The sequence below is a fragment of the Schistocerca piceifrons genome, chromosome 4 (genome assembly GCF_021461385.2).
Source record: "Schistocerca piceifrons isolate TAMUIC-IGC-003096 chromosome 4, iqSchPice1.1, whole genome shotgun sequence".
In the NCBI taxonomy this organism is placed as follows: domain Eukaryota; kingdom Metazoa; phylum Arthropoda; class Insecta; order Orthoptera; family Acrididae; genus Schistocerca; species Schistocerca piceifrons.
The window spans coordinates 458,907,521-458,979,609 of NC_060141.1; the positions used below are offsets into that span (position 1 = coordinate 458,907,521).

The 72,089-nt window shown below is 42.8% G+C and overlaps 1 long non-coding RNA gene across 1 annotated transcript; it reads right to left on the minus strand.

Moving 5' to 3' along the window:
* Positions 1-610: 610 nt before the first annotated feature.
* Positions 611-18,643, minus strand: LOC124794673. The gene is made up of 3 exons (XR_007016595.1): positions 18,485-18,643; positions 18,309-18,380; positions 611-742 (listed from the first exon to the last, which is right to left on the minus strand). It is a non-coding gene; the product is annotated as an uncharacterized LOC124794673 (long non-coding RNA).
* Between the last annotated feature and the right edge of the window lie 53,446 nt (positions 18,644-72,089).

A 72,089-nucleotide genomic window follows, 5' to 3' on the forward strand; every position in this document is an offset into this window, starting at 1 on the left:
TAGTCCGAATTGGCAGGAGCTCCATCTGATGCCACCGAAATAGTGTTTGTAAATGGAATCGAATTTTCCTTAAAAAAATCACTCATGAAATTAAATATTGACTCGCCTTTAGTGTCAGTTTTCAAAGTTTTCAAGAATAGCAGCTCTTCATGGATTTTTTTCGTCCATAACAATTCGAAAATATGCCGATAATAATGCTTCATTATCAGGTAAAGTCGACTCGTCCAGTTGAATAGAAAAATGAGTTATTTGCAGATAAGTACACAAGAAGCTTTCAATATCAGAGCTCATTTCATCAATACGTCTTTGTACAGTGCTGTTACTTAAAGGAATTCTTTTGATTACGTCAAGTGGAGGTTTGTGCAGAACAGTTGTTAAAACCTCTTCAATAGCGGGTAAAATTAACTGTTCTCCGATGGTGTGCGGTTTTCCAGATTTCGCTATAAGCAATAAGATGATGTAAGATACCCGCAAGCCATCATCGTTACTTTGCGATGTTGAAGCGAACATACTGTCCACGGTGGGTCTCTTATCATATTTTTCCTTCAATGTTTGAAAGTATTTCAAGTCTTTACCTATTTAATCAGGATGACACGAGTCACTGCTCAAAACTTTGTTGCATAAAAGACATATGAGCAATCGTTTCTCTGCCTTTGATGGAAGAAAACCAACTTTCAAATAATAAACACTGTATTGTCGACATTTATGCTTAGATTCAGCGATTTTTCGTATCAATTGTAGCCTGCAAAGAAAAAAAATGTTTGTTTTAGTAATCATGAGGTGATTTTAACACGATATGTCTATTTTAACAGAATAGAATTAATTATTGCAATGAAAAAACCAAAATAGCAGCGGAAAAACTGTTTCTAATTATTAAAAGCAATAAACTGTTAAGACCCGTTGTTTAATCGTCGAAGCTTTAGCAGCCACGAGATTAAGTAGCCGGTTTTTAATTAATCATTAAAGAAAATGTACACCTAATTCACGAGACCAATGCCTCGTTTCATAAGCATAGATTCTCTTTATTAGTTGACTGTATTATTATTTAGTTGTATTGCATTCAATAAGAGCAACGCCTTATTGGTTAGTACTGATTCTTATTGTTAATACAAAAAATAAGACTGAGAAACTTGAAAAGCTATTTATTATAAATTTAGTATATCGCTAACAAATGGGCAGGTACGTATTTTTACGGCACTGGCAAACACTGACATCGATTTACTCACACTTTTATTCTCAAAAATTCCGGATACAAATGAGTAACGTTTCGTCCTTGGGATTCGTATTTATATTAGTGAAGCTTGCAAGCACAGCCAACTCGTATTTCGTCCCTCTGCACGTCTAAGCAAGCATCTCGGGCGAGCGGGCGCGCGGGTGGCACTTTGCAAGTTGTACTGAATATCGGATATAATTGGTTTTACAAGTTGCAGTCGCTGACCTTCTTAAAATACACTAGGTGCTCAAAAAAAATTAAGGTGGTTAAAAATTTTCGTAGACCCCCACTTCCAACTTGTGAACCTCCATTTTTTTTTCACGCCAACGTGGAGCCCCGTCTGGTCTCCCGGGGACCCCTGGGGGTCCACCTGGACCACTTTGGGAGCCACGGATTTAGAGTAAATTGTCACTTCTTGCTCCTTGCAGATAACTTGATTAAATCATTCTGCAATTCGTTTTGATCATCTGATGACTTTACATGACGGTAAATGACAGCATCTTTTGCAAACAATCTAATAGCGCTGCCCAGGTTGTCTCCTATATTGTTTATTTGCATCAGGAACAACAGAGGGCGTATAACATTTCCTCGGGAACTTCTATTTTACTCGATGACTTTTTGTCAGTTATTAAGAACTGAGCTTTTTGACCGAAAATAACGAATCCATTAACACATCTGAGACGATACTACATAGACACGCAATTTCATATCAGCGCACACTCCGCTGCAGAGTGAAAATCTCATTCTGAAATTTAGACCTATTCTATCAGCATACTCTGAAAGGAACTTTACTGGTATACAACATAGACTGGGAGCGTTGCCTTTCTTAAGTGGTTTACCTGCATCGCTGCACCCAGGATATCTACTTCTAAATTATTCATGTTGGCTGTTGTTCTTAATTCGAATTCTGGAGTATTTATTTCGACTTCTTTTGTGAAGGATTTTCGAAAAACCGTGTGCTCGGTAACTCTGCTTTAGCGGCGCTGTCGTCAATAACATCGCCATTGTTATCGCGTAATGAAGGTATTGATTGCGCCTTGCCACTGTGTACTTAACATAGGACCAAAGTCTCTTTGGGCCTTCTGCAGATTTCGAGACAGAGTTTCGTTGTGTAAAGCATTAGGAGCATCTAGCACTGAAATTGACGCTAAATTTCGAACATCTATAAAACTTCGCCAACCTTGGGAATTTTACGTTCTTTTAAATTTGCCATGCTTTTTTTGTTGCTTCTGCAATAGTTTTGTGTACCATCGGGGATCAGTACCATCTCTTATTACTTTATTTGGTATACATGGTATTCGGGAGTGACCGTTACAGACTTCTAGGACGTGTAGATAATGTTTTGAATAGGAACCCATGTGCAGAAACGTACTGTTTCCGATTTACTACAGTTTCAGTTCAGATGTGTAACGTTTACACGCCTGCTGAGGGAAAGAGAAGTTGCTTGTCCTGGTGTGCAATAGGGTAGACCCGATGATGTGTACTGGTATTTAGGGTTGATAAATGTACCTCCAGGAGAACCATAAGCGGCTATTAGCGGTGCTCTCTGCCGGAGATTGATGTATAAAGCTGGCTCTAAAGGTAGTACGACCTGTACGAAACTAATCCGTATGCGACGTACCACACCCCTCACAGCGACTTGGCTGTTCTCTTCGTTTTTCTTATTGATTACTGTTGAAACTACACGGTTGACTAATCCTTAACGTGACCACCGCTTATATTCGACTTAAATGCAGGAACCCGTCACAGGCAGCTAGTGGCAGCTCTAGCCTTGGACAGTATACAAAGCGTGTCAGGAGGACGCGGATAACAAAGCAATTCCTGTCGTAATGCGGAAACGAAGTGATTTTTCTGACGTCAAAAGAACATGATCATTGGTTTTCAGGCAAAAGGTGGAAGCACTTCCGATATGGCTAAGTCTGTTAACTGTTCGTGTGCCACTGTGCTTATAGTATACCGTAGACGGCAAAATAGCGCAATCCTAAACCGTCGCCGAGACGGCTGTGATAAACCATGGGCCATAGCTGACAGTCGTGAATGATGATAGCAGAGGGATACACAAACAAAGGGATATGCAACTGTTGAGCAACTGATCGCCCAGAGTAGTGGGGTAATGGGGCTCCAAGGACACTTTTGACATCAAATTGATATAAAAATCAATTGAAGTGAATAATTAAATACCTCCACCACCCCACCCCCATCCCTGGATGACGTCATGGGTTTTCCCCCAGCTGGCATGTGGATTCTCCCCTCCCCTCCCTATCCTGCTGTCCCACCTGCTCTATTGGTAGGAATTTCGAATGCTGGCAGGAATTTTGAATTTTGAGGGAAATTCAAAAAACGGTGGGAATTTCAAAAATGCCGGGAATTTCTTCGTGCCAATGCTTTTCTGACGTCCCACCCCTCCTCCCACCTGAGGAATTTACGGGAAATTCAAAATGGCTGTGCCCTTTCTGGAATTGGAACTCCAGTCGTTTTGGGCAAAAAGCCAAGAGCACCCACCCTACACAGGCAGACTGACCATATGCAGGAGAGGAAGGTAAGGTTAGTGTACTTTATTTATTTTGGGTGAGAAACTGAAGTAAAGATCGCTCCTAATTACGAAATGAATCACAAAGATTAGGTCTTATTACACATCTAGCTGTATAGCACCACACAAGGAGCACCTAAAATCGTAGTACTGCTCATAAACTGACGATATCATACAAGTGGTGTTATCCTGCTGGAAAAAAAAATTCACAATCCCACCTGAAACTAGTGGCAGATACACAAGATGATACTTACACCCACGAGCAGACAGGAAGAAGGCTAAAGTGGATGGTACTGCCTTTATTTTTGGCGGGAAATATGTTCAACTGGCGAGATGTTGGTGTTGAAGAGAGAGGAGTTTAGTAAGTACATTACGTATAAGCATGGACCTGAGGACTGTGTCCATCGCTGTTTGACGTCAGAGTTGCTGCAGACGCTTCCCTCTGCATTGCTCGACTAACACTTTGCAGCCCTGATGCTCGAAATTCAGGAAGGCCAACACACGCTATCACAACTGATGAAAAATGCTTCACTATTCTAATAAAACATCGAAATTGTCGTGAAAAAAACCAGCAGTCACAAACAGTGGATCATAATGCGCCTTAGCACTCTCCAGAATGCTTTTTTAAACGTCCACTGCACACTACTGTTCAACCTGCCCCGGCAGGCAGGGCGTTCGACCAGCCTCCTCAGCCAAGCACGAGGCAGTCCGGACAGTCAGCACTATCGATGCCGACAAAAGCTAAATATACACAATAGGCCGCAACGCCGGTGGGCCAGAGGACAAAGCGAGATAAATGACTTCTTTCCCACCTGCATGTTGTTTATCTAAGAGGGCAGCTGCGACCACCTGTGGAACATGCCCCTACACCTCCGCCCGCTAACACACTTTCTTCTGAGAGGGAAGACATTACACTGCAACAAATGTATTTAACATCAATGCACCTCTTATAAGCCAGCTTCTATTTTAAAAAATGCATCATGACGATGATGAGAAACAGTCCTGATTCCACAAAAATAGCTGCAGCCCATTTTCTTTTAGTTTTACGAGCAAAATCGATATAGTTTGAGAACATTCATCATGTTCAAATTATAAATTGTTGTGCACGAGGGCATTACATTCTTTTCAGACGGTTGAATTATCACTATAGAACGGCATCTATGCAGTCATTCTTTTACGTTTGACTGCTAGATACAGTTCACAGCTCTCTCTCTGTCCCTCCACCTCCCATCATTCTGTGACATCCAACAACATTAAAAAAAAATGCAGCACTGTCGCTGATTACATATGACAAAACTGCAGAGGTCGGAGCTCTATAGCGATACATGTGACAGATGTATTAACTTCTCTCACATCTCCTCTTCATGTCCACCCTGCATAAGATCGAAAAAAACTTCCACTATTTTGCTACGAAAGCCACCGATCACTGAAGGATGTCCTCATTATTTCGAAATTTTCATCGGAGTAAAGAAAAAATGAGAATTTAAACTCCGAAGAAAAAAAATCATACGGTCTGACGAAACGTCTAGTGATTTTTTTCAGTTCTATGGACAAAATTACATGGTTCGAGAGCGTCCTTGGCATTCAGATTAGCCTCCATCAACAAATTGTCATGCACGTGCATATTGCAGACTTTTCAGCCACGTGAAATAACATTACAGAATACAACCTTTCAAACTATCTGCTCACATGTCGGAAAAACACAACCATTTTACGTTCAGCAACAAGAAGCTGTAATTGAAGACGGTATTGTTGTTTTGTGCACAATGGCACGTCCTGTGTTTCCTGTACAATGGTATATCGTGCTAGGGTGTACGAAATGTAAAAAGAATATCGTTAGGGGTCTTGTAATAGAATCTCCTAACGTCATCCAGTAGAGAACCCATAAGATTCCACCAACACATCGAAAACAAAATACCGTCTGCTTCCAGACATCTCACTGTTTTACTCTATAGCTCGCCTCTACCGACCTGTTTGTAATGTTTCTGTCACCCAGCAGACCGTCATTCATAACAGCATATACTTGTGCCGTAGTTTCGTAAGCAATTTTGTCATAGCCTGTTTCACGCAGTCTTGTCACATGTCGGGAAGAAAACGATCATGTCTAGGTTTCACAATAAGTCATGATTCAAGTGGTGGTTACTTTACAGTTAGAGGTTATGAAGTAAGAAATAACGTAACACTTGCGGTGAAACATATTTTTAAACACGCAGTCGTGACGATAATAATGAAAACATTCATGACTCCATGAGAATAGATACAGGCAATTACTATTAGTTTGTCGAGCAAAGTCGGTGTATTTTGAGAGCATTCTGCACGTTCAAATTACAAAGTGTCATGCAAGAGGGTATTACATTCATTTCAGACATATGAAATACCGATACAGATCAGCATCTACAGTAATGTATTACGTCCGAGAGCACTCATCATTATCAGAGTAGGTTAAAAAAATAAACTACAAACTATCGCATCCGAACTTTAACCAGTCACCGAATCCCTGTAACAGAACCTCTTAACATCACCCTATAAGATTTTACCAAATCTCTCTCTTCCGATATACTGAAAAACAAATACTATCTGTGTGTTGACATCCTGCAGGTGGCTACACTGGAGTAGGTGGCGAGTGATCGAAGTCGCTTGCACAGACCCATGTAAGGTTTTTGTCGCCTATACTGGAAGAAGACCGTGTCCCACACATAATCAATCACAAGACATTGATACATTGATACATTGTTTTCCTGCTGTAAAACATCCAAGCTGTCCAGCTTGGCATACAGTCATAAATTTTGTTTTTCTACCATGACTTCGAGGTCTATATCAGTTTGCTAAACGAACTTTAACACGTTTCGATCCATTGGATCTCATAGAAAGTTGAACACTGTATGCTGCTCACACAACATACAGGATGGTAGAAATAAAACACAGAGGCGATGTTTCTTATTGATAAGAATGTGGCAGATTCATAATAAATGGAAACTGGAAGAGTTTTGGGTATTGTAGAGCAGTTCCAAACAGCTGTTCGAAGGTGATGACCTATACATTTAATCCCATCTCCCAAAGTGGTTAGGTAGCAGATATCTCGGTGCTCCATTTCGAAGAGACCAAGAGCATCGTTTCCTCATTTTGCAGTCATGTACATGATCACTTTTCTGGTGTTGGCCAACCCCAGGGCTGGCTGATGCCTATCAACAACTGGAGAGAGGTCCAAGAGAGCTTGGCCTGGTAGTCAATGTCTAAAAGACCAAACATATGACAGTGACCAACCAGCGAAACCTATCAAATCTCAGGATAGCCGACAAGGAGTTTGAAAGGGTGAGAGACTTAAAGCTAGACAGGGATGAATGACATCAGCAGTGAGGTTAAAGGCCAACGGCCTTACCGCAGTGGTAACACCGGTTTCCCTCAGATCATCGAATTTAAGCGCTGTCAGGCTGGGCTAGCCCTTGGATGGGTGACCATCCGGTCTGCCGAGCGCTGTTGGCAAGCGGGGTGCACTCAGCCCTTGTGAGGCAAACTGAGGAGCTACTCGATTGAGAAGTAGCGGCTCCGATCCCGGGAACTGACATACGGCAGGGAGAGCGGTGTGCTGATCACATGCCCCTCCGTGTCCGCATCCAATGACGCCTGTGGGCTGAGGATGACACGGCTGCCGGTCGGTGTCGTTGGGCCTCCATGGCCTGTTTGAGAGGAGTTAAGTGAGGTGAAAGCTAAAATATCAGCAGGCAACAGATGTACTTTGCCACACTACCCATGCTTAGGAGCTCACTTCTATCACGAAAATCTAAAATATTCATTCATAAAAAAATTATGAGACCAGTTGTTATGTATGGTGCAGAGAAGTAGACCATGACTGCAAATGAGGAAAGGATCCTTAGCATTTGGGAGCGAAAGGTTCTGCGTAAAATATACTGCGCAATATACAATCAAGAAGGTTGGCGCACCCGTACGAATGCAGAATTAGAATAAATTTTTTAAGAACCTGACATTGTCACTACCATCAAAACAAGAAGACTGCAGTGGGAGGGACACGTGGTCAGAATGGAGAAAGATAGAAGATGTAAGAAGATTTTTGATGGCAGGGCTGGAGGCAGACGTCGGAAGGGACGTCCCAGGAAGAGATGGGTGTTCAGAAGTGAAGAAGACATAAAAAATCTGGGTCCCAGAGGACGGAGACGGAAAGCCATGGAACAGATAGAATGGCAGGATACTGCGACGCAGGCCAACGCCTTTCAAGAACTATAGAGGAGTAAGTAAGTAAGTAAGTAAGAACATGTTTCCTCATCTTGCAGTCGTGTACATGATATCTAGGCGCGCAGTCCGGAACCGCGGGGCTGCTACGGTCGCAGGTTCGAATCCTGCCTCGGGCATGGATGTGTGTGATGTCCTTAGGTTAGTTATGTTTAAGTAGTTCTAAGTTCTAGGGGACTGATGACCACAGAAGATAAGTCCCATAGTGCTCAGAGCCATTTGAACCATTTTCGTGTACTGATAACTTTTCTGGTGTTGACCATTCCCAGAAGGTGCTGTTCACAACATGCGCGGGGCAGTAGAAATAAAAAGAGGTACTGTTATCTCACTGGTGAAAAAATACGTGGAAGGAATCGCAGCATATGGAAATAGGACAACTCTGCAACTTTGAGGAACAGCTCCAAACAACTGTTTGAAGGTGATGATATCTATATTTAATTCCATGTTCCACAGCGACAAGTAGTAGATGTCCAGTGTTCCGCCAAGGCTCTCTCCTTCTCAAATAAGTGGTATCAGGCAATCATTATGTGGCAATCAACAGTATACCAGTGGGTGGATGGGATGGGAAAGATATCGTTGATATGGGGCGATGTAGTGTAATAAGCACCATAGTTGATAGCACGACCAGTTTTAGCAAATTTACGTTTTACCGAAATTTTAACGCTAGCCAATGACATAGCAGAATGCTTCCCAATTTCTGTATCATCGCTAAGCCATCCGTCCACTACTTTGCAAATACCATATACTACACTGCAAATGAAGATAAGTGACTGTGCAATACGTCCATTGGGTCATATACACGACAGTATACCACACAGCGTCCTATACCGATGCAGTTAGATTATGTACTTATTTCTGGTGCGAAATTTATGATTACGACAGGGCTTCTTTTCCTATGTAGATGGGAGTCACAGAGTATTTTCGCATTCATATGATAAAGTCGGAGAGTGAAAAATCTCCCCGCATTGTCCTTGACCAACCCTCCCTGCAACACTATCGCAGATTTAATTTGCACCTGACCAGAAGTAGGACAGTACTATACCCGCTACATTTCACGTGTCATGAAGGAACTGAGCGAGCTGTTCAGCAAGGACTTTCCGCATCAGTCTTACCAACGGCGCACATCCAAGTGCACAAGATCGCTCCAGATGCACGCATGTCGAGAAGGTTAGCACCCATTATCAGTGTTGTTGTGATGCAAGATGGAGTTCCAGACGGATGAAGTTTGAGAGATGTTACGTAAATCAACTGCGCTATCTATTTTGAAGTGTTATTTCAGTGTCTGGTGTCAGTACCAAGAAGGTATCGGCAAAAGGAAAATGATCATAGACCATATACAGGTTACACGGTTCTGCACCTAAAAACGCTATACTGTTAAAGCCATATGGTTCCCAAAGTATTAACCGTGCGGAATGCAACACTCTTAATACTCTAAAGCAGCACATATGTGTCCAACATCTGACATACAACCATCTTGGAAGTTTTCTACGCCAATCACTACGGTGATAAACTTCAAGGTGGGAAAACTACTTCCTTCTACACTATTCTGGTGTCCTAGGAAGTGACCGAGCAAATCCTCGCTGTGAAGGTATCGTCGGTGTATATCTTCCACTTGAAGTTTGTATCAACCAACTAGAACGAAGTCTGGAGACTGTTGTTCTGTTTGTTAGGAAGTTAACGGATTTTATATGTCTTTTTAAGTCGGTAATGGACGTACACTCAATCATGTTTCTCCCGTCAGTCATGCTTAATAGTAGTAGTAGTGGTAGTAGTGGTTTTGACGGATGCAGCCATGCTTCAATAGGAAATGGAGTGAGGAAAAATGACATGAATATTTCGATAGTTGGTACAGTGCTTTACCATCAACGCCCTGCTGCATGAAAATGCACTCAAAGAAACGGCGACTTCATACGAGGGAGTAAGCACCATGATCAGTAGCCAAAGGAGATGTAACGGTCTTACTGCCGTTTACAGTAGCATTGTCACGATCCTGGTAGCATTACTCTTGCACAAAGAAGTTCTGGTCTGATGTCAGGTAGTTTTGCTCATGTGCAGGATAAATATCAATTTCGCCCTAACATAATGTCTTTAAAGAACACCCTCCTCACACTATTAAGGCAGATATGTGTGGCATCAGTCCACTCTCCTACACAAGACGCTACGGAATTACTTACGTCTGTTAAACACACTGATTCCTCTTTAATATTAGCTTGTGAGGACCTATCCTAATTCGGTAATATCTATATTCGACTGCATGTGTTACACCACTGTCCTGGATTGGGATACATATTTTTCACTTGCTTTAATATAGCATTTCAGTGCAATACATCGAAAGACTTGCAGCCGGCGAACAGTCTACCCGACAGGAGGCCCTAGTCACACGACATTTACATTTAGTGCAATACATATATCGCTTTTGTTGACGTACGTGTCAGGAAAACTAACGTAGTTTACAAGGGAGGAGGGGGGTGGGCATTAAAACTGAACGAAGATAGAACATACTTTTTAAGCTTTTCTCGGTCTTGAGTGTCCAGGTACCCGCAGCTCACCTCAGTTACCCGCATTTCATGATATTTTTCTCTAAATTTATGTATTCTCAGTCATCTTAAGTAAATTTGGTAGGCTTACGCGATTTTACTTATTTCGTCGTATATCTCTCAATTTTACGTATTTCCCATTAATTTGTTGTAATTGTACCAGGTTTCCCTCAATTTTTACCGATTTTACGTAATTTTTCATGTTTTTTCGATAGTTTCCGTAAGTATCCGATCATATTGCTGGCATACCCATGCGTTGTTTGATTTTATATGAGGATATTTGCGTGTCTTGTACAGCAGCCTACTAAAACGTTCTGAGAATTCCTCTCTTCCAAATGATCTACATGCATGTATTTTGGATAGGGAGGTCATGAAAAGTTTAGTACCACTCGCTTTGTACTAGATGAGACTCAACGAGTGGTGCAGAGATGATAGATACGTTGGCAACTAGAAGTCTGGAAACAATTCCGTGTATTTCCAAGACACATCAGAGAGCTTGTCTGGTGGCTCATGTAGTGATGAACTTAATGGAAACTTAAAGTGTGGAAACAGTTCTACATTCTCATTTGACTTCCACTGTACCGTATAGGGATCTGCAACAGGGAGTTGACATGTATAAAGAGCTGATGTCTGTTGCTGCTCTGATGTTTTTCCGATAAGCATACGCTCTTATTGCTTACCAGATGAGCTTCGCTAATTTTGTTCATTCCTTCCAACTCTGATACATTCCCACACCCGCGTCAGGGCATCTACAAACTGTAGATGTCGGGTCCATTTTTGCCCTAGTAATAAGTTATTCGTTAGCTGACAGTGTGTTGACAGCACTTAGCATCCTGGACCACAAGACCTTCCCTTCTGCCTACCTACAGAGTGCATCTCCCCGGCCCCGGCAGCGTAATTTATGTACGGACAGTTAGTAATTTATGCATTCGAATCGCAACTGTCCGCCACTGACAGCGTTACACACATACACATACAGACTGTGCAGGCGTATTGCCAACCGCGAAGTCTCGATCTTAACCACTTGTACGTTATTTTCTGCAGTGCAAATAGTGCAAATCTCTTCGCAAAACGGTTCTGTAGGGGATGTAAGCACATTTAAACTCCTCCTGGCAAAGAGCATAACATCTTCAATCCAAGTTATATTACCAATATTTCGTACAAGATTGTCTAGATGCTCCAGTAATAACAATAAACCATGTCGTCCTGATGCTGCTATCACACCTTTTATACTGTTAAAGCTCCCAGATGACGACACATGATCGTCCCATTTCCACTATTTTGTGTGTTAGAAGCCCGCTGGATGGAGGGAGACCATGATTCATGAGTATTATTCTTATGCACAAGTATTATTCTTGTGTACGAGATAGAACAGCACATTAGTTGGATAGTATAGTGTAGCACTACATGTGGGATATGATCCAAAGGGGGATCCACCTGTGGAAGGAGTGGGTCAGGTTTATCAAGCCATCCATGACACATGCAGAGACACAGAAACACATAGAATAGAGCAAATGCACTGCATCTGAAAATATATTTTTGGAAGTGACTGGGTGCATTCGGTACAGTGGTATACTATACTATCTAACTAATGTGTTGTTCTATCTTCTAAAAGAATATAATTTCCGAAACGACAGACATATTTGTCATTGTTACCTTGAATGGTGATTTACCTATAGCTACTATGGCCTATCGTGATTACTCTACTTGAAAACTTTTGTTAAGCTAAAGTTATAGGTTATGTGGCCCCTCTGACAGTCCCTCATCTCTACACGTCACACAAGCTGCAACAACCATTCTGGATGCAAAACACATTTTGGGCACATGGAAAGGTACGTACATGGATTTATCGTGAATTCATGATTATTATTCCACGTCGTTCAATTCAACCACTATACTTATTCCAAATACTGTCATTATTTAAAATTATGAAAGTGCAGAAGTTTCGCACGGGTCCCCTGGTCGATAATTAATATGTTTGTTGTTGATTTCATTTCGTGTAACCGTGTCTTCATCAGTGAATGGTATAAATGGAGGCAAATGACGGTTGCCATTTAACCAAAGACAAAATTCAAATCGTGTGACAGTGTCCCGAATGTGAAGACTGTGAAATGCGTACAAGTTTTCCAAATGTAATGTTCGCTATACACATGATCGTTGGACACTGATGCGTGCAGAAAGTTGACGTGTGCTGGTACCAAGACCATGGCGCACCATTTCAACAATGTGTTGCAGTTCCGAATGTTCAAATGTGTGTGAAAGCTAAGGTCATCAGTCCCTAAGCTTACAAACTACTTAACCTAAATTATCCTAAGTACAAACACACACACCCATGCCCGAGGGAGGACTCGAACCTCCGCCGGGACCAGTTGCAGTTCCCCTATAGGTTGTTGAACTACACGCCCAGAAGAAAAATGGGAACCTGGAAGAATGCGCGTTTCAAGTAATGTACTGTAAAATCTGATACACAGTATACGATTATAAATTCGATATACCGGAGAGCGCCGATGGTGTTCCTCGACATCAGTATAAGCACTACCATCGCAGAAGCTGTAAACATACACCATATCCACATATTCTTCATTATTGTAGGTGTATGACATTTTAGCCAGAGCGTTTACAAACAACAATTAACCGATGTTTCTCTCTGATACATTCTCAGTCTCTCGAACCACTTCAGTCACAACACGCCATGGGCAACAGGGCGTTAAATGGCGTACTTTGATGGCAGAAAGACATCTCGAGCAAATAGGTTGAAAGCAACGAGTAGGTTGGGCTGGAATAAAATTTCAAAGAGTTTGAGTGGGTAAGACACACAAGTGTGCATCTCTTGCCTAAAAAAAAATGTGCATCAAATGTGTTCTATCTCGGGAACGATTCGGAGAAGGGTGTATGTCCATATTAAGTTTTTGTTTCAAAAGAGCCTTCTTGTCATATACTTGAATATTGACCATTCCTCCTGGGACACCCTGTATATGTAAGCAGTTAAAACATTATTAACGATAGGAATGTCTGGAATTTGGTGTAAACAAGCTTGCTGGTTAGTGAACAGTTCGGAGGCACATCTGCTCTGCTGCCCAGTAGCAGTGGGAGACTGCTGGAACACGTTGCAGTAAATCGATAGCCAGCTGTCAATCACTTTCTTGTTTAGAACGCCTGTGCGCAGCACTTCCTTTAGGCTTGTAGTTTCTCACCCTTAGGCACAATATCACCATTGCAGGAGGGACTTTCTGCATTTGCTCTTGACTGACTTGCCAATAAAGCCGATTGTGAATTCTGTTGAAACAAACACCGCTACGTGTCGCATATACTCCTGCGACTCGTGGTTGATAGATAAAGTGCGTGTAACCCTTGTTTCGGTTGATGATTATAGACATGTGTTCCGTCTATGCATATGCGTGTTTCCCGTCGCTGTCCTTGTACATAATTACGGCTGTAGTCAAAGCACTGCAGAATATCAACGGAAAAATACTCTGATCGGAGCACGAAAAGGCGAATATAGCCCTGTTTAAAAGACTGACTGAAAACTGGGTACCAGCTTCTTCATTCTACCTTTGAAAATCTTCCCAAAAAAATTCGCATGCGAATATATTCGCGCTCTTTTTAGCATGTTACTCACCTCTCACTCCCACAACGTCCCCTAACTGTAACTCGCTCACACCCACTAATCCATCGCTGTGAAGTCGCTCTTACCCATCCACTCCCACTTGCCCATTCTCGCTCATTGATTCAGCCCTGCTCATTCTCATTATTTCTTTGTCTCTCTGCCACCATCTCCTGTTCATTGCCCCAGTCTCGTTCGTTCTGTCGTACTACTACTGTCTTCTCTCACTGTAACTATATCCCTCGCGCTCTCTCTTACTGCTACTGTCTCATTGATTCCTTCCCAATGTTGCTGTCGCTTCTCATTGTTTCTCTCTCTCTCTCTCTCTCTCTCTCTCTCTTGCTCATTACCACTGTCATTGATTGTCTCTCATTATCACTGTCTCTCACCCACTTCCATTTCCTCCTTCTCATATTCCTCTCGCACTGGTACTGTCTGCTTCACTCTTTTTGTAGCACTGTTCTATCACAGTCAGCCATGTTCCATTGCCCCTGTGTCCCTCTGTTTCTCTCACGCTGCCAATGTCTCCTTCTATTTCAGCATAAAAAAGCGCGAATATGTTGGTATGCCAAAATTTTTGGGAAAATTTATAAAGATGCTGAAGAAGGTAGAATGAGGCAGCTGGTAACCCACTTTCCAGTCACCGTTTTTTAAACAGCAGCATATTCGCCTTTCTTGTGCTTTTCCCCTTGTTTCCTTCTTTTCCCTGTCACAGCAGGGCATATCACTCATGTGGAAAGAACTTCGCGGTCAGTAAAACTGATAGTTTACTTACGTGAAACTGAGACAACGCAAAAACTAATTTTATACCCCAAACCTGATTTTTGTGTGCATAAAAATTTTGCATGTGCTTCAGTACAACAACATGGTGCTTTCAGACCCATTATGATGATAATGCAGGCACTTAACAGCATATTTATCTGTTTTCTCCTCGCACATGATTTTACATGTATATTTTACGTGTACAATTAGAGTAACTTCGAATCTCTGTATCAAAAAGAATGGTTCAAATGGCTCTGAGCACTATGGGACTTAACTTCTGAGGTCATCAGTCCCCTAGAACTTAGAACTACTTAAACCTAACTAACCTAAGGATATCACACACATCCATGCCCGAGGCAGGATTCGAACCTGCGACCGTAGCGGTCACGCGGTTCCAGACTGTAGCGCCTAGAACCGCACGGCCACTCCGGCCGGCAATCTCTGTATCGCGGAAATGGATAAGGATGTAAAAAATTTTCAATGTTGTTCATGATATGGATCTCAGGAATATATTATGAAAATAATATCCATTTGTGGCTAGATTTTGGTACCCAGAAACCATATTTTTTTAGTGTTTCTCGATAGCTGATAAATATTATTGAAAATGGGAAGATAGCACTTCTTGATAAAATCATTGAGAATATAGCGCTAAAATTTGACTGATTTACTGAAGTTATTTATGATGTAGATTTCGCCTCACACTGGATATTACGTGCCTATTTTCGTGTTTGTATAATTTAATTTCGAGCATCTGTATTCCGCAAACGGATAAAGATATCAATAAAATTTTCAAGACTGTTTGAGATCGAGATTTTAGTAATATATCGTTAATATTGTAACCATTTGATGTGCATTGGCGTCTTGGAATTCGTGCTGAGATTTTGCTAAAAAATGGTAAAACAAATACGTTTTCTGGGGTTCCCTAAGGAACTGCACATGAGATAATAAATTTGAACCCCTGTATCTCGAAAACGAATAAAGGATGTTTGAGACGGGGATCTTAGGAATATATCATCAAAAATATCAACTAGTTTCTGTGCATAGCCGTTTTGAAATGCGCGGCTCGCATTTGGTATGAAAAAATGGTAGAAAAAACATTTTTGGGGGATTTTCTAAGAAATAACGATGCCTCCATACGCCATTAAAGGACCACTGCAGTCCTCGTCAAATTCAAAAAGACCTTAACGATTTGCGCCTTTTTCCTAAGCAAACGAAATTGTGTAATGTTCACATTTTAACCCTGTACTGTAGGATAGTGACACTAAGATGATCCTTCTGTTTGGTGTACATATGGTCCCTAGGTCAAAGTCTATCCAAAACAGCTTGACCCTACCTTCCTATCGCCATGAGCCCTGTCTGTAAGTGCAGCTCCCCCCGTCGGAGGTTCGACTCCTCCCTCGGGCATGAGTGTGTGTGTTGTCCACAGCGTAAGTTAGTTTATGTTAGATTAAGTAGTGTGATGATTTCAGCAGTTTGGTCCCATAGGAACTTACCACAAATTTCCAAAACCATGCCAGAAACCAGTCACTTTATTCCGCTCTTAGGACATGCAAGAAATATGTTATGGTAATATCACTGAGATATCATTTAAATTAAGCAAGCCATTTCTTTCCTGAAGTTGTTCTGAGCAGAGAGATAAACAACAGTCTACTGTAGAAAACTGACATACATGTTAACCACCCAAGGCACTCCATGTTGGATGCAAATATCATACTTTCCTGATTGGAAAGTAACAGAAGGTAATGATTCAAACATAAAAGGTTGGATATCGGTCACTTCTGTGACCAAGTTCTGTCTTCTCTCACCCAATGCATCGATTAAAAATTGATAATTTTTTGTGAAGGCGTTTTATGAACTATTGAAATTATGGTGTGGGAGTGAGAATACTGAAGGTGTAATGTGGAGGGCTAGGTTTTCCAAAACTCAACAGAATCTATTGGAATTTGAGCCTGCTTGACACTGTAATTGGTTTCTTTACTAATATGTTGGTTGTAAAGAGTAGTGGGGCAAAGTGAGTTTTGGCACAGATCTAATTTATTCTAGATGGCAGACTCTCCCCCCCCCCCTGCTCTCTTGTGTATATGTGGCATCATCACAATTATTATGTGTTGGAAATTGGCGGAAAAAGCTGAGCCCCTCCCTCCCCACCTCCTCTGGAGAACTGGGTAGAAAACGCCCAGAGTGATCTGAGCTGTTGGACTGGAAGGATCACATGATACGAAATTTAAATGAAAATAAAAATTCGAATTGTACAGGTTGGATCTCTTTATTTGGCGGTAAAAGCTCACCATTCTCTGCTTTTGGAAGATGTGAGTGTTGTAAAATACTTTAAAAAATTATCAACCTATCAAAAAGTAAATAAATATGCAAACAGATCGCATTTTTCCGATCGCGCTTGCGATACCACCACGAAATTGGCATCAATATCAACCACCACAAGTAATTACACTGATGCAGATCGCGTTAAACATATCTGACAAAACAGAGGTCCTTTTGACGGTAAATTATACATATCATCAAAAAACCATAACTTAAAACGTCGTCACAGGTACAAGAAACACTCACCACACATAATTACACTGCTGCAGATTGCAATCATGTCTTGTTCTAATTACCTTGATACTAATTGGTGAGAATAATGTCTCACAAAAGAACCAACTCTATACAGATCCAAAAACGTTGCTAATAAATATCTGTACATACCGCCTAACATGCGCCGAAAATGGAATCTATAATGATGCCTGCACCATCCTCTAACAGCTATGAATACATGTGCAGTGCTAGAAAACACCGTTACTGCACTGCACCAAATGCCAGGACTAGTGACAGCTCCAAGCAAAAACACCATTCCTGCACTGTGTAAGAACTACTAACAGGTTACTGCAGGGCTTCCTTCCACGTGCAGTAACTGCCAGGGGTTTCGTGGTGCAAGAGGCGATTGCCACCCGTCCACCAGGTAGGTAATATTATTCTTAGGTACTACATTGTGTGATGTAAATTGGGCAGTTTTTTTCTCCTCATCTGTAGAAGATAGAAGTGTTATCCTGTTCTAAGAAGAATATACACAACTACCCCAGCTTCACTTTCCGTGCCCCACACCCCCAATTTTTTATTCCCCCCCCCTCACGCCCTCTAAAAAAGGCGGGAAAAACTGTGCTGTTGGTGTGGAAGGTGCAAGCATCATCCTGTAGGGGGATACCCCAGCTATGTACAAATAACGAACAGAAAATCATAAACATCTATAAGTCCACCTTCAGATCCAAACATGTTGCAAATATCGTGAAAAACTTCGTCTAAACTTCACCCATAGATCATGAACACATACCCAACATACTTCTAATAGCGTTCTATGGGACGTCACAGCTGTCCTTGAAGTTACTTGATTTGCAACAGTTCGTTGAGTCAGGTACTTACAAGCTGCATGTGTCTCCCTATTTCCACTGGATGCTGCTTCAAGATCTTGGGAGGTTGTGCAGGCACTGTCTGCTAACAGCATCAAACAGAAACACTGTTACTGCACTGCACTGGGACTGCTGACGGAGTCCTGCACGTTGCAAACACACAACGCAAGTAGATCATGGAATACTCACCATTCCAGCCAGCCAGGTGAAGGGATGAGCTACATCACCAGAACGGGAAAATCCCAGTACGGGGAATTTGGACAACACGTTGATCACTGAAAAGGGCCTGCTATGCTCCCAGCAGTGGCAGGTCTTGAGACAAGCAGCGATAGCTTCTTACAGCTCAGACTCCATAATAATCTGCAACCTCAAAAAAGTGAAGTGCATCAACAAACGGTGTCTCAGAAGATAGCATTGCACTATAAATATCATCTTTGAAAGCTACGTATCTGTATGTAAATTAGTATTGATTTATCACATCTTTTATATTTTTTCATTAGGCAAATGTTTATAAAAACATCGTATTCTCCGCAACTATACAGCAAATGTGGGATGAGTACCTCACATATTGTCATACTTGTGTTGTTATTTAACGAAAAGTTTATTATTTTGCCAGTAACTTTATCTGAATATTAATTGCAAGTGCTATTAAAAAACTATGCTAATTTAAAAGTGGTTAGTTGCATGTGTCAGTGGCCACCATAATTGAAATGAAAAGAAGAAACTTCTGTCACGAAGGCACTAGTAATTGTTTAAAAATATGTAATGACAATCTGTTGTCATTTATCATGAGCACACTTGCACAAGAATTCTGACTTCTATATTTTTGAACCAATCATTACTTATATGTATTGTAAATGAATTGAGTGTAACCGAATGTATATGACATTGCTTTATTTAAATATAGCTGTAATATATTAGTTTAGTCTGGGAAATGATCATGTTGAATCAAATAATGTCTTTAGAACGATTTATTTTTGGTGACGACGGCCTTCAACCAATGGAAAGGCAGACAGTAGCTGAACACTATTAGAGTCAAATGGAGACTGGGACTTTTGGAGTAAAGAGCTCAAGGGGCAATTCTGGACACTTACGTTTGTACTGGAAGAAGACAGATTTGCCTGTAGTAAAGTGCATGAGTTGGTCATCTAGCTGATTGATTTTGGGCAGTGAACGGCCGCTACCATACTTTAACTTCTGAAGGGACGTTATATTTCGAGAGGTCTCAAAGTTCTCCAGCGAAGGAGTACATGTGTTAAATGGTGATTCACCACGTTTAACTCTGAACTGTTTTGAGCTGGTGAATATTTCGCAAATTGTGATTACTAAATGGACTAAGTTTTCGCTTATCTGTGATGACTATTTACTCTGGGGAATTTTAGTCTGGGAAATTTGCTACCATTCTCGTCCTGATCTCAACACAACTTTACTCGATTTGATATTTTCTGTCTGTATTTTAAATGAATATCGTAGGGCCACATCCCATTTATTTCAGATGTCCTTTCTGGAATAAAACATTATTCAGCATAATTCTCATTCGTCTATAGCAAGTACAGACGTTAGAATAGAGCCATGTTTATTAAATTATTCATTTTACTTTATTTTGTATTTCTGTGTGTTTTCTTGACTCGCAATTTTAGCCAATGCATAGAGTATTTGACTGTAGGATCACAGCCACAGGTTATTATTTGGATTGAATTAGCTGCAGGGCATAAAAGCCGATGCGCGTGGCTCGACTGTGAATATGTCGAGCTATTCCTTCTAAACAGGGCCGTATATAGACCAAGTACCAGAAGTACAAGCAACTGCAGGTAAAGACACAACTGGTTTGGTCATATGGACTATTGTTTATGAAGAGCAACTACTCAACAGAAACCGTTAGGAACCATCGTAATTGGGGGCTCGTCTGGGATATGAGTCTAGTCCCTTTAAAATTGCAACTGAAATTCTAACATTTTACACTATTGTGTGATACTCGTCCTAAATTTATTGCTTGTTAAATAATTTGTATGGGGGCTCTGAACATAACATTTTGGAGCAGTCGCGCGCGTGAGAACCGTTAGGAAACGCTTGGTGCGGGGAACTTCAAGAAAGAAAAAGAAGGCTATGCAGAGGCGTTGGTGAGTCGAATCTGCAGCGGCCAGCTGCAGCGGAGACCTCGACGGTGGAGCAACTCCAATGGCGGCCACGGCAACGCGGACCACAGGCGGTGATTTGGAGTTCATCATCATCGACACTTCGGGCAGCAGCAGTACAGGAGGAGCCAGCATGACTGATAAGTCAAGTACGTACGCCGATACTGTTAATATGTGTGAAACTGCAGCATCATTGTCAGTAATGGAACTTTCAGCAGTCACCCACATATGTTAGTGGGACAGTTAGTCCTATATCTGAACGTGGTGATATCGATAGGGACGATATTAATGGGGGAGGTAGTCTGAAATCAGGGAAAGGAGATTTAGTTGCGAGTGATTCAGGGGTGTGGTTAAGGAAAATTCTGACAAGTTTGAATTCTAAAACTGGGGTACTAAGTCCTAAGATGGGTTCAATAACAACAGAGATAGGTTCTGTTGAGATAAGCATAACAGAAAGTGTTGAGGTGAGGGAAATGAAATATGATAGAGAAGGGATGGCAGATCCAAAATTAGATGTTATGAGGAAAGATGCAAGCAAAATTTCTGAAGAAGTTGGTCTGGTTAACGACAGAGTCGACACCGTGGAAAAAGATTTTGGGGACAAGCCGGAAATTAGCTGAGCGGCGATGTAAAGAATTGTGTGCTGAGGCACAATACGATTGAAGAAGTGACCACCAAATCGGTTAACAATTTGCTTGGTATAGTGGTATAGTCTGATAAAGAGATGGTGAAAAGGAGACAACAGTTGTAATCAGAGATTAAGAACAAAGCCTTGCAGCGGGAACAGCGGATTGAAGAAGTACGTGCACAATTAAATGCTTTAGATGCAAATCAGGCTGCTACTATGATGGGTTTCCATAGAGTAATTCACGGACGAAAAAGTGTTTTGGAGATGATGGAAAATACTACCCAGTTGATTTTCTGCTGCGTGCAGAGGTAGATTTGTGAAAGGAATGTCGGCAGAGACAAAAATTTTGTTAGTTGAAAGAACATCTTGAAGGCAATGCACAATCATGGACAAATTTAATGAGTGCTTCATTTACTACCCAAGAAGTGTTTGAGAGCTATTTCCTGACGAAATTCTGGAGTGAAGCGAAACAAACACGACTTCAGAATGAGTTCCTAAACGGACCAACTTTCAAACACGGAAGTGGAACGATGGGGGATTTTTGTGAGAGTGAAGTGGCTGAATTGACGCATAAAAAACGTCTGCTGGAAGTGTTGATGGAGATTACGACGTTCAGCAGACGAAACATTTATAAAGGGATCTTGTCCACAGCTCGACAAATTCCATCGATGAATTTTTAGATTTCATCGAGAAACTTGACCAGGCGTTGAAAATATTTTGAACAGAAGACAGGGAAAAGTGTACCAGTATGGGAACAACCGTGATATCCACCATAATTATAATAATCATAACAGATATAATTATCAAACTAATAACAGTTTCCAAAAGGGAAATGGAAACTGGACCTTTCGCAAAGGAAATCAAAACTGAGAACGGAGATTTTAGAGGCAGGACTTCATGAAAGACAGCACCAGAAAAAGTGTCGGGAAACTAGAAACCTCCGCGTCTCAGGTCTGGAGGTGGCGCAATAAAGCGGCTCTGAAAATGAAGCGTTATTTTAAAACTTCTATGTGTTTGGAAAATTCGGCGAGAAAGCCACCAGTGTTGCAGACGGAGGTTATAAGAAATAAAAATAAAATGGGGAATAATTTTAAGCAGCGCTACCATAAAGAGTGCGCAAGAACTATTGTAAAATGTGGTGAAAGATTCGGTAATGATGATATGAGGCTGGAGAATTTAGATGGTGAAAGGGAAGTGAATGATGGAATGAATGTATGTTTGTTGAGAGAGTCAATGATCAAAAGAGAGACAGAGGTGGATATGAATTTGGTGGAGGTGGAATTTATGACGAATTCTAATGAGGTACTAGTCTATAGCAACAATTATAGAAATGTAGGTGAAAGCAATGAAGATGATAATGTATCGCAGAAATTAGATGAAACGATCGGTGAAGGCGGCGGAGTAGCAGTAGTCTCGTCAGCTGGAGATGAATTTTTGTGATATATCGACGGAAGTATGTGGAGGTATTCGTGAAGGCGGCGTAGCAATTGTCCCGTCAGCAGGAGGCCAATTTTGTTATATATCGACTGATGTTGGTAATTTTTTTGTTAAAGGGATGCAAAGGTGATGTTTTAGACGCAGAAGTTATGAAAGTTGAGGCTACTGATTCAGATATCTTGGAGGAAGGATTCTGTGCATTTATTTCTGTTGACGGAAGTGAACCAATGACTCATAATCAAAGCATGAATTATGAGTGATTGTGGAACAAAGAATCTGAAAGTAATGTGTTAGGTAATGGATCAGAATAAAAGTGTCTGAGAAATATGGGAGGGGAGGAAACGTTACGGAGACAGAAATGGTTCCGAATTTGGCGGAATTGGAGGTACAGTGAATTCTGATGTGGATCGATGCAGTAACGGCAATTTGAATGGTGTATCGGAGGAGGTTGACGCAGTCATTGGTAGTGATTTCTATAATGTATCGACAGGTGTAGTGGACGTTTTAAGTAATGAATCTTATGCGTTATCGGCGGATGTTAACGGAGGTAATTCTGATAAAGTTTGTATAGATTCAGCAGAAATGAGTAACGTTTTGTGGAAGGGAGAAGAAGTTATAAGTTTTGTCATTAGTTGTGATAATGTTGCAGCTACTGATGTCATTACTTCAGAAGAAGGGAACAGTATATCTGATTCCTACGTGAGAAGGATAGATTTTGAGGGTGATTTTAAAGCTGTGGATGGTATAGCGGTGAATCGGGACAATATAAATTGGATAATCGGGAAAGAATTTGTTTAGGACTAAATGGTACGACAAGGAAGAAAGTGACTGCTCTATAAACGACTGGAGATGGTATGGAAAAATATTGGAGTCATTACGGCATCACTAGTGGGGACAGGAGAAATATCAAGTAGCAAGAGATCGTGAAGGGAGGAAAGACGAAACTGGGTTGAAGGAAGTGTTTAATGATTTTTATTATGGCGATAAAAAAAGGTACACTGCTAGGTTCCAGTAGTAATGGGTCGGCCATATGAGAGCAAATTACGAACAGCGAACAGAATAGTGTTAAGATTAAGACTGCAGTTAATGGGCTATGTAAACCCATATCAAATGAAATGCATTTAGAGTGTAGTGATTACTTAGTATGAGATGTTTTATAGTGAATTGTTTAGTTAAAATGTCGTGCTGGGTACGAATTTCCTGTGTAAATATAAAAGTTCTTTGAATTGTGTTGAGAAATACCTTGAATTTGAAATAGAGGGTAAGAGAGGGGAAGTACTCCGTCGTCAAGCCAAGAGTGGCCTACCGGGACCATCCGACCGCCGTGTCATCCTAAGTGGAGGATGTGGATAGCAGGGGCGTGGGGTCAGCACACTGCTCTCCCTGTCGCTATGATGGTATTCTTGACCGAAGCCGCTACCATTCGGTCGAGTAGCTCCTCAATTGGCATCACGAGGCTGAGTGCACCCCAAAAAATGGCAACAGCGCATGGCGGCCTGCATGGTCACCCATCCAAGTGCCGACCATGCCCGACAGCGCTTAACTTCGGTGATCTCACGGGAACCGGTGTATCCACAGCGGCAAGGCAAGAGAGGGGAAGTAAAAATTAATAAATCTGAACTGGAGACAATGAATTGCTCATACAGTAATTACTAAAGGTTGGGACTGTTGTACTTCTATGTATGACCGAATGACTGAAGCGATTGAGGATATTTGGAACGAGGAAAAGGAGGAATTCTATAATTTGTTGTGTCGGTATGAGGATATTTCCTCAGACAAGCCTGCTGGGGTGGCGAACTTTCAATATTCAGTTAAGGTGAGTCCACACGACCTCTTCAGAGCAAAGCCATATGTGACTGCTATTGCTGACCGGGAGGCAGTGCGAGCTAGATTAAAACAGTTGTTAGAATGAGACATTGTGGAATAATGGACCGGTGATACTGCAATCCGATTTTAATTGTTAAAAAGAAGGATGGTTAGAATAACTGTAGTCGCTCGCAGCTCGAATAAGGTTACAGTATGAGAACTAGATCAGCCAGGCAACATGCAAAATCTCTTATAGAATTTTCGCAATATAAAACTGATGTCGAGTGCCGATTTGGCCTCTGGCTTTTGGCAGGTTCTGTTCACTGAAGGGAGTAGGCGTGACACTGCTTTCCTATTCGAAGAGCGAAGTTATAGCTTCAAAATGGTGCCATTCGGATTAACATTATCTTTTGCGGTTTGTGTGGGAGCACTAAGTCACCTATTGGAAGATTGATTAATGAGCAAACTTGTTGTCCATGTGGGCATTGTTTTGATTGCCACGGAATCTTGGCGCGAACATTGCTAGTTGTTGGAGGAAGTGTTCTTGGCTTTAAGAAAGGGAGGAATGATGTGAAACGTCTCTACGTTTGAAATTGTTAGAGCGTAAGACATGGATGTTTGGGAAGTAATTCTTAGCCACAAAGAACAACTTATGCAATAGTAAAATGTTATATCTACATCTATATCTACATACGCACTCCGCAAGCCACCGCGCGGTGCGTGGCGGGGGTTATGCTGTACGACTGCCGGCCGGTGTGGACGAGCGGTTCTAGGCGCTTCAGTGCGGAATCGCGCGACCGCTACGGTCGCAGGTTCGAATCCTGCCTCGGACATGGATGTGTGTGATGTCCTTAGGTGAGTTAGGTTTAAGTAGTTCTAAGTTCAAGGGGACTGATGACCTGAGATGTTAAGTCCCATAGTACTCAGAGCCATTTGAACCATTTTTTGCTGTACGACTACCAGTCTTTTCCTTTCCTGTTCCACTCGCAGGTAGAGCGAGAGAAAAACGACTATCTATATGCCTCCGTATGAGCCTGATTTCTCGTATCTTATCTTCGTGGTCCCTAAACGAAATGTATTTTGGCGGCAGTTTGATCGTTCTGCAGTCAGCTTTAAATATCGATTCTCTAGACTGTCTCAGTAGCGGTCTTTGCAATGAATGTCTTGTTCCCTCCAGGGAGTCCCACTTCAGTTCCCGAAGCATATCCGTAACACTTGTATGCTGATCGAACCTACCGTAACAAATCTAACAGCTCGTATCTGAACTGCTTCGACGTCTTCTTTCAATCCGACAAGGCGCGGATCTCACACAATTGAGCACTACTCAACAATAGGTCCTACTAGCGTCCTATATGCGGTGTACTATATAGATGAACCACACTTTTCTAAAATTATCCCAATAAACCAAAGTCGACCATTCGTCTTCCCTACCATAGTTCTCACATCCTCGTTACATCTCATATCGCTTTGCAACGTTACACTCAGATATTTAAACGACGTGACTGTGTTAAGCAGGACACTACCAATTCTTCGTTTTTCCTACTCATCAGCATTAACTTCCATTTTTCTACATTTAGAGCCAGCTGCCATTCATGACACCAACTAGAAATGTTGTCGACGTCATCACGTATCATACTACAGCCACTGATCTTCGACATCTTCCTGTACAGCACAGCATAATCAGCTAACAACCGCAGATTGTTACCCACCCTGTCCGCCAGATCATTTATGTATACAGAAAATAGCAACGGTCGTATCACACCTCCCTGGGGCACCCCTGACGTTACCCCTGTCTCCGATGAACACTTGCTGTCGATGATGATGATCGTGATTTGAGGTGGCGGGTGCTTTACATCATGGTCATCAGCGCCCTGACGAAAAGTCAGCAAACCAGTCGTATGGGTGGGGAGGAAGGCTATCCCTACGTGCGGAGTAGTTTATATTGTATTAATGTCTGCCTCCCTTCCCCACCAATTTAGGGATGAGGCCTGACAGTTCACAAAATTTCACCATCATGTAACACTGGAATCAGTATGTCCTTCGAGACTGAGGGCTGTCCTGATATAAATATATAGGACATACGTTGCCAAAATATGCTGAACTGCAATTGGCACACCACAAACTTTACAGAATGATGGATCCTCCCGCCGGAGGAGGAAGCCTTGTGTAAACGACTATGTCCGAGACGCGGCCTGGTAAGCAGAACCTCCTTCCAGCGGTGAGGCGGACACGAAGTCGGCCACGCCTGTGTGGTCGATTTGAGTGACCGCAGTTTGTTTACTGTCACCTGCAACCGTTCAGTCTCCCACTGACGCATTATGCGCCTGTCACAAAATCATATGTGTCGTGCAATGGGATGGGTCACTGATGGACAGCACCATCCCAACATACTCCCTTGCTAGCTTTGTCGACCATGCCACTTTTCTGTATCCCAATGTGGCCAGGTACCCAGCGAAAGATCACCTCCTTACCATGGTTTTGGAAGCGCTGTAAGGAGTCATGTATGAGCTGAATCAGTTGGTCTACTGGATACATTTGGTGAAGTGCTGTAGTGCACCAAGCGAGTCTGAACAGACAAGAAACCTGATATGGTGATGTCTGTGAATCCTCACCTGTGCCATCAGAAAGCCATAGAACTCCTCATCATAATTTGTAAATTATTCTAGGAGATGCACTTTGAAAACCCTATCAGGAAAACAGCAGAACAACTGAGGACATTATCTTGCTGAGAGCCATCTGTATAAACAACAATAAAACTGTGATGTGTACAGAAAACGGACGAAAACAAAGTTGTAAAAACAAAATGCCAATGACTGAGGTGACGCTGAGATTTTCAGTGCCAGATACAGAGTAGTGGTTCACCAGCCTCTGCACACAGACTCTGAACCGGACTGCTCCCAAGACTCCAGTCGATATCCGAATGCCCTCATGGTGATAGCGGCTCAAGTGACATCGGGATTCGAGCAGCCAGACCAAACGTTCAAGTGTCTTGCCCATGCAACTAGTAACGGCTATATTGCATTAACCGTTAGGCGCGCTACAGTCCTTGTTTGATTTCCTTCCAAGTCATAGGCTACTATCCATCAAACCAGATCTGATTGAAACAAGAGAGGAGCTGTACTTTTGCTTAAGGCCAGAGATTACGAAGCATGGTATAATGGATCTCATCAGATCCTGGAACAGTGTCTCCAGCTGCAGACAGAGCTGATTCCAGTTCCCACATGGAGAACGGAAGGTTGTAGACTTCCTCATTATGTGAGAAGAAATGGAGCTTCCTCATCTCCGCAGTCCTATGGAACACCAGAAAAGCGGGAGCTTATCTCGATGAGGTAGTAATAGTAAATAAGTGTTCAATTAAAACCTGAGCGTGTCCACAAGGACCCCATTATTTGACAAGACCATAAGGGGATGTGTCTACCCTTGCCTGAAAGTCGCCTTAACTCGTGCAGTGGAAGTGGATTGATTAATGGAAGTCGTGAATTCCTTCCAGGAAGCCCTCTTCCGTTCTTTTATCACTCGTCTCGCATGTGCTCTCGCAGATCTGAGGGCATGAAGGTTTTCTGTAGTTGGATGGTGTTTGAAGTTCAGCAGAGCTGTTCGTCTTGCCCTGATTTCCAACCGACCTTCATCATTCCACCAAGGTAAAGGCCATCGTCTGAGGTGGTTACTAAAATAGGGGATGGACTCTGCGGCACTTGGATCTCACAAGTGATATGGGCCATCGTCTCCTGTGCACAATCCTTTTGCACAAAAATAGGCTGTCGACTGTACTGCAAGCAATTTGCCCTTTGTGTCAACCATCTTTGTAGTCTCCTGTCAGCCACCGCCCAAGCCGACAGACGAATCCACCCTGGGAAGTGATCATTAGAATGTAAATCTGTAGCCACTTCCCACTGAACTGAGTCTGCAATAGTTGGCGAACAAAAACAAAGGTCAATGGCTGAAAAAGACCTTGAAACTGTGGAAAAGTGTGTCATTTGACCCGAGTTCACAAGGCAGATATTCTCAGAATGGAAGAGTCGCTCGATCATCTGACCGCTTGAGCAAGTGGTAGCCGAGCCCCACAAAAGCACATTGTAAGCATTGAGGTCTCGCCCCCCCCCCCCCCCCCCCCCCCAAGGAGGAATGAGCATGGGAGTGCCCAGAAGAGTTCTGACAGTGCCTCTACATCCAAAGCATCACTAGGTGGAAGATATAAAGCACACACTGTCATGTTAAAGGGTGTTAGAATTTTTCATGGTAATTGCTTGTATGTTAGTGGTCTAGGGGTAGTGTCTTTGTAACGAAAACGTCATCGGTTCCGGGTTCGAATCTTGCCACCGCCTAAATTTCGATTAATAAACAGCGAAGACGTCCGCCATAAGAAGTCACCCTCATTCTGCCAGTGGCCTTGTCAGAGAGGTCGGAGGAGCGGTCGGTCACAGGTTCCTGGCACTACCTTGTCCTTGGTGTGGGAAACTGCCCCTAAAGGCGGATGAATCAGCAATGATCAACGGCATGAGGACGCAGAAGGCAATGAAAACCACTGCATTAGAGACACATGATGTGTATCCACAGGACATGTGGCCTGTAACTGAAAGGGGGGTATGATGATCTCTCCATTGGCAAAAGAGTCTGGAATAGTCCCCCATCTGGATCTCTGTGTGGGGCTGTCAAGTGGGAGATGACCATGAGAAAAAGACTGACTCAGCGAAATGATATCGCTCCACGAGTCGAGGGTGTGGAATGTCAGAAGCTTGAACGTGGTAGGGAAGCTAGAAAATCTGAAGAGAGAAATGCAAAGGCTCAATTTACTTATAGTAGTGGTCATTGAGGTGAAATGACTAGGATTTCTGGTCAGATGAGTATCGGCTAATATCAACAGCAGCAGAAAATGGTATAACGGGAGTAGGATTCGTTATGAATAGGAAGGTAGGGCACAGAGTATGTTACTGTCAACAGCCCAGTGATAGGGTTGTTCTTATGAGAATCGACAGCAAATCAACACCGACAACGATGGTTCAGGTATACATGCTACATCGCAAGCTGAAGATGGAGAGGCAGAAAAAAATATGAGGCTATTGAAAGATTAATACAGTACTTTAAAGGGAGATGTAAATCTAATAGTCATGGAGGTCTGGAATGCAGTTGCAGGGAAAGGAGTAGAAGTAAAACGTTGCAGGAGAATATGGGCTTGGGACAAGGAATGAGAGGGGAGAAAGACTAATTGAGTTCTGTAATAAATTTCAGGTAGCAATGGCGAATAGTCATTTCAAGAATCACAAGGGGAGGAGGTGTTGTTGGAAAAGACCAAGTGATACGGGAAGATTTCAGTTAGATTACATCATGGTCAGACACAGATTCCAGAACCAGGTACTGGATTGTAAGGAGTACCCAGTAGCAGATATAGATTCAGACCACAATGCAGTAGTGATGAAGAGTAGGCTGAAGTTCAAGAAATTAGCAGGGAAGCATCACTACGCGAAGAAGTGGGATATGGAAGGACGAAGTACTAAGAAATGATGAGATGCGCTCGAAGTTCCCTAAGGCTATAGACGCCGCGGTAACGACGGTACAGTCGAAGCGGAATGAAAATCTCGAAAAAGAGCAATCATAGATTTTGGAAAGAAAAACATAGGTGGAAAGTAGGAAACTAAGAAGAAAGCACGGGTAACAGAAAAAATACTTCAGCTGATCGGCGAAAGAAGGAAGTACAAAAATGTTCAGGGGAATTCAGGAATACAGAAGTACAAGTCGCTGAGGAATGAAATAAATAGGAAGTGCAGGGAAGCTAAGACGAGATGACAACATGAAAAATACCAAGAACTCGAAAACGAAATGATTGTCGGAAGGATTGACTCAGCAATTAAAAGAATGCAGTGGAGGGAGCGGATAGGTGGAAAGAGTACATTGGAAGCCGCTATGAGGGGCAAGATTCGTCGATTAGAAGAAGAAACAGAAATCGATTTAGAAGAGTTAGGGTATCCAGTGTCAGATTCAGAATTTAAGAGAGTTTTGGAGGACTTAACATCAAACAAGGCAGAGGGGATAGATAACATTCCTCGGAATTTGTAAAATTCACTTTGGTGTTTAGAATGCATGAGCCTGGTGATATACCATCCGACTTTCGGAAAAGTGTCATCCACATAATTCCGAAGACTGCATGAGCTGACAAGTGCGAGAATTATCCCACAATCAGGTTAACAGCTCATGCCTCCAAGTTGCTGATAAGAATAATATAAAGAAGAATGAAAAAGAAAATCGAGGATGTGTTAGATGACGATCAGTTTGGATTTGGGAAAGGTAAAGGCACAAGAAGAGGCTATTCTGACGTTGCTGTTGATAGTGGAAGCCAGACACGTTCATAGGATTTGTCGACCTGGAAAAAGTGTTCGACAGTGTAAAATGGTGCAAGATGTTCGCAATTGTGAGAAAAATAGGGGTAAGCTATAGGGAGAGACGGGTAATTTACAATAGTCAGAAGACTGATGACTCAAAAGAAGGGAAAAAAGGACAGGAGAGGACTGGCATCTGTCATCATTAAAAAAAAAGGCACTCTACCTTTAGCCCTGTCTCCAGTAATATCGTCCTTCCTTTATGGTGGTTACTCCATAACGCAGGTGTGTCTATGACGTTAAGATGGATTTCTTGTAAACAGATGCATAACCGTTTCTCCTGGACCAGGAGCTGTAATTCTTCCAAATGTGAGAGGTATACTTTTGAATGCCACTGCAACACAGAAATCCCTGTGGGAACCATTGATTAGCTGTGGTTAGTCTTTCTCCCTTGGAGGTGGTGATTTATCTGGGAGGTCAAGATGAACGTTAGCCAGTTCCTGGCTCTCTGGTTCCTCGGACTGGAAGTCCATATCATCAAGAGCATAGTCCCCAACTGAGAGGATGAGAGATCGCCGATCCGAAGGTTTAACTGTCACTTTCTTCGACTTGGAACTTCTTTTGAAAGACGTCTTTCCTTACTTATGGAAGGAGTTGGTTGCTTTGGTTGAGGGGACGGCTTAGGAGGCATCTGATGGTGGCCAGTGATATATGGCTTAGGTCGTAAACCCATCGCTGACTGCTTCGGTATGATTTCTGTTTCAAGTGTAGCGGCGCCCCCACAGGTACACAGACAAGTGGGTGTGCTCATACTTGAGTCTGTAGTCTGAGCATATGTGGAGGCATCACATTTGGCAGTTGGCGTCTTAAGGTCTGATGCAAAAGAAGTAGCAAAAACTGGAGGTTGCACAGCTTTGAAAGCTTTTATCAGCTTCACCATAGGATATGTGTCCCTTGACTTTCAACTCCTGATTTTTTTTCCATGTTGTTAAGCTTACACGTTATGTTCCACCCTGGGTGTTCCCAAGAGCAGTTTACACATTTTGGAGGACATGTACAAGAATTTCCTGATTCGTGATCTGAGCCTCCAAAATTTCCATACGTAGCCCTCCCGTTATATCCCATAGTGGTATGGCCAAATCTTTGACATTTGAAGCATCGCATTGTGTTAGGAACGAACGGGCGAAGCTTAAGAAGGAAATAGCCTGCAAGGATATGTTCAGATAATTCTGGAGTACTAAACGTTAGAACAAATGTTCCAGATTTTTCCAATTTGCCGTTATCTCCTCATATAGTTCTGCAATTCCTTGAGGTAATAGGTAACTAGTCCTTTACTGAAGTTAAGGATGTTATGCAACTCAGCCTCGACTGGGTAGTCACCTTAGGCTTTACATCTCAGGAGCTTAGATACTTGGTCTGAATTAGCAGTTTCAACAGGAAGTGTTCCATTAAGAAGTCGTCTGACACTTTTTAGGGACCCAGCAATACCTTCTAGTACCTTGTGAATATAGAAAGGGGAGACCTGTTCTCTCGGTTACAATGAAGGTTCAAATGGTTCAAATGGCTCTGAGCACTATGGGACTTAACTTCTAAGGTCATCAGTCCCCTAGAACTTAGAACTACTTAAACCTAACTAACCTAAGGACATCATACACATCCATGCCCGAGGCAGGATTCGAACCTGCGACCGTAGTGGTCACGCGGTTCCGGACTGTAGCGCCTAGAACCGCATGACAATGAAGGTGTTCTGGCACACTAATGCCCTGTTGCTATGATTCTGAGACTTGTTTTCCGAAGGACTGACCAAACAAGTCCTCTTTGATGAGTGGGTGTAGGTACTTATATTTCCTGACGGTACTCCCGTCTCGTCAGGAATAGTAGTTTGATGAGTCCGTTCATAGGCGTCCCACGAGACGGTAGGAAATAACCGTCGATCCAGGCAGAGCCCTGCATGCCTGAGTAAGTTTTCTACAACTGGGAGCGGCAGGTACCCCAGAAGTTTCCCGCCAGAAACTGTTTTATCCCAACAGCTGTTCACTTCATCAGCACGTAGCACATCTTGAGGTTGAAGAATTTTTTATAGAGGTGTGTACCTTCCTCGCTACCCCGGAGTTGAAGTCAAGCTCATGTTCTCCGAAACACAGAACATTCCACCGCTGTGCCGCGCAGTGGTCGCTGAAGCAAGCCTGGAGCCTACGGGTAACAGAGGAGTGATGGCGCTTACCAGTGCCCAGCTCAGGAACCTGGGGTCGCCAAGCCGTATCCAACAACCAAATACTGATCCCCGGGAGGACTCGCAGTCGAGGACAACATAACGGGTTCTATTACTTAAGAAGTCTTGGAGCTACACACATATTTAGGAGTCTATTCCGTATGGTCGGGTCTTCGTTAACAGTCTGCAGTGGGGTATCGTGTCGAATGCTTTTCGGAAATCTAGAAATATGGAACCTGCCTGTTGTCCATCATACACAGAATGTCATGCGCGAAGAGAGCAGACTGGGTTTCGCAAGAACGATACTTTCCAAAGCCGTGCTGATTCGTGGACGTGAGCTTTCCAGTCTCTACGAAATTTATTATATTCTAACTCAGAATATGCTCTAGAATTCAGCAGAAAATGGATGTTAAGGATATTGACCTGTAATTTTGCGGGTCAGTTTTTTCACCTTTCTTATGTACAGAAGTCACCTGCGCATTTTTCCAGCCACTTGACACTTTTCGTTGGTGGAGAGATTCGCGACAAATGCGAAATAAGTAAGGGGCCAACGACGTAGAGTACTCTTTGTTAAACCGAATTGGGATTCAGTCCGAACCTGGCGACTTATTTATTTTCAACTCTTTCTGTTGTTCCTCTACGCCAGGGATGCTTATTAATACGTCATGCATATGGGACCCAGTGCGATGGTCAAACAACGGTACGTTTGTTCTACTCTCCTGCATGAACGATTTATTAAACGTGGCATTTAAAACTTCGGACATCCTTTTTCTATCTTCTGCTGCCAAACTAGACGGGTTAACGAGTGACTGGATGGAAGCCTTTGACCCGTTTAGTGATTTTAGATAAACCCAGAATTTTTTCAGGTTCTCTGCCACTTCCCTAGCCTAGGTGTGACGGTGGTAGCTGTTGTGTGCTTCGCGCACAAATCTTTTCACAGACGTACGAACCTCTACTAATCTTTGCCTATCGTCGTTTGCGCACCGTCTTTTGAACCTATAGTGCAACAGCCTTTGCTTCCTCAGCATTTTCTGAATTTCGTTATGAAACCATGGCGGGTCTTTCCCGTCCTTAATCCACTTACTAGGCACATACATGTCTAGAGCACGATTTACAATCTGTTTAAACTTTGCGCATAATTCCTCTATGTCCATCATTCTGGAACTAAAAGGTTGCAGTTCATTGTCTAAGTGAGATGCTAGACAACGAAGTGCAATTATTTAGCTCCAGAATGATGGACATAGAGGAATTATATACTACTCCGACATGTCGCTGTCATTTTGTCTAGCTACGAACAGATCAGATTGCGGTGTCGGATGTGAGGTGTTTCAGGAAAAGTTGGTAGGAGGAGAGATAGGACACAGGAATGTAGCTTTTTCCAGCCTTATGTTAAATAAACATGAGCACGGCTATAGTATTTCTGAAATAGAGTTACTCGCTTTTGTGTACGGGTTCAAAAAGTTTCGACTGTGTCTGGAAGGTCTCGAGGTAACAGTACTATTCGATCATAAAGCTCTTAGTTTTTTGCGGTATAGTAGGTTGCTAAACGATCGCGTTATGCACTGGGCAACGTTTTTGCAGCAATTCAACTTCAGCGTAAGATATATAAAAGGAACTGAAAACTTCACAGCTGCGCACTGTCACGACTACCTTTTGGGAAAAAGGATAGTGATGAGGAAGAATTAAACGAAGAGTTCTTACTCTTATACATGAAAGGAGTAGAAGGAGAAAGAGATTCGTACTGTCTGCGAGGACAAGCGCAAAATGACGACCATGAATTGAAAAATATGAAACCACATTTTGGCTGCAATGGCTGCAAATTATACCCCAATACTACGAAATTTATACGGCATTTTATTTCGTAGGAAAGACGAGAAAACGGAGTGGTGGAGACTGTTCTTTCCGGAAAAGTATGTTGAGAGCTGATGGACATAGTCTACTTATGTCATGGTGAAAGTGGCGAATTAGTTTTTGTTGTATGATAATGTGTAGTTATATTTACTTTTAGTTTTTCTGTGTGGTAATGTGAAGTTTAACTCTTGATTAGAGAAACAGTTAAATTCGTGTGTAAGTAGTCTGCCGGCTGGAGTGACCGAGCGGTTCTAGGCGCTACAGTCTGGAACCGCGCGACCGCTACGGTCGCAGGTTCGAATCCTGCCTCGGGCATGGATGTGTGTGATGTCCTTAGGTTAGTTAGGTTTAAGTAGTTCTACGTTCTAGGGGACTGATGACCTCAGATGTTAAGTCCCATAGTGCTCAGAGCCATTTGATTTTTGAACACGGCTACGGTTTAGTGATGCTCCAGCCCGGTATCAGATGCCACCCCCAACTTGCAATACTCGGCGGTGAGCGGTTGCGGCCCTGTGATTTCTGCATCGCCTTCCGGCTTATGCTTTGCAGGTAGCTCCACAGGATATATAGCCGGGGCACAAGTGTTTCCCGCCGACCTTTATGTCTTGCAGCAGTGAGTCGCTGCCGAAAGATAGACTGGTATTTGGCGGAATTGTTACTGTAGTCTACGCGACGGACTTGGTAGGCACTGCCATAATCACAAGACAGATTTAGGCTTATCGCAGGACAATCTTTTTGAAGTATGAAGAATAAACTGGATAATTTTAAAGTTATTTTAGAGTGTCGTTAAATGTATCATTTCATAACAGATGTTTATATGGATAATCTGTAACGGTAGCTGTGAATATTCTGCGATATATTTGCATTGCGTGTTTGCAACCTGTGGTACCCGTCAGCGGTCCCAGAGCAGTTCAGTAATGGTGTTTGTCCTCGGGGCTGTTAGACAGCGGTGTCTACAAAAACCTCAAAAATAGTGGAGCAGCCTCCAGCCGCAATTCAGTCGATACAGCAGCTATGTAAATATCTGACACAATGAACTGTTACAAATCAGTTTCTTCAAGGTCAGCTCTGTGCTAATTTTTGAGGGGTTTGGGGAAACCCATGACACCACTATTTAGAGTGTCTTCTGGTGACAGTATGGCGAAAGAGAGGCCTCCCCCATCCATCCCCCCACCCCAACATACACGTACACACAAGTACTGTGAATTCTTCTTCTAACACGGTAACAATTAGGCATTCCCCACATAAGGACTGTTAAATAAATAGCCCGGCAGTTTCAAACTGGCAACTAGTCTCCGGCAGGTTGAGAAATAGGGAAAACCCATGACGTCACAATTTTGAGCACCTACTGGTGGTGGTACAGTGAACTAGGTCAGTCGGTCTGGGTTTGTGGAAGAGGTCCTTCTGCCGCAGCCCCGTCTGTTTGGCTGCTTTATTAGTTCAGCATATTACTACTATCGGTATTCTGTTCACCACACAACGTAGCACCTAAGAATAATATTACCTACCTGCCGGATCATTAGCAATCGCCCCTTGCTTTGTCAGACCCCTGGCGGTTACCGCAGGCAACGGGCTAGCCCTGCAGTAACCTTTCAGCGATCCCGACGTAGTGCAGGAACGATGTTTCTGCTCGGAGCTGTCAGTGGTCCTGGCACTCGTTGAAGTACAGTAACACTGTATTCTAGCATCACGCAGAGGTTCGAGTCCTCCCTAGGGCTTCGGTGTGTGTTTGTCAAAAATGGCTCTGAGCACTATGGGACTCAACTGCTGTGGCCATATGTCCCCTAGAACTTAGAACTCCTTAAACCTAACTAACCTAAGGACATCACACACATCCATGCCCGAGGCAGGATTCGAACCTGCGACCGTAGCGGTTGTGCAGTTCCAGACTATAGCGCCTTTAACCGCTCGGCCACTCCGGCCGGCGTGTGTTTGTCCGTAGGATAATGTAGGTTAAGTAGTGTGTAAGCTTAGGGACTGATGACCTTAGCAGTTAAGTCCCATAACATTTCACACACGTTTTTTTCCACTTGTGGTGCGTGTTAGGCTGGATGTTTAGACCTTTATTAGCAGTGTTTTTGGATCTTTATAGACGCTTTTTTTGCGACATGTTATTCCAGTCAATCTGCAGCAGTATAATTAGAGCAGGACACTACTGCGATCTGCAGTAGTGTAACTACGTGCAGTAGGTGTCGTATGTACCTGTGACTGTTTCCAACTACCGTTTTTTTGGCGATATGTATGTTAACCGTCAAAAAGGCCTCTTTCTTGACATGTATCTAGCTCGATCTTCAGCAGTATAATTACGTGCTGTGACTATTTAGTGCTGATGTTGAAGCCAATTTTGTGGTGGTACTGCATGCACGATCGGAAGAAAAGCTACCTATTTGCCTATTTAATTACTTTTTAACATATCTATAATTTCTTTAGAAATATTTTACAACACTTGCTCTTTCTGACAGCTTTTCGCGATAAATAAGGCGATCCATCCCTCGCAAATTGAATTTTATAAATAAAAATATATCTTCTGCAGCTTAATTGACATTACATTGCTTTCAATTTCGTTTCATGAGATCCTTCCAGTCCAACAGCTCAGCACAGACTGAGCGTTTTTTGCCATTTTTTCATACATGAACGTCCGAAGGAATACTACATCGTAATTTGGAACAACACAGGCACTGCAAATATCGTATTTCGTAGACAGTATCCACACATGCCGTTGAATATACCTACAATAAAACGTCTTTGTACGATACATACTTCAAGACATACAACGTCATAAACAATGAGAAGCGTAAAAAACTGCCTCATCATGGATGAATTTTGGTTAATTTATTTTTTACTACGAAGAAACTCTTAAAGTCGAGTCAAACTGAGGAAATTCCTGAAACCTGGTAGTGCTTTTGACGGATTTCGACTGTGAAGCGCAAATGACTATAAACGAAAATAGCAGCCACCTATCAAGCTTTGAAGTGGCGCTGCCATACAGTCGATTACAAAATCGCGTTGTAGACGCGCGAAACAGCTGCGCCCAGTGTACAGAAACTGTCCAGGGTCATGTTTCTAAATGTGGATATTGTACTTATACATTTGAAAATTGGTATGTTTATTTGTAGACTGTTTCATAATTTCAAACGCGTTTTTACAAGTGATGAAGTTATTTTGCTCTCTATTAGCCCAGATACTGAAACAATTGTCTTTGAACTTAATGGCAACATCCACCAACTTTCGATGAACACAGAGTTTGCTGTACACGAGGGAGACAGATTCAAGTTCAGCAGAACCGTTCGCTTAGTAATCGGAAGTAGTTCACTTCATGCAGAATTCGACGATCAGGTTATGTAACTTGAGGCAGTTACTTAAATTCAATTCAGGTGATGACTGACCAGTTGCCAATGACAACATGCTTCGGAATTTATCGAAAGAAAATCTTAAAAAAACAATATCGTCAGAGCTCGGCAGAACATTCGAAGAAAGCTGTTAACTCTTCACAAAAGAGAAGTTCAAACCAACCTAGAGAAGACATTTAGACCCATTTCACAGGCACTAAGAAAACTGATTTCCATTAACAAAGGACGATTTCCGAAACGAGAAAACAATAGCACTACTACTCCTGGTGCTGCTGCTGCATGTGATGGCAACATCAATATGTACGACTTTAAAGAGAAAAGTGAAAAGACGCCAAGAGCACATGTAGAAGAGGATGCACAGGTGGACTGCTAGCTTCATATTTTAATAAACCAATAGACAGAACCCCTGAGACCACGTATGGCATCAGATTCGATCCGTCAGAAGGCGGATGGATGATTGGAAACGCCAACTGACGTCAATGAAAATGATTTAATGGTTCAAATGGCTCTCAGCACTATGGGACTTAACATCTCAGGTCATCAGTCCCCTAGAACTTAGAACTACTTAAACCTAACTAACTTAAGGACATCACACACATCCATGCCCGAGGCAGGATTCGAACCTGCGAGCGTAGCGGTCGCGCGGTTTCAGACTGGAGCGCCTAGAACCGCTCGGCCACACCGAAAATGATTTAATAATTCACATTGTAAGATATCCGGGAACTAGGGGTTTACACAATTTACTGTTCAAAATCAGACCTAATAATTACACCGCCGGTGATCTTCTAAATTACGCTAAAATTCTCAAAGCAACCAGTGCCTTTAGACAGCATTACCTGTCCTTCAATCCTGTAAGTGCAAACAGAGGGTACAAGTATACACATATCATAAAGCTGTTGATTAGAATACTTCAGTCTACAAAGCATCACACTGCTACTGCAGCAACAGCAGCAGGAGCAGGTGCAACCTCCCTGGCACCTTTTGCAGCAAAAGACGACGACGACGAAGAAGATGACACTAGTAACAATGACGAAGATGATGAATACAGAAGGGACAAAGCAGCGAAAATCGAAAATGAAATACGTTCCAGAAAAGGAATGTACTACCCATCTAGAAATGGAGAAGATAACGAAGAAGAAAAAATTGGCGTTAAAGACTGGAAGAGCTACTCCAATAAATCATGTATTGACTACAGTCACAGAAATAACTCAAATGAGCTTGTCGCTTGTTTAGTTTTCCTACCTGCTTCAAAAACAACCGGCAATAACTCGTATGACTATGAAATTACTTCAATACAGGAAGAACTTAAAGAAGCTGCTATTATTGCTTAATATATGAAACTGAAGTAGTCTGCCAGTTCATCATTTCATGTATGTTTGCAGAAAGTTATATGTACAGCTACGCCTTCAATAAACATTTTATAGGCTTAAAATTCCTCGCTTTCATTAATTATTTGTTTGTTTTTCTTTCTCCTCTCGGTTAAAGAGACGCATCGAAGGATGTCCTTCATAAAAAACTACTGTAACTTCTGGCGCATGCTAATATACATCTTTGTGTGGGGGGGGGGGGTGGAGGGGGGGGGCGCTGGAAGGATGCCAGACAGGTGTGACGTCACAGGTACGTGTATACGGGACGGTGCTAAGCTTAGGTGCGTATATATGGCTCGAAAATTGTGTCAAAACACCCATTAGCATACTTCTCCTGCATCCATCGTGTAATTCATCCCATAAGAAGAGGGAGAGAGAAACTTAAATTTAGAAAATTACTGTTGTAGTAGTCATCCGAATCATGAAGTTGAGATGAGACACAGTGACCACTGCAGGAATCAAGTATGTAAATCAGAGTTAAATCAAGTAATGCCCATATATTACAGTTTTTACTGCGAACGGTCTGTTTTGTTTGATTCGTTTACCAGATGTGCTGGTAATCAGCTGCCGAACCGTAGCTGGCGAGCAGGTAATTTTGGTGACTGCGGACCGTGTTTGTATTAAACGTCATGCAACATATGATTTGGCTTTACGTGGACTAGTATAGATCGGACTTCGTGAAGTAAATTTAGACTGCAAAGGTTAGATTTTCCTGAGATGTGTAAATATGCACATAATGGCGTGTGGTTGGCTCGCAAATCGCCACGTCACCAAACTGATCTCCTTCCAGTATCAATTACACTGAAAAAAAAATCCTATTAAAAAGGGTGAGTTCAATGCTTAGCAAATGAGACAAAGGTATAGATTACAATTACCATTATTATTATTATTATTATTGTTATTATTATTATACAACTCCTTAAATGTTAGCACCAAGATACTTACATGCTAAGCTGCTATGAACAAGAAGGCTAACGAAGAAGTAGTAATGACAAAAGACAAGGGGGAAACCGTGCCTCTCTTATTTATAAAAGAATGTCGTAATTCACATTAATGATTATTGTAGAAACATAATAGCAATAGCTGTATTTTACATCGAAATAGTTATTTACAGTTGCACCTGAAATATCACAATGTCAGTGCTTCATACGTCCAGTTACACTGGTTGCGGCCAGACAGGTCATGTGACTATTTCACGCTACGGACACTTCGACTACCAATTGCACTTACACTCCAGTATCTCGCCTCAGAGATTGAATACCTGTCATCTCATCATAATCGTAAAAAGATCTCATTTATCTAGTATCCTAGGTACGCCCACCCATAAAACAGTAAAATCAATCAACAGCTTCTCTGTTGCTGCTGTCTGCCTCTGGAGCAAGCTGCCTTGCATTCCGCAGACAGTTCAATCCCATGTTTTTAAGAAACAGCTGAAGTACATCCTTGTGGCAACCTCATAACGTCTCCCCAAGAATTTTAACGTATACCGCCAGTTTCCCGCTACCAGACAGTAAAGCAAATCCTATCAACCTCTTCCGGGTAGGACTCTTTCTCGACTCGTTTCTCAATTACTTTCTTTTTCTCCATATTGATTAACAGTGTTTTAACCATTCCCCTTTCTCTTCTTCTCCCACAGCTTCTGAATTGTTCATTTCTCCTAACTGAAGTCATAGCTGCAATAACCAGATAAGTCACATTTACATACATTCAAATAAAACAAAAAATGTCCAGATGTACAAAAACTTTATTAATAGATCTTGTCTTTTTCCTACCTTTATTTAGACCACAAATAAACCGTAATAACTCATTACATAACGAAAGAAATAATTATTATTTATTGAATATGATGCCAAAAAATAAATAAATGACTAAGGAAATGACAACTATTACCAGTTTACAAGTTACCGATAGTGATGAGGATTTGGAGAAAAAAGAATACACTGATGGAAGTCATAGCTGTGGAAGGTTAATAGTAAGAACAGTTTGCTTCTCTTTTGATGAACTTGATGTAAGTAATGGAACAAAGGGGATACTAGCATAAATAATTTATTCAAAATGGCGACTAGGTTTTCCCTGCCCCCCCCCCCCCCCCCCCTATGATGTCACAACCCCCTGTAACCCCTGGAAATGGTGGGATAAGGTCATTTAGGCTACTTCCACCTATCTAACTTACCCCTCTCCCATCCTCCCTCCTCCCCCTATGATGAAATCCCTGGGCCGGCCAGAGTGGCTGAGCGGTTCTAGGTGCTACAGTCTGGAACCGCGCAACCGCTACGGCCTCAGGCATGGATGTGTGTGATGTTCTTAGGTTAGTTAGGGTTAAGTAGGTCTAAGTCATAGGGGACTGATGACCTCAGAAGTTAGGTCCCATAGTGCTCAGAGCCATTTTGAAATCCCTGGAATTGGCGAGAGACAGTCAGTCTCCATTCCGTTGTCAGACAGCAAGGAGAGGTTAGTTTATTTATTTTCAGTGTGACACAGTAATTCTGTGAGCATCTAAGGCAGGGTATTTTATGTATTTATAGCTCAATTGCTTTCGTTTTTGTTTGTTTCAGGGCGCAAAAACAACTAGGGTCATACATAGCCATGTCAAGACCATAAAACACGAAGACAAAGAGAGGAGTTAAAAACGAGTACACATCATTCCCAATCGACAGAAGATAAGACATAGCTCAATTGCATTACCTCCAGTACCCTAACTCAGAGATAAATGTGTTCGCCTCTATGTGCAGGGACCGACCGAGCTAGTTTGCATATGAACGTTAGAGGGTACTGTTGGCCTCTGACTTCCTCCCACATTCCACCCACCCCTATGATGCCCCCCCCTCCCCCATGCAATCACCATCCCTCTTAGAATACTTTACTGTTGGTGGAGAAAATGAAGTAAAGATGGCTCCTAGTTATACATCTATGTCCATAGTGCTACACAATGAATGTGTAAAATCCCAATGTAGCCCAAAATTGACGATGTCACAACTGGTGCTATTCTGCTGAAAAAAATTCACACCACTCAAAACTGATAGCAGTCGGACTCAAAATAAATAGTAACTCCACATAGGACGCTCCCTGCACATACATGTCCAAGTAAATCTGTGTGTTTCACTTGTGAATTGGCAGGAAAGCGACTTGGTGTAAAATGATGACTGAAAGAAGCCCCTAAGATAGTATATGTAAAGAAATTATAGAGAAACTGGGATACTGAAGTAAAGATTGTTCCAAATTACACATTTATATCTATAGTGCTACACAAAAAATGCCTAAAATCGCAATACAGCTCAAAATTGATGATGTCGCCAACTTATTTATCCTGCTGGAAAATAATTCACAATACCACTCGAAACTGGTAGCAGGCGGACTCAAAATTAATAGTATCTCTATATAGGCAGCACTCTTCACCCACAAATCAAAATAAATCTTTTGCTCCACTTCTGAATTGATGGAGAAAAGACTCAATCTAAAACGATTACTGAAACAACCCCCTGAACTCATATACACAAAGAAATTACGGAGTGTTAAAAAACAAGAACTGCAGTGATGTTAAAAATGGGATTACACATACTTGCTATTGTGGTATTCATCACTTTTCTGAAACACTGAGTGGTCTTAGTCTATATTTGCTGCTGGATTCAGACACGTTAAGGCACTTATTTTTTATTTTCCTTACTTTTCCTTACTTTTCGAAGCACATTTCTACAGTGGGAAACCCACACTGGCGTCTAAGCACAAATGGGAAAATCAGAACAATCAATTATCTAAAGGTACATAACGTACTTCGAAACCCACAAAATAGATCGTAAAAAAAAAGAACATGCTGAAAATCCGATTCTAAAAGATTCCTCTAGAATCCTAAGCACTGTCCTACAGACGAGAAAAATGGCTGGAATTTTCGATGTTTTACAACTGCTGGTTAGGAGATGCTCTAAAGCCACAATGGTGGCTGGGGTGACCTGTCTGAATCAGAGGAGGCTGGGCTGCCCGGGTTTGTCTCTGAACACTCGAACAAAGAAAACATCACGTGACTCTCTGAGGTAACAGAACTTTCGTAGATGCCTTGTTTCATCCCTGTCTTGTTCGAGCCAGTCCATACTGATTCCTGCCCCCCCCCCCCCCCCCCCCCAAAGGATATCTCTTGAGACTTTGACGCCATAGAACTTCCTGTGAATGTAGCATCCTGATTGGTTCTTGCTGAATTTACCCGCCAAAATGCTGCTGGTGTGGGAGCAATTTTCACCATTTTCTACAGACGGACAAATTACTAGAATTTCAGCGGGAAACCATTTTTGTACAGATCGAAAAAATAGCATACAGCCGTTATATTGCGCTGACAGTTAAACGGAGCAAAAGTGATCTGCAGATCGTGAAATACGGAAACTATTGCCAAAAGCACTAAGTCAATTACACCGCTCTGCTACTGTCGAGGAGAGCTTCAATTTTTCGGTGTGAAACCGATCTCCAACCAGGTTATATCATAATAAACGATTGTACCACCATGCCATATCGCTACGTCGCTGTAGTAAACAAATCATATCCTGCACCATACAAAATCTCCATTATTTCATCCTGTGCCAGACACTACTACATACACCGCGGAGACACACAGACCCCAAAAACGGGATTTTCTCTGCCTGTGGACTGGGTGTTTGTGTTGTCCTCATCATTTCATCATCATCATTATTATCATTCGTGACAGTGGGTAGACTGGACTGTATAAAAAATGGGACTTTGTACAGGCGCTGATGACATCGCAATTGAGCACCCCACAGACCAAGCATCATCATCATCATCATCATCATCGTCATCATCCCAAAAACAGAAGAACATGCGCTGTAGATAGTCGCAGCGCTAGATATCCCCACAGAGGTCGGTCGGTGATCCACCACGGCCAACTGTCACGAGGCAACAGACTTCAGCATGCTCTGGCCTGATGTCTGAACGGAGCACCCTCCGTGGCCAACGGCCACTTTTCAAACTGATGTACATAGGCTGAGCTGGTTCCTCTGGCACAAAGGTGTCCGTTAACAGTAATGTTTCCGGCCAGGACTGCTTTCTGTCGATGAGAAATGCTTTAACAGCATCAAATATTCCAGGATGAGGACGCAGATGTGGAAAACGGAAAAAATTCAAAGGACTCGTGCAATATGTTCCGAGTAAGGTCTCAAGGGATGTGAAAGACCCATCACAGTTTAACAGCCGTGTTAGAAAACTGCTACGTAAACAAAGAGAACATATCAGATTCAAGATAAGTAAGCCGGCCGCGGTGGCCGTGCGGTTCTAGGCGCTCCAGTCCGGAGCCGCGCTGCTGCTACGGTCGCAGGTTCGAATCCTGCCTCGGGCATGGGTGTGTGTGATGTCCTTAAGTTAGTTAGGTTTAAGTAGCTCTAAGTTCTAGGGGACTAATGACCACAGCAGTTGAGTCCCATAGTGCTCAGAGCCATTTGAGCCAAGCCAAGATAAGTAAAAACCTAGCTGACAAGCAAAAGCCGAACGAAGCTAAGATGAGCTTAAGGAGAGCAATGAGAGAAGCGTTCAATGGGTTTGAAAGTACAAGTTTGTCAACCGATCTGAGTAAAGACCCTAAGAAGTTTCGATCGTAATGAAGTCAGTAAGTGGGCTAAAATAATCTATTCATTCACTCAATGACCATACTGGCACAGAAACGGAAGTTAAAGAGAAGGCCGAAACACTGAATTCGATCTCCCGAAATGGTTCAAAATGGTTCAAATGGCTCTGAGCACTATGCGACTAAACTTCTGAGGACATCAGTCGCCTAGAACTTAGAACTAATTAAACCTAACTAATCTAAGGACATCACACACATCCATGCCCGAGGCAGGATTCGAACCATCGACCGTAGCGGTCACGCGGTTCCAGGCCGAAGCGCCTAGAACCGCTCGGCCACACCGGCCGGCTCTCCCGAAATGGTTTCACCGCGGATGATCGCGGCATGGTCCCTCCTTTCAATAGTCGTACGAACGTCAAAATGGCAGATATAGAGGTAATAGATAGTGGAATAGAAAAACATCTACAATAACTTATTAGTGGAAAGTTGTCGGTACCACAGAGATAATTACAAAATTCTACAAAGATTATGCGGAAGAACTTTCTCCCCTTCTAGCAGTAATTTATGGTATATTGCTTGAGCAACGAAGGGTACCCAGCGCCTGGAAGAAAGCACAGGTCATTCTCGTTTTTAAGAAGGGCCGTAGGACAGATGTACAAAATTTTAGACGTATATCGTTGACGTCAATCTGTTGTGCCATTATGGAACATTTTTTATGCTCAAGATTTTTGACGTGCTTGAAGAAGGGAAACCTCTAGAAAAATCAACATGGATTCCACAGGCAGAGATTCTGCGAAGCTCAGCTCGCTCTGTTTCTCCATGAGATCCGCAGCTCGTAGACGATGGCACTCAGCTTAATACCGCTTTCCTTGACTTCAGGAAGGCATTTGATACCGTCCTGCACTGCCGTTTAGTGAAAAAAATATGAGCTTATCGAGTTTCGGAATGGATCTGCAACTTGATTCAAGACTTCTTTGCAGACAGAACTCAACATGTCGTTCTTAACGGAACAAAATCGGCAGATGTAAAGATAATTTCCGGAGTACCTCAAGGAAGTGTGGCAGGACCTTTACTATTTAAAATACACACACATCAAAAAAGGTTTTGCATCATCCCGGTTCCCAGAATTCCTGATGATGGACGTTGACTATGGACATTGTATCACAAACACAGTCCCTGTTGAGAGATGGCACTAAACCCGTCCACAGATGTAAACAACTATGCATGAGCAGCGCCTGTTACACGGAGGGGTTCAACAGTCGATCAGTTCCAGTCAGTCCATCAGGAAGGAGGAACACGGATCGTGTTGTCTGTAGTTCAATCATGCCTAGACGATCAATACCGGGGTTCGATCGCGACCGCACTGTTACTTTGTGCCGGGAAGGGCTCTCAACAAGGAAAATGTCCAGGCGTCTCGGAGTGAACCAAAGCGATGTTGTTCGGACATGGAGGAGATACAGAGAGACAGGAACTGTCGATGATATGCCTCGCTCAGGCCCGAGGGCTGCTACTACAGTGGATGACCGCTACCTACGGATTGTGGCTCGGAAGAACCCTGACAACAACGCCACCATGTTAGATAACGCTTTTCGTGCAGCCACAGGACGTCCTGTTACGACTCAAACTGTACACAATAGGCTGCATGATACGCAACTTTACTCCCGACGTCCAAGGCGAGGTCCATCTTTGCAACCACGACACCACGCAGCGCGGTACAGATGGGCCCAACAACATGCCGAATGGAACGCTCAGGACAGGCATCACGTTCTCTTCACCGATGAGTGTCACATATGCCTTCAACCAGACAATCGTCGGAGACGTGTTTGGAGGCAACCCGGTCAGGCTGAATGCCTTAGACACACTGCCCAGCCAGTGTAGTTGGATGACAATTCGCGCTCCCATCGTGCGCATCTTGTGAATGACTTCCTTCAGGATAACAACATCGCTCGACTACAGTGGCCAGCATGTTCTCCAGACATGAACCCTATCGAACATGCCTGGGATAGATTGCAAAGGACTGTTTATGGACGACCTGACCCACCAACCACTCTGACAATGAAACCTGGTGGTCGCAAGGGGAGGCAGGATTTGGTTACGATTGTGGACGGGGCCGTAATCAGTTACTATTGGTTGCCTTTTACAATTACACACAATTTATTTTAAACCAGTAATTCCAGACTCAACAATAAATAAAAAAATACCACACGTCATTAATGAAGGAATACAGATACAGATACAACAGATAATGTTTTAAAAGCAAGCCACTGTCATGCGGGCAGAAGGCCTTACACACCAGGAATGCCAATAAATTAAGAATTGTTTAAAACTCGCTGCAACTTACTAACTACAGGTATTGAAATATTAAAGGCAAGTTGCCACAAACACAGCAGACGGCATCAGACTCTAGCAATGGTAGTAAATAAGGTTTTAAGGCTTACTGCTAAAATACAAACACCAAATTAAAATTTTAAGACAAATGACCACAATCACGGCTGAAGGCCTTACACGCCAGCAACTGCAATAATATAAAAAAATTTCGAAACCTGCTGTAAAACAGCAAATACAATAGTAAAAGTTAATTAAGAAAACAAGCATCTGATCCAGACGGTGCTCCAGGAATCGACCACTGAGAAGGTCAGGCAACAAACACTTTCGCGAGCGATGAGATAGGCAGCCAAGAGTTGCATTCACTTCACAAGATGGTAACTCGGACTAGCGGCAGTCTAACGAATGACTAATGATAATATTGCTGAAGCTACCTGACGTCCGATAAACCAAATGCAACGATGGAACAATATGCCAAAGCCGGAACCGGCGGTCTGCACTACGTCCCCAGAATACTGTGCTTAGAGTGTACGGAACCTCTCCACTCGCTGCTCTTCGCCTCGGCAACACTACGAGCAGCAACACGAACCCAAGTCATTGGAGAATCGCAAGATCTCACAGTGGTGGACGTTTCTCTACTTAGATTGAAATGCACTCATCTTAAAACTTGCTGGATCCGGTTTACGCTGAGGTCATGCACACTCGTGACCACAGACCTTGGATCCGGCTGTCCATGCCTGCCGCCAGCGGTCCTGGCGTGTTCTGGCTCTGCGCGGACCTGGCTCCTCCTGAGTCCCCCAACCGAACTGGCCCACTCACACGACCCGGGAAAACAACGACGTGGTCCCAAAGATAGGGCAACAGTTACTACACATCGATAACTGCCGCTGCTGCCACTAGTGGACAGGCAACGCTTACGAAACCGAGTGGCGCCAGTCAACACGAGAGGAAGACAAACAACCGGAACCATGCCAACTAAACGATACCGTCTGGCCTCCGTCAGAGTGCTGAAACCTACAAACAGCATCAACGCGAGCCTCAGCACGGCTCAGGGGGATCTACGCCGAATCTCCGTTGAGGAGTGGGACAATCTGGACCAACAGTTCCTTGATGAACTTGTGGATAGTATGCCACGACGAATACAGGCCTGCATTAATGCAAGAGGACGTGCTACTGGGTATTAGAGGTACCGGTGTGTACAGCAATCTGGACCAACAACTCTGAAGGTCTCGCTGTATGGTAATATAACATGCAATGCGTGGTTTTCATGAGCAATAAAAAGAACGGAAATGTTGTTTATGTTGATCTCTTTTCCAATTTTCTGTACAGGTTCTGGAACTCTCGGAACCGAGGTGATGCAAATCTTTTTTTGTGTGTTTATATAAATGGTCTCGTAGAAAACGTCGGATTCTCTTTAAGGCTGTTGTTCGCAGATGATGCGGTTGTAAGTAGCAAAGTTAGCAACGTCAGACGATAGCAACGATTTACAGAATGACCTCCAGAGAATTGATGAATGGTGCAGGCTCTGGCAATTGACCCTGAACGTAAATATACGTACCATACTGCGCGTAAATAGGAAAAGAAACCCACTGCTGTAAAGCTATACTATTGACAACAATCAGCTGGAATCAGTACCTGCTGTAAAATATTTAGGAGTAACTAACCAGAGCGACCTTAAAGGAATAATCACATGAAACAAATAGTGGAAAAATCAAATGCCAGACTCAGATTCACAGGGAGAATATTAAGGAAATGCAGCTCATCCATGAAGGAAGTGGCTTTTAAGGCGCTTGTTCGACCGATTCTTGAGTATTGTTCATCAATCTGGGATCCCTACCAGGTAGGAACGATGGAAGAGTCAGAAAAGATCCAACGAAGAGCGGTACGTTTCGTCACGGGATCGATTACCGGCGCGAAAGCGTCATGGAGATGCTCAAACTCAACGAACTCTCTTGGTAGACGTTACAAGAGAGGCACTGTGCTTCACAGAGAGATTTACTACTGAAATTTCGGGAGAGCACGTTCCGGGAAGATTCAGACAACATATTACTCCCCCCCCCCCCCCCTCCTCATGAGCAGAAAATCCGAGAAATTAGAGCCAGTATACTTACCGACAATCATTCTTTTCACGCGCTATTCGTGAGTGGAATAGGGTCGGAGGGCTCAGAGGTACAAGAAGTACCCTCCGCTACACACCATTAGGTAGCTTGCTGAATATGATGTTGACGTAGATGTAGACGAATTTACCGATTTCGAAACCGATAGCAGCTGCAATATCCGAGTTTACATACCAAAAAGGCCGATATTTGCGACACTGATGCCGAAATCATCGAAAAGCGTATGAAAATTTCCAGAATTGCATGTATTTTCACATGGTTTTCCGGAATATCATACCATTTATGCGACTGTCCTTGATATCAAACACAAAGCAGTATGCTGCGGATCGCCTGCACAGTACAATTCTGGAGATAAAGAATGGAAATTATATCTTTACGAGAGTCGAAACTTCATCGAGGGACATGCTGCAAACAATTGACTAACTATAAACTTTTCTCGTCTGTGAAGATTTTTATATGAAAACTCGAAAACAGAGGAAGCTGGTAGCTCCACTTTTACTTTCTTAACTAATGCCGATGTCGATGATATTACAGATTCCAGATCATCCTTGTACTTACAAAGTCAACTAGTGTGGCCCTAGTTGCCTGAGACTGCAGTCATGAGTGTGTGAGTTACGTTTGCGTGAGTGTGTATGTGTGTGTTTTTCGTCTAGTTTTGATGAAGACCTTACTGGCCGAAAGCTATATTTGTGACAGTCTTTTTGTTGTGCCTATCTGCGACTCAGCATCTCCGCTGTATGGTGAGTGGCAGCTTTCCTTTTCACAATATTGTCAAATAAGGTTTTAATATTCATAATCATGTGTGTTTCTCATGTCTAGAGGACCAGTAAATGTCTATTCTAGCGGTGTTTCACCATCCCTATGCGAACAATACATCACAATCGATGGTCTCTAAACCAAATACAGACGGAAAATGTGTAGAACGGCAGTACATCTGACGTTAGTGTTATATCCTAGCCAGTAATGCCACCCGAGCCCGCTGCCAAAAGGTTGGCAGCATCAAAGTCCGGACGCCGTCCGCATAAGCAGCGCCAGCGAGACAGCAAATCGCCGCAAGTCTGCGCGCGCCACCGCTGGCTGCTGGGTTCTTAAGCACTGGAGTCGCGAGCACTAGGACAGTTCTGTATTCGCCGCTCAGTTGTATACTCGCCTCCGAATTGTGTACTTGGTAGTCAGTTGTGTGTTCATCGCAGCAGAGTTGTTGTTTGTCGTCAGCCGACGCTGACCTAGCCGCTCCGACTCGAACTAGACAGATTTCTGTAGACACCGAGTTCACTACTGTGTTACTGTATCTTCATTAATAAAAGATAAGTACCGACTTTTATTTAATATGAGTGTTGGGGCTTTCATCTTTCTGTTCACTGTTCCAGCGGACCGGTCGGCCCGCTATTAAAAGTGTGGCGGTGACTTCGTAAGCCATTTCTACAGCCAAGTGTTTGTCGCTACGAACACCGCCACAAAAGTTAGAACAAGAGGCTTTTAATTCCGGTCTGCAGAAATTAGTCCCAGATGGACAAAAGACTGAAGAGCAGGACGCCATCTGTAAGCCGTTAAACGTATTTTCGGAATGATTAGCCCCCTCTATCAACAGTGCAGAATGTGATTATTGGTCACGGATGAGAACTAAACGGTCAACAGTGGTGTGCTTTTAAATGTTCTGGATGTGCCGGCAGAGTTTGAAGTGAAGTGAAGTCATGCTCATGCAGGAAAAACATTAAGTTAGTCAAAGCAACTCTTTGATGCTTTTCATCATTGCTGATACCTCCATTCCTCCCTCGATAGTGAACCGATCAAGATGCTGTATTCCATCTACAACACATTATATCAACATGGGTAGTAAGCATAAGCGTAGTGGTAATTATTTACTTAGGAGCAAACCCATTACTTCCACGCTTATCCAACTGTCGTACATCTAGAGCCAGTTAACAAACAAGTACAAGCCAGAAAAAATCAATTTCAATGTTTCCTCCAGCAACAGCAGTCATCTTACTACCCCTTACACTTCGATCCAAATTGTAGCGCCAGTCGCTAGGTGATATACTGACAGGATTTGCAGCCACTCGCCTCCTAGACAGTCACTTCTTAGTTGGTGGCTCACATTCCCTTGAAAATCCTTGCAAATGAATTTGAGCCAGACATATTCTTCTACTTTAGCTCACTGACTTGTCGGTTCCTAGCGCTTGGGTTGCTTTTCTTAAGATTCCAGTAAATAAATCCGAACCCGACGTATGCTTCTACTTCAGCTCATTCCCACATCTAAAACAAATAGACTGCAAACGGCTGTACAGTGCATGGTGGAGGGCACGTCGTACCAGTATTGTCAATTACCCTTCTGTCTGAATCTCACAAGCTGATCAAGTAAAAAGTTGCCTACAGACATCCGTGCATACTCGAATCCAGTCCTACGTTTCCAGGTGTAATACGTGGTCTTTCCCAAAGATTTTTTTTCCTGTCACATATTCGAATGGAGTATGCCAACTGATATGATCCTAGCAGCATCCGTATGATGCTTTTGGTTCACGGACGGTCACGTGACACGAATAGATGCTGACTCACAAGATTGGGAGACAGCGACTATGCAGTGTCGAGCTATCTTATCGATGTTACTGTTCACCTGTATGTATCAAAAACGACAAATAGGTCTATGCAAGTTAATGTTATAGTGCAAATTTAGAATGTACACTATGTGATCAAAAGTATCCGCACACCCCCAGAAACATACGTTTTTCGTATTAGGGCGCACTGTGCTGCCACCTGCTGCCAGGTGCTCCATATCAGCGACCTCAGTAATCATCAGACATCGCGCGAGAGCAGAATGGGGCGCTCCGCGGAATTAACGGACTTCGAACGTGGTCAGGTGATTGGGTGCCACTTGTGTCATAACTCTGTACGCGAGATTTCCAAACTCCAAAACCTCTCTTGGTACACTGTTTCTGATGTGATACTGAAGTGGAGACGTGAAGGGACACGTACAACACAAAAGCGTACAGGCCGACCTCGTCTGTTGACTGACAGAGACGGCCTACAGTTGAAGAGGGTCGTAATGTGTAATACGCAAACATCTATCCAGACCGTCAGACAGGAATTCCAAACTCTATTAGGATCCACTGCAAGTACTATGAGAGTTAGGCGGGAGGTGAGAAACTTGGTTTTCATGGTAAAGCGGCTGCTCGTAAGCCACACATCACGCCGGTAAACACCAAACGACGCCTCGCTTGATGTAAGGAGCATAAACATTGGACGACTGAATTGTGGAAAAACGTTGTGTGGAGTGACGAATCACTGTATACAATGTGGCGATCCGATGGCGAATACCCGGTAAACGTCACCGGCCAGCGTATGTAGTGCGAACAGTAAAATTCAGAGGCAGTGGTGTTATGGCGCTGGTGTTTTTCAGGGAGGGGGCTTGCATCCCTTGTTGTTTTGCGTGGCACTATCAAAGCATAGGCCTATATTGATGTTTTAAGAACCTTCTAGCTTCCCACTGTTGAAGAGCAATTGCATTTTTCAACACGATAGAACATCTGTTCATAATGCACGGCCTGTGGCGGAGTGGTTACACGACAATAACATCCCTATAATGGACTGTCCTGCACAGAGTCCTGATCTGAATCCTATAGAACACCTTTGGGCCAGGCCTCACCGACCGACATCGATACCTCTCTTCAGTGCAGCACTCCGGGAAGAATGGGCTGCCAATCCCCAAGAAACCCTCCAGCACCTGACTGAACGTATGCCTGCGAGAGTGGAAGCTGTCATCAAGGCTAAAGATGGGCCAACACCATACTGAATTCCAGCATTACCGATAGAGTGCGCCACGAACTTGTAAGTCATTTTCGGCCAGTCGTCCGGATACTTTTGATCACATAGTGTATAGTGAGGTGCGAAGGTGGGTCTAGTCAGGTAGAGTGGAGGAAGCGGTGCAGCGAACTGACGCATATATCAAGTTGCAGTTGATGGCTAAGTACAACACATTCTGTCTCGGCATTCCCGTCTGACAGCAGCAGTGTTAGTGCAGCAATTCCTTATTGTGTTTGGTGTTGCTACTTCAAAATTAACAGATCAAGAGACATCACAGGATATATTCCTAAAGCAACAAGTGCTGTGAGCAAACATGTTCTGCAGGAAGTGGTACGTACTGCAGTGGAGCAAGAGTAGATCTGTGGTATTGCTTTGCTTAAGATACTGGGAGCACTGAGATGCAGATGTGCTGTTCGTGACTTTGGTCAATCAATTGTTTTAAGATGAACGAAAGTTCATTGCAATTAGAAATATGTTGTCCATTTTAAGATACGTTATTGTTCTGATTTTTTCCATCTGTTCTTAGACACCAGCGTGGGTTACCAATTGTAGAAATGTGCCTCGAAAAGTGAAGAAAATAAGTGCCTTACCATCCACGACTCCATCAGCACATAAAACTAACCCCACTCAGCTTTTCGGAAAACTGATGAACACCACAGTACCAGGTGTGTGTGGTCTGACTTTTTAAAATCACTGCAGTTCTCGTTTTTTAAACATCCTGTAATTTCTATGCATATATCAGTTTAGGGGGTTGTTTCAGTTTCCCTGCCGATTCACAAGTGGAGCAGAGAGATTTATTTCTACTCGTAGGTGAAGGGAGTGTTCTATATAGAGTTACTATTTATTTTGAGTCGGCCTGCTACCAATTTCGAGTGGTACTGCGAATTTTTTTTTCCAGTAGGATAACTCCAGTTGTGTGACATTGTCAATTTTGAACCATATCACAGCTGGACAGAGACTGATCATTTCCCGTCATTTCCAGGGGAGGGGTGGTAGTGGTGGGCGTGGGCGATGTCATAGGAGTGGAGAGAGTGGAGAAGGATGGGGGCGGGGGCAGAAGTACAACATCATCCTCTGGTGAATGTATGTGAAATAGCTCAGTCAGTCCCTGTACATCGAGGCGAAGACACACCTCAGTTAGGTTACTAGAGGTAACCCAGCTGAGCTATAAATAAATAAAGTAAATAAAATACCATGAATTGCATCCTCACAGAATTATATTACCCCGTCCAAAATAAATTACACTAACCTAACCTTGAAACTTCCTGGCGGATTAAAACTGTGTGCTGGACCGAGACTCGGCAACTGAACAGCTACTGACCATTTCTTGACATTTCCAGGGGCTATGTCATAGGGGGAGGGGCGGAGGGGGGAGCGGAGAAGGGAAGTATGGTTAGTGAAGGTAGCCAAAATCTCCCGCCATTTGCAGGGGTTGGAGGGAGTGTGACATCATAGGGGGTGGGGAAACCCAGTCACCATTTCGAATAAATCATTTGTTCCACTATTTATGTAACAACCGTAACAATACTGTTACAAACCGCCTTATTATAAAATCCCATGTCTGAGGCAGGCACATATCTCTCTCTCCAAGCTTCATGACATCTTTGTGTTTGTCAAGGATAACTGGCAGAGGCAGTTTGTGAAGTTTTTCTTCAGAAAAAAATGTAGTTGAGGCTTTCTGAATGAAGAAATCGTGATAGATAAGTTGTGATAATGATGCACTACAGTGGACTACATTCTTGTGTCCAGTGGAATACTCTGAAACAGTGACTCTCTCATTATCAGCACTCTTAATGTTAGATCAAAGCAGCTTCCTTGGATGAAACAAGTAGTCTAAAAATAGAGCTTGTGTAGCAACCACAGTGAACTTGTGTTTCAGGTACCAGACTCTTAAGTACTGTACGCCGCAATGACAAAGTAAGCTCCGGATATATATGGTTATAGCCCAAACATCCGATGTCAACGTTAATTCCCTAGTTATTCTGAGTTGGTCCCATGGATATGACTCATTCTTGCACCACACGATAGAGCAACTTTCAAACCGTGAAATGGTAGTAACATTCATTTTCGACCAAAAGTGGACATATGTGATTATTGCACTAGTGCCTTGAATTTTCTTTACTGTTGTACTTCGCATCAACGAATGTAACCTGTATTCTTGTTTTCCACACTGTAGTAATTTCTAAATGTTCTATGTTCGCTGTAACTTATAACATGCTTACCGTATTGAACGTAATGTGAAATATACAGAATGGCTGGTTAGACACACGGGAGGTCCTGATGGCTGCAGTGTCTCCAGATTAAATAAGTCGATTAACAAAATAAATAAAAATGTTGACATGTGTACGTTATTTCACATTTCATCGTTTTGATGTTTCTAATTTACTGCGAAAAATGTACGAGCACATGTTTTCACTACTCGTGCTGAACGACAATATTATAATGCCGTCTCTCCTGTACGGCAGAAATGAAATTGCAAGATTTCCTCCGTCAGAGACGGGAAATATCAGAATCAACGCTCCTCCGGTGCTGAGCTCTGTAGTTCGTGGGGGAGGCCACTAGTGGGGACTCCGGATGGCTGCCCGTGATCGATCGGAGCCCATATCCTGTGAAGACAGCGCACGTCGGACAGTCGGCGCGCTGGGAGTTTTCAGCCCACAAAAGGGACATTCGTCTGCTGTGGGGGGAACAGGCAGGCAGCGGAGGAGAGCGGGCAGGGAAAGAGGCGAGTAATTTGGGTGAGATGGACCTACGGGGAGAAGGATAGCCCGTTCAACTCACAAACTGCTCCCTCAACAGCACCCACACTCTTTGCATACTGTGGCTACAGGTAAAAATTGTGTGCGTTTTCGAGTCACCTCATATGATGGCCACAGTGTAGCTCTTGACTAATGTGCACTGCGAAGTGCGTGTTGTATGTTACGGATAAAGGAGCAATGTACGTCTGTAGAAAAGTGAATGTTCTTGGCTTTCGAACCGGAGGGATACAATGTTTATTTAACGGCTAATTTTGAATTTTTTTTTTTTTTGTATTTGCATCCTTCTGATTGATGGTTTGTGGGACTCCAGCTGTTTACGTACGTAATAAAATTAAACAACAGCAGCCGTCGGTTTGGTGCTATTTTATTATATTGCAACCAGTTTTGGTGTACTGAGTCACCAAAATTGGTTGAAATATAATAAAAAACATCGAAAAGGCGGCTGCAGGTGTTTCATTTTATTATGTAATTTTGCAAATTGCTAAAAACCTACGGCGCATGTGTAACGTTGTGACACAAGTGTAAACAGCAGTCATGGAAAATGTGAACCTCCTCTTGCCATACGTCATTTTCACCTACATTTACGCTTGTCAAACTATCCTAAGACATTTGATTTTGGGTGCATCTACTATCAAATGGCTCTGAGCACTATGAGACTTCGGCCGGCTGCGAGTGTTCATAAATTAAAATTTTATGGAAAAACGCGAGCCGGCCGCGGTGGCCGTGCGGTTCTAGGCGCTGCAGTCCGGAACCGCGGGACTGCTACGGTCGCAGGTTCGAATCCTGCCTCGGGCATGGATGTGTGTGCTGTCCTTAGGTTAGTTAGGTTTAACTAGTTCTAAGTTCTAGGGGACTGATGACCTAAGATGTTAAGTCCCATAGTGCTCAGAGCCATTTTTTGAAAAATGCGAAACGTCAATTACAAATACTTCTAAACAGTCATAGAGTGAATAATATTATGAAAGTATATAATATTTTTCATTTAACAAAATTGCATTTCGCATATGTGTATCATATTTTAATTACTTGTCACACGACAAGTAATTAGAAATAAAAAGATATTATTTGTATTTAAAAATTAGAATTCAATATTTGTTAATTAAAATTTTTGTTTGTTAATAAATATGAAATTAAAACTTAAAAAAAAGTGTTTTAATAATGAAATTCGAACAAGTGACTTTATGATTACAATCCGATTACGTGAACCTCTTTCTTTTAAGCTACCGATGAAATCGGTAATAAACTACTACTGTTTTGTACTTAACAGCGGTCGGAAATCTAATTTTGAAACGCAATTTTTTCGGTTTCTTGTTTTGAGAATCGTGTCGCACTGCTTTAGGAAACTGATACCAGTTCTATTGATATCAAAGCCTTACGTATAAAGAATACCGAAAATGGAAAGTCCATTGTCCCCTGGTAAAAGGGAGTTACACGCTGCTCTACAAAACTAAAGCAAAATAACATTAACGACATGGTGGAAATGAAAAACTGGGGGAGCATGTTGCCAGAGCTTTTCCAGCGGTGCACACAGAGCTGAACGTCACATGGTGTGAGGCCAACGTGTCTATAGCACCAAATGGGGCTGGCCCCGGCAGCACGAGGCAGCTGAAAGAACGCGAAAAGACAGTGAGTGTCAATCAGCGAGCAGTTACAGTCACGGTGATCATGGCAGTTACAGTCACGATGATCATGGTGTTCTGCATTACAACATTTGAATGACTTCTCACGGGCAAGAATCATCAGGAAACTGGAGGAAGGACGGAGTGTGAAGAGTGTAGCCAGGGCTTTGGTTTTGCTCTATCTTTGTTTCATGCTCATGGGGACAGTTCTGACCCACAGGCACTAGAGCCCTAAGGAGAAGTGGTCGTCCACGGTCAATTACGGAAGCGGATGACCGCTACACTACACAAAAACCAAGAAGATGCCCGCTTCAAACACAAGTCACGGAATCTCACGCTCCACAGGGGCGCGGCGACTGCATTGGCATGGTCTCGCTGCCAGACAATCGCACATCTACTTTGAAGGAGCCAAGAGCACAACGATTGGACCAGCGAGGAGTAGGACTGCATGCCCTTCTTGGACGAGAGCAGACTGATAAGTGATTCTGGACCAACCTCATTTGGCTAGAGGTCACGCAAAGCACCCAGAGACATTCTAGAACATGAACGTTTTGGTGATCCAAGTGTTATGATCAGGGGAGGCATAATGTTGCATGGACGTACGATGTCCAAATCTTTGAACACGGTACATCGACGTTACTGTGACGCTGTACTCCTTCCCCATGTGCGTCTTTTCAGGGGTGAATTTGGCCCTGACTTCATTTTTATGGATGAGGACGCGCGACCGCATGGATCAGTGTAAGGGAAGGAACTCTTGAAAAAACGAGAAGATATTCAGCGAATGGACTGATCCGTCCGTTCCTCCGGCTTAAATCCCATCGGGCATGTCTGGGGTGGGGAGACACACTGCAGCACGTCCACATGTGTCAACGACCATCCAGCGATTGCCGACCGCGCTGCTGGAGGAATGGAACGCCCTACCGCAAGAGATCCTTACCAACCTTGGGACCAGCACGGGAGCAGGTTGCAGAACGTGCATCGCCGTCCGTGGTGATCACGCACACTATTAAGAACCATGCCCTGTTCTCTGTAACGTCCAGGCCGGCTGCTGTGGCCGAGTGGTTCTAGGCTCTTCAGTCTGGAACTACGCGACTGCTACTGTCACGGGTTCGAATCCTGCCTCGGGCATGGATGTGTGTGCTGTGCTTAGGTTAGTTATGTTTAAGTAGTTCCAAGTTCTAGGGGACTGATGATCTCAGATGTTAAGTCCTATAGTGCTCAGAGCCATTTGAACCATTTTTGTAACGTCCAGGGGACCATCATAAATCGCGCTGACGTAAGTGTAATTTTGACTTTGAATAACAGTGTCGGTTCTCTCATTGTTTGTTTCTGTAAGTTACCTTCTGTACTGCACTACACTGTACTGTACTATACTGTAGTAATTCTTTGTTTGTATGGTCCAAGTTTCAACGAGTTACGTACATGGCAATGACACATCATGTGGAAATAGCTTTCGTCCTTAAGTTTTGCACACAAGCGCACGTTGTCCTACTCTGCATGGAACTAGAAATTTACAACTAATCCTCTCTCTGATGCCTAAATTTTCTATTTCGCCGTCTGCTACTGGAGTTTAATGAAGATCTGGGTGATACTTCCGTGATCACTAAACGAATCCTTGACGAAATGCTCCATGATGGTCACTTTTAGGCATACGCATCACTAATGAATCTTCTCCACTATTAATCCCACTCGGAAAGTTCCCGGATACACACAAGAATTGCCCTTTCGAGCATGTATTACATTTTCGTAGGACACTTTTAGCGAATATCAGCCCGCAGTTTGCCACACAAAACTGGTTCTACATTGCCGTTCCGCCTAAAGACGCTCCGGACGCAAACACCTAGAGACATTACATTTGTAACCTTTTCCGCTGACAGATTAAACAAAAAAACTGACTTTCGCACCTATTTATGTGCAGCTCGTCACATTTGTTTACACTGAGGGACAGCTACCAGAGCTTTCTCCAAACGTTGATCTTCTACATGTCTTCCTGCACTTTGCTACAAATTTAACGCGTTGTGACTTCCGTTCATATGCAACACTCCTTAGAGATAAACCTCTATTTGATTTTTAATTTTTGTGATATCGTATATTTGAGAATGACCAACTAAATTCTGCGAGTATTTGCGAGGAAGTCAGGTTTCAACCACGAAGTACATCGAACAACTGACTGACATCATTACAATTTTGTAAGTGATTGGCGTGACAAGATATCCGTCTAAACAATACTAGATGTCTTCTCTGAAAACCACCCAGAACAGACATTTTGTAATTTCACCCGTGACAGAAATATTTTAATTACACCTACTGGGAACAAATAGATGCCGGTCGCTGTGGCCGAGCGGTTCTAGGTGCTTCAATCCAGAACCGCGCTGCTGCTGCGGTCACAGGTTCAAATCCTGTCTCGGGCGTGGATGTGTGTAATGTCTTTAGGTTAGTTAGGTTCAAGTAGTTCTAAGTCTAGGGAACTGATGACCTCAGATGTTAAGTCCCATAGTGCTCAGAGCCATTTGAACCATTTGAACAAATAGATCTGACGACAATGAGGATGTCCGCGAAAGCATTAGTGACCATGAGGGAGTTGTGACAACGATGGATATCTAAGTTCCAAGGACAACTAAAACCTGAAGAAAAATTTTAATGATCTTTTTTTCTTGGATTCGCCAACGCTATGAATAAGCATAAGACTATTAGCTGTTATTTATTTATTTATTCAAGTGAAAGTTAATTTTCTCACATCTATTTCTTTATTTTATTTTGATGTTTATCTCTCATATGTAGTTTCTATTTGAAGACAATACTGTATCATCTTCAGGTACCTATTTGGACGTGTTCCTTGAATAGAATGGTGTAAGTACTGCAATTGTCCTCCCACCGAGGTAGGGATGCGTCTTCCACGCATTATAGGTGCTTGTTTGATCTGAGGACAGTTACACCGGCTTACGGCACTCTAATAATGAAGCACGCCGAACAAATACCTAAAGATGAGTCAATACAATCTTGAATACGATGGTACGTATATGAGACAAACATTCCCTTGTGAGGGAACTCCACAAGATCTCCAATGATTCTAACCCACTCGTGCATAGCGACCTGCCACTTTTAAATCGTAAGAGAGTTAAATCATGCCATCCAACTCTGTGCGATGCTGCTGACATGGTTGCTAAGAATTTCAAACCTATTGAATAATGGAAAGGTCGGTGGGAAGCAGTGACAGATGTGCGCCTGCATAACATCTTCTCAAGTGCTAAACTTCCGAGTGGATTCGACCTACCCCGCAAGACGTGGACTACCCTCAACAGAAACCATACCGCCCATGCCCGATGCAGGGATGCTCTCTTTAAGGAGAGAAAGCTGTTCACCACGTATACTTATATGGATATGGCGTCTGTTTTTTCGGACATGTCCGAAAGAACAGACACTATATCCATATAAGTATATCGTTCTGGCGATACCGGCCATGACCTTATTCTTCTGTGCGGATGCACACGTATTCCCCGAACTCTTGCGGGACTTCGTAAGAATGTCTTCCACGAGTAATGAGCGTGTTGGGGTGGGACACTACGAATGTAGTGTGTGGACATATAAGGTGAGAATGTGGGTCTCGCCGAAGGCGTGCGCAGTCACGCTATCCTCTGTGCCCTCGGTGGCTCAGATGGACGCCGGCACAATAGTTCAGCGTATTCGGTCAGAGGGTTTAGCTACTCTCTGTAATAAAGAAAAACTGAGTGAACGGATCAACGAACAACCTGAACGAGTGTCATCGGACGTCCGCCACGAACAAAGTCAACGAACAATATAGAAAACAACATGAGATAAAAAAAAAGAAAAGAAAAAAAAGATGGATAGAGCGTCTGCCATGTAAGCAGGAGATCCCGTGTTCGAGTCGGGACACACATTTTCACCTGTCCCCGTTGATATATATCAACGTCCATCAGAAGCTGAAAGTATTAATATAATTTTAATTTTGTTCACCACATTGTCAGTGAATGCAGGCTTCGAGACTATCTCGGTGCTGGAGAGGACATCCTGCTAGCAATTCCAGATGCAGTGCGCTGGATTGAATGGCTGGATATTCAGTTGTAATGCCATACTTAAGTTTCTTTTGCGTAAATATGTACATTATGTAATTTAATTGAGGGCAGCGTGGAGGGTAAAAATCGTAGAGGGAGACCAAGAGATGAATACACTAAGCAGATTCAGAAGGATGTAGGCTACAGTAGGTACTGGGAGATGAAGAGGCTTGCACAGGTTAGAGTAGCATTGAGAGCTGCATCAAACCAGTCTCAGGACTGAAGACCACAACAACAACAACAATGTATGTATTAGCCATACGCTAAATAATAATCAAAATAAAATAAAAAATGTAACTGCAAGGAAATTGAATTTCACTGGGATAAAGGTACGTGATTGTTAATGTAGATACAGAGGCAGTAGCGTCGCATCTCAAGGAGGAACTCTGAACATTTAATTCTGGGGAGGGACGCGTGGGAGAAGAGTTTTAGAAGAATAATTGGCCAAGCACTGGATAGATAAGCAACTAGGAAAACAGATAGTCGTGGTGGAAACCCTGCTTGTTATGCATTCACTGTGAAGAAACTTTTGAGGAAACAAGAGACTAGCACACAGTAAGTGGCCCTAGACAGAAATGCTATAGGTTACGCGTCTGGCAGTCAAAAGAACAGCGTGTGACGACTTCAATGACTACAGTAGCATAATCTATTGAAAACCTCTCTCAAAAAATGCAAGTAATTTCTGATTATATGTAAGACCAGGTAATGGCACTATAGCTTATAGAAACGGAAATTGATGGGAGCAAAACAAAAGCAACAAGAACAAGTTTGTTGGCTTAACCGCTATCCGCAGCAAGCATATAAACATTCGTTTTATAAATTGAAACGCTGTTACCTTGAGCAATCTACATTTATTTTTCCTCCAGAAGGGTTTCTTCTGTTACATTAAGGCTTCTTCAGTGAATTTAATCTGTAGTAACGGCTTTGTTTTTATATACGATACTTGTTGATGAGAATTCAGTGTATAATCGTACCCTCCGAATTCAGGTCCTTAATTTGCCATTTCTTGATATAGCAAATCGCATGTAAGAGAACCTAATATTTCCATAAGAGTGTTTTACTGGTATGTAATGACGCGTGTATGATTAAGGTACTATGCTTCCTTTCACTTAATAACGTGCTTAATCGCCACATTCAGCCACACCTTCAGTACACGAGGCGCACGGTTCTGGCTTGCTAGCCGTTACCCTTTAAAATTGCCATTTGCTCGGCCGATCGCGGGACACTGATGCGTGACCTTGGGTGCGTAGTGTAAAGTGTAATTCTGCCCTCGCCACAAACCGATTACAAAACTGTACAGCCCTATTCCATCCAACTGAATAAGTATTTATCTTACACTGTACAAGCACATTATTGATCGCAATTTTAAATAACTTTGACCGCGTATAACTCAAACTAAAATTTGTTATTTTTAAAGCTATCACTAATTTCTCTCCGAAGTGTGATGTTACTGTGGTGCTCGATCGTAATCTGACACACAGATATTTTATTTCACTGCCTATTTTAGTTATGCTTCAGGTAACAAATGGTTTAGCTGGAGGAATTGTTAAGAACTGGTATTAACGAAGGACAAACCCTTTGAAGTATACAGGGTGAGTCACCTAACGTTACCGCTGGATATATTTCGTAAACCACATCAAATACTGACCAATCGATTCCACAGACCGAATGTGAGGAGAGGGGATAGTGTAATTAGTTAATACAAACCATAAAAAAATGCACGGAAGTATGTTTTTTAACACAAACCTATGTTTTTTTAAATGGAACCCCGTTAGTTTTGTTAGCACATCTGAACATATGAACAAATACATAATCAGTGCCGTTTGTTGCATTGTAAAATGTTAATTACATTCGGAGATATTGTAACCTAAAGTTGACGCTTGAGTACCACTCCTCCGCTGTTCGATCGGGTGTATCGGAGAGCACCGAATTACGTAGGGATCCAAAGGGAACGGTGATGGACCTTAGGTACAGAAGAGACTGGAACAGCACATTACGTCCACATGCTAACACATTTTTATTGGTCTTTTTCACCGACGCACATGTACATTACCATGAGGGGTGAGGTGCACGTGCACACGTGGTTTCCGTTTTCAATTACGGAGTGGAATGGAGTGTGTCCCGACATGTCAGGCCAATAGATGTTCAATGTGGTGGCCATCATTTGCTGCACACAATTGCAATATCTGGCGTAATGAATGTCGTACACGCCGCAGTACATCTGGTGTAATGTCGCCGCAGGCTGCCACAATACGTTGTTTCATATCCTCTGCGGTTGTAGGCACATCACGGTACACATTCTCCTTTAACGTACCCCACAGAAAGAAGTCCAGAGGTGTAAGATCAGGAGAACGGGCTGGCCAATGTATGCGTCCTCCACGCCCTATGAAACGCCCGTCGAACGTCTACCTCACCCCTCATGTTAACGTACATGTGCGTCAGTGAAAAAGACCAATAAAAAGGTGTTAGCATGTGGACGTAATGTGCTGCTCCAGTCTCTTCTGTACCTAAGGTCCATCACCGTTCCCTTTGGATCCCTACGTAATTCGGTGCTCTCCGATACACACGATCGAACAGCGGCGGAGTGGTACTCAAGCGTCAACTTTAGGTTACAATATCTCCGGATGTAATTAACATTTTACAATGCAACAAACGGCACTGATTACGTATTTGTTTATATGTTCAGATGTGATAACAAAACTAATGGGGTTCCATTTAAAAAAACGTAGGTTTGTGTTAAAAAACATACTCCCTTGCATTTTTTTATGGTTTGTATTAACCAATTACACTAGCCCCTCTCCTCACGTTCGGTCTGTGGAATCGATTGGTCAGTATTTGATGTGGTTTACGAAATATATCTAGCGGTAATGTTAGGTGACTCACCCTGTATACGACTCCAGTTTGAGAAGTTCGAGGAATTACCTAACTTCAGTGTCACTGTAGCGGGGTTCCCGCACAATAATAGGCCATCCTTTAGGAGTAAACATGCGACGCGCCAGTGCTCTGCTTAGAGATCTGTGGTGCGAACGCCTCCCTGTTGTTCCCGGGTACTGTTTTGTGAAGACGAAGATATTGAGCTTCGAGCAGTGATTAAGAACTTTGCAAAGAAAGGTATGAAAGCAAAGCAGAACGAATTGTGGGACTCCGTTGGGATCGCTGAGATGATGATCCATGCAGTGGTCGGCCGATGTGTGTCACTACCTCAGATATTATTGCGAAGTTGCATGAAATGGTCATTGAGGATTGACGAGTAAAAGTGCGAGAAATTTCTGTAGCTGTAGGGATGCCATCTGCACGGGCTTACCGCATGTTATCGCACGTTAACAGTGGAACTGGATGTGAGAAAATCATAAGCTAGATGGGTGCCACGATTCTTAATGTAGGATCAGAAGCACATCAGAATGGAAATGTCTGAACAATGTTTCAAAGCAACCGACAAGATTTTTTGCGCTGGTTTGTGACAACAGACGAAACTTTAGTCCACTGCGATACCTTAGACGAAATAACAGTCGAAACTATGGAAACATGTATTCACCACCACCAAAGAAAGCAAACACGGTCGGGTGAAAAGTTCATGCCATCAGTTTTCTGGAGTGCGAAATGGATTTTGCTGATCCAACAACTGCGGGACTATACTACGCTAACCTCCACGATCAAGTGCAGCAAGATACGTGGTAAATGGTGAGGTTCAGCAAGGAGGAAAGTTATTTTTAATCAAGACAAAGCACGCCCACCTACAAGTGTCGTTGCTACGGCATAAATACACCAACTAAAATACAAACTGTAGCCACACCAACCTTATCCACCTGATTTGGCTCTCTCAGACATCCATAGATTCTCAAAGCTAGAAAGTCCTTGGGGGATCGAGAATCTCTTCAAACGAAGATCTGATAGCCGAAGTTGACAAACATTTTGCAAGCTTGGAGGAATATAATTTTCGAGATAGCATCAAAGCACTGGAACATCGCTAGACAAAGAGCATTTATGTACCGGGAGACTACATCGATAAAGAAATGTTTCGCTGAGATAAATCGTTTCTTTCTGTTCCATTTCGAGAACTATTCAAACAACTCTCGTATTAAACTAAGGAAAAATGTCGCGAGCTCGGAAGCAGCATACTTTAAATTAATCTTTCTGATATTTAGTTTAAGATTGTGAAGCCAAATGTTTTGTCAAACTGATGTTACTAAAAAATAAGATGAATGGAAGCTGTATGATTGTCAGGTAGCACTCACTATAGCAATCATGTTTTCACAGTTCTGAGACTGAATAATTATTGAAAGTAATTTAGAAACTGGAAAAGCATTTCAAGCAAATTTACCATTCATAAGAAAAGAGTGACCACAATCAGTTGTACATGGGAAATAGTTTCTTTAGATTTTATGAATTTTTACGACCATCAAAAAGTACTTTAAAATTCTGATATGATATTTCAAATTGTATATTAGATCAAAAAGAATGTGCTTCTGTTCGAATGTAATTTTCTGTCTCTGACCGTGTGGATCATACTACAGCTACGGCTGAAACACTCCAAAAATTATTATCGACTTCTCTGTGTATATTCAATAGCCACATCACATTGTATCTGATCTGACGCTAATTAGGCACTTTTGCAAGTTCACATCTTTAGGCAGGGATACCACATACTCACTGCTACCCTGTCCTCTGCGTGTCGCTACAAGGTCGTCCAAACAAACGGGAAGGAAAAACTCATAGTGTATCCCTGCCTTGTTTGATTAAACGTTCAAAAACTGATTTCGAAAAGTACATTCCCTTGGAGCATTACAGTCATCTGCAGTAATATTTACATTTATTGTTATCCTGTTAAAAAAGTATTTGATACATATTAACACACCATCATTTAGTGGTTCCAAAGATTCACAAGACGCCATTGGATTAATCGGCGATTCGTTGTATGAATTTTTGTCGACCGTTTCTGATTTTTATGATCTTTTTATGTTAAATAAAGTTGTTATATTACGAGTTCACGTCATAATTTTTACGTTAGTAAATCATTACTTGTAGTTATTTTCCTGGTCGAGGGTGGTAAGTTAGAGGTCGCACTTACAGAACATTAACACATTTTGACGTCACGTTTTGTTACGTAGTTTTCATATTTCGTTCGCTGAATGCTGTGGAGCACCACTGCTGGTCGGTTAGTCATTAACGGTAGATTTTTCTTACGAGAACTACGAGTGATTTCTCTCATCAGTCTATGTTCACCTCATATCGGTTTTATTTGTTCACATAAGTTGTGTCAGCCTAATAAAGAAAATGTTGCCATACACCGACTTTTCATTTCTGTAATCTCTCTGCCCCACTCCCCCTTTCCCTTTCTCTATGCGCTGCCTCTTCCTCTCGCTCCCGTTCTCTGCCTCCCATCCCTCTACCTGTGTGGAACAAATACTCAATCTCAAGACATTGCTACAAATCCGTAAGGGCAGACGAAAAGTGATCACCTTTGGAGAATTCAAAAATGCACTTGATTCAATAGAGAGCTCTACACCGTTTAATATACTACAGGAATTTACACTGTATGGAAAGCGATACAGTTGATTAAACAAACATTAATTAAGACCAGGTCAGAAGTTAAATTCCAATTCCAAATATCTGAGCCTTTTGATGTAAAAACAGAGGTCCGACAGAAGACGGATTATCCCCATTACTGATCAGTTTAATACTAGAGAAAATAATTAAGACATGAGTAAAAGATGAGGAAAGAATGACCATTGGCAGACTGAGTGAAACTAATTCATTTCCGATATTTGGCTTAAGCAGACGATCCAGCGATATTTTCAAATAACAGAGAAGAGGTGATTATTTCCCCCGAAAAACTCCATCAAATAGCAGCTAAAAGTGGACTGAAAATTTATTATGAAAAACCCAACACATAGAAGATTCTCCTCGATTCCCACATCGATAACCCTTGATTATCTAGTGCGGCAAAATATCCCAAGTATCCAGACTTAAATACCTAGGAGAAATCATTCAACTCTCTGGATTAAACCGTGAACCAAACAAGAAGCGATTAATTAAATTATAGAAAACGTTATAGGTTTACTCGGAATAGGTACAACAAAAAATATATAGTAATGATAAACATTCGTCACAGTAGTCAAAACTCACGCGTTATATGCATCAGAGACTGCACTCGTTGGAGGTAGATCATTAAGTTAACACACAGAAGAATAGTAGGAAGATAGTAAAAGTTTATGTTGAGGGAATCTGTAAGACGGACTACTTATAACAAAATTTCGAAAAAATCTGACACTTTCAGGAAAAGAAGTCTGAAATTTTATGGACATATTCGATTGGCCAAGAGGATTCTCTACCTTGCCCTCCTAACGAAAATTAAAAACACCTCGTAACTTGAAATTGATGAAGATATCCAAGTACAGGCATTGGAAACAAAATTTTACAGAACAGAGCAGTATTCTCAACCTCAACTGGCAAACATCAGTTAGAAGCTAAATCAAATGTTACATCTAAGAGAACATGGGCAGAAGAACACAGGAAAAATCAGAATGAGAAGATTAAGAGATTTTGGGAGAACTAGAAGAAAGCCACCACATCAGCGAAATAACTTCAATCGCGCTCCATAGCTGGACGTAATGATATAAAATAGTAAAGTATACACAAAATACAGTTCAAACATTATTTGTAAACACTCCAGTTAAATCTTCCGGGCTGAGAGGCCGTGGTCGATGAACTCCTATAAGACTACTTCCTGACATTTCGTCTCCAACTGCGGGAGACATCTTGCAAGATAGAACGGCTACTGCCACTAAAGCTTGAGGGGTTCTCACATTTATAGAGCGCACAGAGGGCAGCGCTATAGACCACGTCATGCCGACTGTGTGACAATCTCTGGACGGCGGCGTCATTCTCATTTAAAAATAATCTATTGTCATTTTGCTGGCACAAAGTCGACATTCATATTTTGTCTAACTTCAAACCCTTTTGTATTAAAACTATTATGATGTTTAAGAATCTCTATTGTTTCACTATACATGCTTGCATGATAATGCGATGTTTACGTGATAATGCGATATCCTTGCTAAAACGCTCGTCTCACTGAATTTTATTTCTTGCTTCCCATTTCGAAAAATATGTTCTGCTGCAGCCGATTTTTCCGGTATGTCCCAGATGATAGTTCCTTTTGTGTTCGGCTATGCGGGTTTTGACACTTCCTTTCGTGTTTCCACTACACAGTACATTTGTCCGCAACTGCACGGAATTTTATATACACCAGGTGTTGCTAAGGGGTGTCGTGTATCTTCTGCCACTTTTAAATATTTATTAATCTTCTTGGTGGGTGTAAAGATCGTTTGGACCCCATACTTGGCCAAAACTTTCCCGATGCAATCCATAATTTTATTAATGAACGTTAGAAAAACTTAAGATGGAGGCCCTTGCTGCTCGGTACTTCCGGCTTCTTCGCTTCTTTGATGGAGTGCTCGATCAATTTCTTTATTGGCATGTCAATCTTTCGTGAAGACCGACGACCGTAAATGATTTGATTCATCCTGACGAAACATTATGGCGCAGTTTAATGCTTCGACCACGGTCTCCCATCCTGGAAGTTTTAAGGGGAAGTAAAAACTCACATTGTGTTACTATGTAAACAGTTCAAAACTACGAATGGCATGAAGTGTTGATGTTTACACTCCACCCGCCTACGAACAATCAATAGCTCGAGGTATAATTAGCGAACGTGAATACGTTACACAGTTTCATTCACCTGAACGCGGAATTGATTTACGGCTCGTTTACGAGGTCGTGAACGAGCTCGCGCCGGTAATACGGCACTGCGGTCATTAACACGGCGGTAACGATCGGATCGCCGGGTAATTTCACGTAAACAACGGGCGCGGGCAAGCGGGCAGGCGCTGCGGCCGACCGTAGCTCCTGTTATGTAGGAGCAGTTAGCACGCCGAGCCGCGGTCACATCTGGGCTGTCGCCGCCCTCACAGCAGGTGTTCCGCTGGGCCGCGGAGACCGTCAGGGCTCTAATGAGAGTGGCGGCAGGATTTCCACCCCGGAAACACGGTCCACTGCCGAATACGCAGCGTTCATCAGGCGACTGTATGTCACATGTCTCTCATCGGGAATCAAACCCGGACGTTATCCTTCCGTGGGTACTACTTTACCAATAGAGTCACTCAAACGCACTGCTTCCTCTGCTTTACAGCTGGATTTTACTACGAGGTAATCCGCCTGCTTAACTGGGTTAGAGGGTCGGCTTCCCTCTACAATAAAATAAATAAATAAATAAAACCTGAGTGAATGGGTCAACGAGGAACTTGAATGGGTGTCATTGGGCATTCGCCCCAAACAAATACAACGAATAAAAACTGAGATCAATTAAAAAAAAAGTGGTAACGTGTTTGTTTACCATGCCGCTGGCCTGGGTTTGATTCCCGGCCGGTATGGAATTTTTCTCCGCTTGTGGACTGGGTGTTGTGTTATCATAAATTTTTGTCATCACCGACACGCAAGTCGCCCATTGTGGCGTCGCCTGAAATAAGGCTTGCAACCCGGCAGCCGAACTTCCCCGGCTGGGGTCTCCCAGCGATCAGTACCACACAATCATTTCATTTTTTTAGTACGAGGCAGTTGCAATATTACTTCAATTGAAGCTTTTCCTGCTTGAATTTATTATAGGAAAAAGCCAGAGATATTTTCCCAGTAAGCCACGAGGAGAATAAAATATGATTATTTTACTGCTTGTAATGTAACACCGTGAATTGCGAAAGAAATGTCCAAAGACAGCTAACCAGATTCAAAATCCATACACAGTGACTCAGTAAAAACTAGCCTATGCGACACACCGGCCCTTTGCTTCAACGAAAATAGTGACACGCAAACTTATTTTTAATATCCCTCTTCGACAGAGGTAACACTACGATAAAATGTTTACGTTTAGGAAACGGGGGAGACCAGTGAACCTAGAACCTCCGAATGCCTTTAACGTGCATCAGGAAAGTTACTCGGACGCGCTCAGTTGTCGTACAGAGGTTGTGTGTAAAGGAGTCACGGACAGTGTGGACGTAAACATTCCAGTAGGTAGTGTGCTGTGTACAGCTGAAGTAGCGATTGGCCGTAGAGGAAGAGCGAGCACATTCGAACAGTGGCAGTTAGTAGTTCTTCACCAAGCTAAAGACGAAAGTTATCCTAAAATAGCTGAAATGTTACAAATGAAGAAAAGTACATACAGTTTCCGATATGCTCAGAAAGTACCGGGAGGACGATCGGATTGACACTCTACCGCATTTGCGACGCCCAAGAACATTTTCTGTGCGAGAAGCTTGTCATACCATCTAAAAAACTAGACAGGACCCAAAGTTAAGTGCTCCAAAACTAACTTCTTAGTTTGTCAATGACGTCGGAAAGGAAGTGCATCCCGAAGCAATACGGAGGGTGCTCAAATGTTCAAACATGTGTGAAATCTTATGGGACTTAACTGTTATGTCATCAGTCCCTAAGCTTACACACTGTTTAACCTAAATTACCCTAAGGACAAACACACACACCCATGCCCGAGGGAGGACTCGAACCTCCGCCGGAACCAGCCGCACGAGGGTGCTCAGAAGAGGCAACTTTCACGGCCGTATTGCAAGATGGAAGCCCCTCATAAGTATAATAAATCAAACAAAGAGAATGCTGTTTGCCAAAGAGCTCGTTAGAGACGACATTATGTGGTGGAATCACGTTATATTTGCTGACAAGAGTAAATTTAACGTATTTTGCTCTGATGGGAAGATAACGGTTTGGTAGCGACGTAGTACTGAGCTTCAAGAGGAAAATGTTAGAGTAGTTGCACTATGGCAGTGAACTTGAGCAGGGGTGTACGTCGGCGAATGGAGTTGAGGAATTTATTTTCTTTGAGGATAAAAAACGGTTCAAATGGCTCTGAGCACTATGGGACTTACCATCTGAGGTTATCAGTCTCCTAGAACTTAGAACTACTTTAAGGACACCACACACATCCATGTCCGAGGCAGGATTCGAACCTGCGACCGTAGCGGTCGCTCGGTTCCAGACTGAAGCGCATAGAACCGCTCGGCCACACCGGCCGGCCATTGAGGATAAAATGGACCAATTTCAGTACCTCAGAATACTGAGGGGTAGTTTGCAAAAGAGCACCGAAAACATGGGGTTGGGGAACGTTTTAAGTTTTATCAAGATAACGACCCTAAACAATACCTGGAATGTGCGGATCTGGTTATTGTTAGCTGTCGAACGTGCTTCATCCACTCCATCAATCAGCTGACTTTAATGTGATCGAGAACATTTGCGACGAACTTGATAAAGAAATTTGTAAAACACGGAGCACATCTGGAGCACAGCTGGAAAAGATACGCAAGAAGAGTGGCAAAAAATATCTCCCGAGTACAATCACCGGAAATTAGTGGAAAGTCGTCGTAGAGTCGCCTCAGA